Raw genomic sequence first — 72,089 nt, 5'->3', positions numbered from 1 at the left:
TGATTTAATTTTTATATTACAGAACACATGACATTTCTTAGTACTAACACAATATAAAGATGGTTAGGAAAAATCTACTTATTTGTGTTTGTGTGTGTTTGTATATGTGCATGTGTGTCAAACAGACCATAAAGATTATTCAGGTTAAGAATCTGAGAGAACATTTATAATCTACAATAGCAGGGTAACAATCATTTTTGCCATAAAGATTCCTTCCAGTGTCTCACTATATTCTTTTGACTATGTCCTGCCTCCTTGTCCCTGTTAGTTTAAATCAGTCGTTCTTGGAACAAGTCAGTTTTGCTTCCCAGGGGACCTTAGGCAATGTTTGGAGACATTTTTTGTTTGTCACAACTGTTGTGTGTTTGGGATGCTAGTGGCATGAAGTGGGTGGAGGCCAGGGATGCTGTTAAATGTCCTACAGTGCACAGGACAGCCCCCCATAACAAAGAATGATCCAGCTGAAATGTCAATGGTGCCAAAGTTGAGACACTTTGGTTTAAAATAAGATTTCAAGAAAACAGTCCTTGAATCGGAGTAAAGGGAGGTTTTAAGTAGAATCCAGAACATTTTCCTTTAATCAAATTTGCCTCCTTACTTTAGTCCACTGGTCTTTCCTTTTGGGTAAACATTTAACTGCCAGTGATGGTTTCCTTTCTTTTCAGAATTTTCTGAAAGCTTCTTCTTCTGGCCCTGTCCACACTCTACACACATTAGTTTCCCCTCCAACTCAACTCAGCTCTTTTTCTTTTTAGCTCTGTAGACTCTCAAGGGTCAACAGAAGGAACACTCACTGAGCTAATCGCTGACCAAAATACACTCTGATGTTCGATAAACATTCAAGGAGAGGAATGACTATTTTTGATTACTATTACTATTTTTGATTAGGAGGAGAGAGAACATTGCAGAGTAGGAGACTTCTATTTTGGATTTCCGTCTCAGAAGACTTTCAATTCAACCCAAGTACCTCAAACAATTTAAAAACCTTTCATGAATAACCAGAGTTACTATTTAATAATAGAGTTACTATTTAATAATGTTGCTTTGGACAACATGCAAGTTAAGAAAAATATTGCTTTCACCAGACTGTGAGCTCCACAAAGCCAAGAACAACATTTTATCTGTTTTTTTTTTTTTTTTGTATTTCAGTGCTTAGATCTTTGAATAAGTGAGTGAATTTTATTTTAATCCTTAATATTCAAGAATAACAAGACAAGCACACAATTTACTGCATAAAGTCTTTTGTGGAGACCACAATGTCATATATATGTCTTGCAGGCAGAGATACAATCATACAATATTGATGAACACTTTTCCTATCCACCTGATGTCCTACGCAGTTCCAGGAATACATCACACTCTCTCCCCACTCTGGGCATTTATAAAAACGATTCCTTTTCCTGGGGAGGCATTCTGTTGTCTCCTCCCTTACTGGTCCACTGTTTGGTTCTCTCAGACATCAGATCCTCTAGGACTGCCTATGACTTTGTTGGAGCCCTTTCCCTGAGCTCTTGTGGTCCTAACCACGATGTACTGGACCTGCCTGTGTATTCATCTAGATTTTGCTTCTAGACAATCAGCTCCTTGAGGACAGGTGTTGTGTCTTGACCACCATTAAATGGCCCTGAACTTAGCATAGGATGTGGAACTGGCATGTAATCGTTACCCACCAAATGCATGCGGCGTGAAGAGAGGAAAAGTGGAACGGGTCGTTTGGATTAAATTGAAAACTTCCTCTATCAGTAGAGGTAGCACAATTGACATATTAGAGACCTATGAAGAGTTGTACTCTGTAAACAGGCACAGGGATAGGGTACTACCAAGGCATGTCACAGAGTCCCCAAACTAAGGGGTCCAGGCAGGGGCAGCTGCATGCAGCCTAGACACTGTCTCTTCTCCTAAACTGTGAAGCTTGTGTGGGAAAGTCACACATGACAGCTGGCTCTGGAGCCCTGACTTCTGCTCCATATTTCAGGAAGAGGAATTATGTTTGTTCTTTAGGATCTTGTGGGAATAGAACTAATGCCCATGGGTGGATAATACACTGTTTTTTTTCCCAGAAAAATTGGTTTTGGGAAGTCAAAGCTGTCCAAAGATGAAAAGGACTGCCTTGGAGACAGGGTATTCCCAGTCTCTGTCCGTGCAGGCTGGGTGAGACGTGGGTGAAGACCTTGGACAGGGGATGTGTGCACTTGGGGGATGTTGAACAGGTGCTTTTGTAAGGCCCCTTATCACTGTAAGATTCACTGGTGTCATACATGATGGTTGTAAAAGAACTTACAAACTCTTAGCAAAACTTTCCTGGACACCAGGAAGTACATGTACAGTAATCACCCTGGTAAAGAGGTGGGATCTTTGGATAAGGTCAGAAACCTCAGCCAGGTTCCTCTCACAGGAAGTCACATCCCTTCTGTCAATAAGAAGTGCCACACAGGAAGGGCTTCCTGTCACCTCAGAGACCTGGGAGCGACTCCTTACCTGTTAGCTTTACTGTTGATACAAGACATGAGTGAATATCAAGGTAATTCCTTACCCAGGTACACATAAGAGCATCCATTTCCGTTTCTGTCCCTCTCTCTCCCCTGCCTCTCTCCTCTCTGTCTCCCTCTTTCTTCTTTTAGTCTCAGTTCTCACTCTAGCCGAATGTGTAAAACAGTGGAGAGATGTAATGAAATGAATACCCTGTCTCTACAGAAGACTCAGATACATATAATGAATTGTTAGGTAACTGAGACAAAATATTGAAAGTGGAATCTAGAGAGATTACCCTGATATATAAAGATGGTTTTAGGCTTTGGACCTGATTTGTCAAAAAGCCTGGGAAAAGCCTCATTTCAGGCATAACAGCTTCTGGTAGAGATTTACCTGCACTGTTATAAAGATGGTGAGCACTTATCATTGCTTCATGCATAATTATTCTATTACATTCCTCTTCAAGTCTTCTGAGCAATCTCTCTGGGGATATTTTTGGGAAAGTGGCGGCAGTGATTTTGAACTCTCAGCCCTTTGCAGTCTGATTGTCATAAACCATTTCAGGGTGTATATTATCTGTTTTCCCTAGTTCTAGATTTTTTTTTTTTCTTTCAGAACTCCGAGATCATTTCTGGCACTAGTTCCCTGAAACATTTACAGGGAACTAGTTAAATTTTAACTGATATTTAGGGAAAACTTTTGTTAGCAAAGATTGTTTATGCAAAACTCCATCTCATAAAGAATCTCCAGTCTTTTTGAAGACAGACAACTTAAAAGTCAGCTTTGGGGCTGAATTCATATGTCTTTGTCTCTCTTTCAGTTGATCTTGGCAATACCTCACATGTAATCCAAGACCAGAATAAAGTTATGTTCAGAAGGCAGTCACGATTCAGTGATCTTATCCTGCAGAACGCCTTCTCTTGGCGTTGACATCATATAATTTGGTAAGCGGTTTACACATTGACTCCTGTGATTTTCAAGGGGCTTTTATGATCTGCCAAGTGGACAAATGTCAACGGGCTTTCAGGATTGATTTACCAGGATTTCTGTCTCTTGTGAACAGATTACTGTAGCTCAGAAGAAAACATATGTAAACAAGCCCAGCAATCTTAGTGAAAAATGTGGTTCCCACTAGACGTGGTGGCTTGATCAGGAATCCTAGTGGAGTTGCCTCTGTTCCTTCTCAGTCTTGCAGGAGTCACAGCTTTCCCTTTCATACAACCATCCTGGAAAGGTTCCGAGTCTGCATTGCCTGTGTGCAGCCAGAGGATGAAAGTAGTGAGGTGTCAGCACCCAGGAGCCCGAGGCTCACAGGCTGAAAGTCTCGCCAAAAACTCCTGCTCTTTTTCTCCTGGCACTCACCCAGTGGGTCTGACCCTCAGGACCTCGAACCTGTTTGTGTAACCAGAGGTGATGCCCTGCTGTGGGTGAGAAGACTCAGTACCAGGGCAGCGGACACGCAGTTCTCAAGTTCAAGGGGGAACTGAGTTGATCACCTTGGCAAGTTGGAATTTCCGATTTCTTATTTTTTGTAAAAGAAAAAAATCATGTCAAATCACAGCAATTATGTCTTTTAATTTCCTTGTTTGAAAGTCTTTGTGCCTTGATTCTGGTCCTTTTTTTTTTTTTTTAACTTTTTTTTTATAACTTTACTCATGATGAAGATGAAAAAGAAGACAAGAAGAAAAAAGACAAGGCCCTTGGTTCACCAGCCTTGCTTTGTCATGTACCTTACCACTTGGTTGCTAGGAGATGGGATCACGCTCTCCATGCCCTCCAGGGACCATGGCTGTTTTGCGGGGGGACTGGAGGAGAGGCATTGCAAAAGGAATACAGGCCCATCCCTTTGCATGGGGACCCTCCTAGAACTAGCACTTGGGTTGTTTTTAGTATCTCCACAGCTGTCCCAAGAATGTGGGAAGGGGTAGGACAGCCTAATTAGCTTATTCCCTTTCATCCTGGCTCTGTATCCCAGGTCCAGGCAGGCCTAGAAATCCACAGTTCTCAAGGGTGAGTTGAATGTAGATTCTCACTAAAATTCCCATTTGCTGAAGATTTGCATACAATATTTATCTCTTCCACTTACTGGCTTTTCAATCTTAAGGAAATGACTTAATGTCTGTTTAAAAGGGAGATACTGCTACTAAAATCTATCGCATAAGCTTACTGGGAACGTGAATTAAGAAACCTACATAAAAAGCCTTGCACACAGGAGACACTCAAAAAATCTTAATGTGCGCTTCCCATCCAAGTAAACCTGAGGTATCTATCAGTTCCTGCCTGTGTGGGCCTCTGACAACTCACGTGGGCTCTTTCAAATCACATTCTAAGCCCGGTTGGACGGGCCCCAGACATATGACATAGGCCGATCGGATTGAATTGGAACTTTCAGTTCTGCCTTGAATTGGTTCCCCTGTGTCGACAAGTCTGTGCGATAGCAAGCCTCTCCTTCAGGGAGAAAGAGGCTGTTTGGCCATGGGTATTATTTTCTTAAATGCAGAATAAAACGGGATCAGCAGGATATTTTAGTGAACTATCTCATTTGAACTTTCCTATTCATTGGCTCCTTTGTGCATTCACAGCCAGGGGTTTCAAGCCGATGCATTTGATTGCTCTCATGTACTGAGTGGAGAGACAGCAAAGAGGAGATTCCTGTAGATTCTTAGCTCGTTGACAAAGGCTGTGGTGACTGTGGTGAGCCCCGGAGCTGACAGCCACTTTCAGTCCTTTGTCGGGATTAAGAGCAGGAGGAGGAAGTTTTAATAGAGATGCTGAGTCTGAAAAGCTTTGGGAGGAGGGAAGCCGGGGGTCCTGGGAGCACCACCAGCAGGACCCTGGACTTGAGAGACCCTCAGCTCCTTCCTGCTTTGTCCCCCTGTTGGGCAGATGTTCTGTGACTCAGCTGCCTCCCCTGTGACCAGCGTTCTGAACCAAGCAAGTCTCAGGAGACTCAGGCCAGGCTCAGGATCTTCAGCTGTGTGGTCATGGGCACAGCCCATCACTTTTCTGTGGCTATTTACCTTTTAATTTGTAAAAGTCATTTACACATAAACGTGAGGTTCAATGGCAAAATGATATCGTATAAGTAACGTGCTATGAAAGAAATGTAGCATCATCAATGAATTTCCTCACTCAGAATCTGTAATGTGAATATTCTTATGCTGATATCTTACTGGGGACCATTCTGGGCCTGGGATAAGGGTAGGGAGCACGGAGGGGATGTAGAGGAAGAAATGTTGAAGCTAATTGTAGAGCACTTTTTTTTTCTTTTTTTTTTTTTGCGGTATGTGGGCCTCTCACTGCTGTGGCCTCTCCCACTGCGGAGCACAGACTCCGGATGCGCAGGCTCAGCGGCCATGGCTCACGGGCCCAGCCACTCCGCAGCATGTGGGATCTTCCCGGACCTGGGCACGAACCCACGTCCCCTGCATCAGCAGGCGGACTCTCAACCACTGCGCCACCAGGGAAGCCCCCCCACCTCCTTTTTTTTTTGTAATGTGTCAAGCAGCTACCTCTTCTCTAGTCATTCCTTTCTACAAGGAAAAGTGCCCATATAGCACTTTTAACTGAAAAAGTAGGCACGAAGTTGGTTTGGTTATCACTGCCATGCATTAAATCTGTTCATGTGCTAGACAGAATATGTTCCAGCCCACATTCCTTTCTAATGACAAGTCTTAGCCTTGTAACTGGGCCACAGAGCTTACAAGATTGAAACCTGGGCTCTCTCTGCTCCCTCAGTCTCTCAGCTTACTTTACCAGGCCTCTACTTTCAAGTTGGAAAGGATTTCACTCAGGGTGGCAAATGGGTTTTTAACAGATTGAACTGACACTTGCAGAAATCACCAGTGGCCTTTGGTTCCTATCATGGCTGTTGCGAACCACTTAAGATGCCTGATGCCTGCTTTCCTTTTTACTTACCCTGAAGCAATTTCCTAACAGCAAATCTCCCCCACCCTCCCATCCCCAAACCAAAGAGTCTTTGGCAAGTGTGGATAACGGGGAAAGGTGAAAGGTAAACCAATAGTAAAATGAGTTAATTCTTGAAATGCACCTTTGTTTTTGGGTATATCCCACGACTTCTAGTTGGCAATCTCAAGGCTGTTTTAGAGTTGGCTTTAATTTATCTAACTAATGACATGAAAGATATAAAATTGGTAAAACTATAGTGTTTGGCTTGCTTAAATTAAGTTTATGAGCTTTGCTTAAGCCTGCCAAACAAGTTAAATATTTCATGGCTTTCACAGGCTACAGTTCTAATATTTATAACTCTTGTGTACAGATTTCAAAAAATTATAATTACAGCTCCCAGGATCCCAGATATAGCAGATGTTCAATATTTTCTACAATGTTGGCAGAAACGCTTCCCATGCTCTTTTTGATCCCCAAACCATGTATTGTATCTGTTGGAACAAGCTGTTGATAAGAAAGTCTACTGTCGTTCTTTCATTTTAAGGACCTTGGAATAAAACTCTAACGTGAAATAGGAAGGGAGATGGAAAAGGTGATTGCTACCCTCCTAAAAATATATTACTGCATGGAAATACTGTCTTACCTAAAGGAGAATGTCATAAAAGTGCATTTTGCCGTGAGCCACATTTTATTTACTTTACGACCACAGTTTTTTTCTGTACAATTTCCATCTTTCTTTAATTAAAAATGCAAATTTCCTTTTTGGCTGTGACTGACTTTCCTTGACACCTTTAACAAAACAGCTACCTCATTTGCCTTCCAGAAAAATTTGAAAACCCTCCATCAGTCACTTTTTAGGACTTTGAAGGTCTCTGTATAAAGGAAATGTGGCTATCGACTCCGGTCATTGTCATCCCTAGTACACACATGTATGAATCCAGTCTTTTGTGTGTTATAGACAGACTCAGAGAGAATGGACCCAGGAGAAATTAATTTTGTGTTTCGAAGTTTCTGGCTTATGGGTTTTAGAATGCCTTCTGGCAGGATGCAGGTTCCGAGGGCTCTGAAATATTCAACTTCATTTACTTCCCAATTTGCCTAAGGCCTGCCTTGGATAGAAGGGAGACATACTGATTCTGAAATGAAATAGAACTGATTCTACTCTTCACTCAGTTTATGCACACAATTAATAACAAACAGAGACATAAAAAATACCACTTATGTTTTAGTTGATTTTCTTAGTGTTTCTATATTTGAGACTTCAAAACTCACACTCTTTGGAACATTATTGGTACCTATAATCTATGAAAGATATTTTTAAAATTTTCTTAAAAAATTAATGAACCTCAAGTTCATAGATTCATGTATTTCTCTTCCCACAGACTTCTTTGTCTTCATTCTAACTTTAAAAATACTCTGTGATGAAATGAGATGTGACTTCCAGAAGAGCTTCTAGCCTGAGGAGATGCCAGAGGGGTATACTTGAGAGAGGCAGAACTACCGGAAATGGATGTGTGAGCAGTTGTACTTTTAAGACACTAAGAATTAGAAAATGCACCCAGCATGACTAACAATGATATTCAGGAATGTGAGCTGGTTTCCAGGAGGCCCCCAGGTGGCGAACAAGTGTCTTCTGGGTGCTATGACATCATGCTGTCTTGGTGTTCATTCTGCGGTAGAGACACAAGCCAAGTCATCCAGGCACATGGAGGCTCCTCTCTACCTGCGCATTGAGCACACATGGGAACATTTGAGGGGAGCGCTTTAGGGGTGTGGGCTAGAGGGCTCCATCAGTGTTTCCCACCTCTTCCCACTCTCCAAGGGTGTGCTCTTCGGGGTTCTTCATTCATTCCTCCTTAGACCTTTTTAAGTGACACTGAAGGGACAATATGAAAGAGTGTGTGTCATCAGCTCTGTATCTACATTGCTGTTGAGGATGGGGAAACTGAAAGAAGTTCTTTCTAGATGCTGTGAATTTCCCTCAGGGTTGTCCTGAGGAATGATCAAAATCAGGCTGAGGAAATGTGTTCATGCTTCAGCTGTTCTGCTCCAGGTAGAAGGGCAGGAAAAGGGCAGGGACTGCAGAGCCCAGAGGTGGGTGCATTCAAAGCCCTGAGGAGGGTTATGTAAGTGATTTTAGAGATTTCATCTATGAGACAAGGAAAATAGCCATTCTACTATTGAGAATAGAGTTGTAGGATTCCATTGAGTACACACAGTGCCGGGCAACTAGCAGATGCTTGACACTTCTTTCCCAGAATTCCCTTCTCTGCATAGTGCATGGACCACAAGAGACCTTTTGAGCGACATCTGGAAGATGCAAGTGAAACTGCGGCCATATTTTTTTGGGTTGGAAAATTTAAACAGGCAGGAGGCTGCTGCAGCTTGTGTATGTTGTCACTTATCTGTTGGCTCACCTGGTTGGTGTGGGACAGCATTTGGGCTGCTGGATCTCCTCCTTCAGCTTCTCTCACTCCCAGGCCAGGTGTGTGTTCACTTCCTTGATGAAGAGCATAGTTTTGCCTGTGGAACATCCTTATCACCAAAGGTGGAGTCTCAGAGGTGGTGAGGCACTGATGTGGGTTCTGGTTCATCTTTGTAGATTCCAGTTATCCTTGCAGGTTCTAGCTTGTCCTGTTTCCCCTCTTCACAGCCGTCTTTTCTTCCTGACTGACTGCTCTGCTGACTTCAAGCTTCAGCACAGAAGAAACAGCCTCCATGTACCATTTATCCAGCTCCTACAGTTGAGCAGAGCCAAGCACTACAGTAAATCCCATAGCATGTATGTATTTCCTAGTGGTTCTGCCTCTTTGTTTGAACATTGACTCATATATCTGTCAAAGTGCCTACTGTGATCTTCTGCCCATAGCAGACATCTCATTCATTTCACTTCATTCACGGTCATTTGGTGAGTTAACTCTGCTGGATGCCTGGGGTTCAGAGATAAACAAAGCAGGATCTGGGCCTACAAGTTGTACACACTCTAGTGGAACAATAGTAAAGCTTCTATATGAATGTGATTAGCTCCAGGCAGCTCTGCTTCTGTGGCTTTCATTGCAAAGAAATTGGATGGGCTGGTTCCCCTGGGCTGGTGAGGGAGCTTGCCTGGCCAGATTCTTGCCATGAGGTTATTCTGATAACAGAAGGGCTCTAAATGGTCATGATGATTTCCCAGGTATTAACGATGCTAACATTTACAGGTCTAAAGCACTCACACTCCAAAATATCGTTCCACTGCATAATCTCCTTGAACCTCACAAGGACATTGTGAAGTGGGTAGGACAGATATTTTCCTACTATTTTATAGACAGAAAAACTGGGGCCTGGAGCAGGATTTGAACCCCAAGTTTCTAACTCCTGGAGCTCTTTTCACTATGGCATAGATTTTCTCCTTGACAATCCTGAACTAGGATCTTGTTTAGTAAGACGAAAAGCCCAGAGGCTTTAAAGACTTATGGATTGTCCTATAAAATGTGTGCTTATCTGAGGGATCACATACATGCCATGTTTTCTGTCCTGAGTAATGCTTAGACCAAGTCCAGGCCCTGGAGAAATCAGTGTTTAAATCCTTAAATGCATTGTTTTTTCTGGATGCTACCTAGTATCCATAAATAATAGCCTGTTTCTCAAAATCAGTACCCTACTTTCTCATTAGGTATGCCTTATGTGGGCTTTCCACAGCAAAATCCACTTAATAGCCCACAGAGATTTGTCACGTTGCTGCCAGCTTCCAGAAACATATAAATGTTACTATCTCCCTTTTTCCTTTTTGGATTAAATCTGATTCTCTTTCCCAAAGTTGAAATAATTTATAAAACATTTTTAGGCTAGAGAACCTGAAGCAAAGACCTTTGCTGTTGGAAAAATAAAGAAAGAAAAGGAGAGAGAGAGACATCCTTAGGGGAAAGTTAATATACAGTATGCATTATTACGTATTTTGGAAAAATCAGTGTCAGGCATGTGCTTGCAAGTTTTAGTAGGTGATTGTTCAAGTTATTATAGAGAGCTTTACACCAACTGCTCAGAGAACAAAATAGCACCCTGAGTTGTGGAATTGATTTGCAAACTCCTAATGCCTGGGATGATCTGCTTGCAGTATTCTCTTACTTAATTTAGCATGAAGTATTACCTGAGAAATCTCAGTGCTTAAAAAATTCAAAGACAGCTTAATGCTCTTCTAACGCCTAAAAAAACAGTTACCTCTGGTTGAGGCCAGTGTTATGGGATGGTATGAAAGAGGCAGGCATGGTATGAAATATTTCATGACTCTTCATTGAATGCATTGTCAATGTTAACTCTTTTTCTTTCTATTTTCCTTCCTTAACATCATTTTAGAGAGGGTGTGGAGAAAAGGGAACCCTCCTCCACACAGAAAAGGGAATGTAAATTGGTGCAGCCACTGTGGAGAACAGTATGAAGTTTCCTTAAAAAATTAAAAAGAGAGTTACCACAGGATCCATCAATCCCACTCCTGGGCATATATCTGGGAAATACAAAAACTCTAATTAGAAAAGATACATGCAACCCAATGTCCATAACAGCACTATTTACAATAGCCAAGACATGGACACAACCTAAGTGTCCATCGACAGAGGAATGGATAAATAAGATGTGCTATATATATGAATATTACTCAGCCATAAAAAGGATGAAATAATGCCATCTGCAGCAAAATGGATGGATATAGAGATTATCATGTTAAGTGAGGTAAATCAGACAAAAAGACAACATATGATATCACTTATATGTGGAATCTAAAAAAAATTATACAAATGGATTTATTTACAAAACAGAAACAGACTCACAGACATAGAAAACAATCTTACAGTTACCAAAGGGGAAGGAGGGGAAAGGATAAATTAGGAGTTTGGGATTAACAGATATACACTACTATATATAAAACAGATAAAAAATGAAGAACTACTGTATAGTGCAAGGAACTATATTCAATATCTTGTAATAACCTATAATGGAAAAAGAATCTGAAAAAGAATACACACACACGAACACAACTGAGTCATTTTGCTGAACACCTGAAACTAACAAACACAACATTTTAAATCAACTATACTTCAGTAAAAAATTTTTTTAAATAATTTTAGAGCAAATGTTGCTAAAAATATCAAGAAATGTTAGAGTTTCTATAAAGTCACTAAAACATAATGTAAAATCACAAATGGTGTTAGTAAAGTTACTGTTTTCCTATAGGGTCGAAATGCATTTTTGTGCCTGTGTTAATTTAGCACACAAAAACATACATTTTCTTCTGGGCTTCAGTGAAGTTTCTGTGCTCCTACATATAGGTGAAAAGTCCATGTAATCTCATAAAACAAAGCGAAGCAAAACAATCAAACAAAAACCAAAAGCTGGAGATTTGGAAGATTAGGAAATGCTGTAGTATAAATGCTCTGTCTGCCGTTCTTAACCCTCAATCTTTGTTCTTACTTGGAGTGGCTTATCTCCCCCCACTGGATTAGAAAAAGCAGCATACTACAAACCGCTTTCTTAAAGTACTGCTTGACTGTCTGAATTTCTTTGAGAAATAACCTTGGAAACACAGAAACTTTCCAATGCAAACTTCTATGACAGCTGGTTAGTCTACAGCATATGGTTGTTAGATCTAAAAACCACCCTTGATGGTATCGTTTGTGACATGATTTTTGTGGACAGGAGAGGAGAAAGCACGGTAGGGCCATTTGGTCACAGGTGGATGGCTTTTAGCCTTACTAATACTGCTTGTGGATCTCAGTTGGTGTGCTGGGTTTTATTTATCTTACAAAAGAAATTATTTTCCAGATCTAAAAAGACTAAGAAAAAGTTGAGCATTAAAGGGCCAAAGGAAAAAGCATTAGCTTCCCATGGTACTTAAAAACAACAACAACAAAACACCTCCTGTTCTAACGTATAACCTCCTGTTATACGTTTTCAGAGTTTCCCCCTCACCTTGAGTTCTGAGTCCCTGGGCATCAGAGTAAGAGCCTTACTCTTCACCGTATGCCCTTTTATACATTTTGAATTTTGTATCATCTGCATGCATTACCTAACAAAAATGTTACTATGAAATTTGAAAGGAAGGTTTCCAACAGGACGACTCTAGTGAGTAAGATTCGGAGCAGTGTATTAATGTCTTTATTTTTGTCCACACTAATGGCTTTTACTGAGTCAACTCAATTCAATGTGACAAACAACTACTATGTGCAAAGCTCTGAGGGAGGCCTGGAAGGGTCGACAAAGAACCTGCCATCAAGGAACTTAATATCCTCGTCCACTTTAACAGCAGCTATTCCAAAAGTTCAAAGCCTCCCTTTGTTTGGACAAGGGTCTAACCTGTTGTCCGTTGTCCAACACTGCTAGCTGGAAACAGCATACAACAAAGTGGTTATACGCTGGGGAAGTGGTTAAACACAGGGGTTATAAGTGGGGGACTTTCTGTTCTTCCATCCATTCACTCATCAGCAGAATACCTGTTACTGAGGGCCCCGTGCAGGTGACCAATGACAAGCACGCAGAGTTCCTGCCCTCAAGGCCTTACCACCTGGAGATATATTCAGTTCTGAACTGCCTGTGTCTCCTAATGTCTGAGAGAGTATTTGGGCTACTGTATTAAAAAAAAAAATGTGGTCTAGGAGATTTTGTTTGTTAGGGCAACACTAATTCAGCAACATTTAATATTCCTAAAGATTTAGTATAATGCATAAATAGGAATCTTTCAAATATGTATGGTATCTTTTAGAAAAATCATTCCTTCATGCAGGGAGAAATCATTTATGGGATAAATACACAGAACACAAATAGGATAACTGAGCAGCTTTAATTCTACACATAGCTCAGATGAGGGTTCCCACTTTTTTCCGAAGGTAGGTGGTGGATGATGCAACGTGATTTATTAATAAAGTCTGTTGCCTGAAAGTAGGTAGCAGAAAGATTTCCATCACTTACAATGAAGAAACATGAAATCTCGAATTCCTACAAAACTAAGGAGGAATTTTAAATGCCGCAGCAAATTAGCATCAAGAAAAAGAAAGGCTTATATAGAGAAATATTTGATTAGAAAAGCAGAACTAGTAGAAGTAGAAGGCATTCTCTTGCATGGGAGACAGTATTTAGAGTTCTGATTTATCTGTGTGAGAAAGATATCTTTTTTCTTTTTAATATTGGTAAGAAAAAAGATAGACCGTAAGGCTGGTAAATAATTCAGTTCAAAGTATCTCTTAGGTTCTAATAGTTTAGTTTTTTTCACCATGTCTTCGCCTTTAAAAAGGAAATCACATATGAAAATTAAAAAGTCCCTGTGTTTATATGTTTATATTGTTAATGTAATACACACATTATTGCCATAATACTTACATTATTAATATCACTTGTAGGGGGTAGTTTTGCAAATCAGAATATTTTCTCATTGATTTTACTGTAAAACTTATCATCGAAATGATATCTGCTGCTTGCTTAGCTGCGGACTAAAATAAAGTCGTAATTCCAGTCTGCAAAGACCTTGCAGGTTAAGCCTTACATAGCAGGATAGACAAATTGAATCTTAAAAGATTTAATCTTCACTGCCTTTTTCTTTTTGTAGTGATTCTTTTCCAAAAGCTAATGGAAAGATTTGGAGCTTGAATTGTTTTATGTTGTATATTTGTCTTTGTTTTTATAAATTTAATAGTCTGTGAGTTCATCCTCAAACACTAAGCCACTACATAGTAGAGATGAAATCTGATTTGAACAATTCAGCTTTGTATTGCCAATGGTGTTATTTGAGAGCTACAGGAAGAATTTCTCTAAATGGTCGTATAAATCACAAATGTGAAGCTGGTGCTCCGATTTATAGTCCACGTAATGCGAAGCCTTGTTTGAGTGAAGGGGCTGTTGTGATGCTGGGTTGATATTAGATCATTGACACTTAACCCAGTGACTCTTTAGCCTAAAGGAACTCCTTGATGGAAATGCACTTGGTGTTTTCAGCTTACTTTGCTTCTGACCCAAATTCATATCACCACCAAGTCCATAATTAGATAAGAAACAAGCAAATTCACGGGAAACACAGGGATGACAGAAAAAAGAACAAGGAAGAACTGCAAAGACCATCGTTTAAGGAAACAAAATTCCTATTAGTAGTGAAAAGATACTCTAGTAATTGTTCACCCTGGCCTCCCTGCTCAGCTGGGCGCCCAGCCATATGGTACCTAGAACAGTATGTCTAGGCCCCTTGCTTGATAATTGCTGTTTCCAACTGGTGTGTATAGTCAGTTTCACAAACAGGACTTCCTGGGGAAATGCCAATGCCAAGACCCTGGATTTGTGTTGTTCATAATTGTTCCCCTTCTTAGAAGCACGCTACAGCAGATTTTCACAATCTTTTATTGGTTCTACTTCCCTCAAAGATGCTCTAGAACCTAACTTCTCAAACTTTACTGGGCATACAAATCACCTGGTGATCTTGTGAAATGCTCGTTCTGGTTTAGCAGAATGGGTCAGTATTTCTAACAAGGTCTGGGTGAGTGTGTATGACTAACCAGCTCCTGGGTGATGTTGACCCTGCTGGTCGGTGGACCGCGCTGGCATTTCAGGGCTTGACTGGAAGTTCTTAAAGTGTGGGCCCCGTAGCAGCAGCATCAGAATTACCTGGTAGTTTGTTAGAAATACTGATTCTCCTCCTCTATCCTAGACCTACAGAATCAGGAACTCTGGGGGCAGGGCTCCTGTGTTTTAAAAAATTCTTCCAGGTGATTCAGATGCATCCAGATGTTTGAGAACCAGTGCTCTAAAACAATGGTTTTGAACCACATCTGTATATTATAGTGAGCTGGAGCTTAAAATAATACCAAGGCTTGGGCCTTATTCCAAGTTAGGAACATAAGACAGCATTATTATTATTATTATCATCATCATCATCATCTCCATCGTACAAATGAGGAAAAGAAGGGGCGGTAAAGTACTCATTCCGCCTTGCAGTTAATGAGTGGTGGGGCTTGGAATGAATTTAAGACTTGTCATCCCAGAGTTCTTGTCCTTTCAGCTCCCCTACTCTGACTGCTGAGGGCATTTACAGGATGGAATCCAAAAGCAGAGACTGGTATCGTTTGTACTGTTCTGCCTACTGTCTGGGCAGAAAAGCCCATCAATCCAGCTTCTTTCAAAAGAACTCTATTCTGTGAGGTCCTTTACATTGCTTGGCATTTCTCCCAATCCGTCACCAAGTATACACTTAATTTCTTTTTAAAAGCCACCTGGTTTTGTTTTTTGTTCGTGTGTATGCCTTTTTGTTAAGTGGGTAAGGGATGTGTAATCTATCTCATGCATAATTTGTTTAAGACAAGTCATTAAAAATGCACTGAAGTTTAATATGCTGTATATGTTCCCGCTAGAGTTCTTTTCCCCATGTAAATGATTTTGAAAGTTTTAAAAATAGTTTTTAATGTTTTATTGTGTGCTATTGTTGCAATACCTCATTTTAAAGCTCTAAAATTAACATGTCTTTCCTATCAATTTTATCTTCTATTTGCCTGTTATTGATTTTTTTTTTTACCCTCCGCGTGTCTAATGGAAGCAGAGCTAATGGGTCTTCGCTTTGTTTATTCCTTTGCTTAGGCAGCAGCATTGTTTTGATGTGGTCAGCATAGCTCTAGGAATAGGGCTTTGAGCTGCAGTAAAAGTTCACCAACACACTCCATTTTATTTGTGTAGATGCTAAAAGAATCCTCACTGCTGCCCCTCTTACCCTGTCACTGTTCCTTTTTGTTTCATTTAGTTGTGTTTTGGTGAGGCAGTCTCATTTTCCTTCAAGGATATCCTTGTGAGTGATCATCACAAAAGATATATAACCTCCTAGAGTGACTAGGAAGATCAAACTAACTGCCACCAGAGAGTGGCTTCACCCTGATTCATGAGGCAATCACGACTTCTTCCTAATCTGCTACCACCAGCACTGGCTCTTTAACCAGGGAGAATCCTTGAGGGGGGTGGAGTGGCAGGATGTTGATTGCCATATTTTATCTTCCAGCCCACAAATAGTACCGAACAAGCGCACCTTTCATTTATTCCTTAATACATGTAATATGTATTTATTGAGCTTTCTTTTTGAGGGGTAGGGAACTGCCAAGTTCAAAAACGTGAACGTTGTCCAAATCATCAGCAGAGGATTGTGTCTTTTGTCAAATTTCAATTATCTGTGATAATAAGCATGAAATAAAGAATTAAGGAAAAGTAGATATGTAGAATAAAAGGCAAAAAGAGTGGACCTTCCTCTGACAAATGAACTACATTATCATTTGTTATGGAGTTCAGCTATCTAGTCTAGTATGGATGAATTAAACCTTAAGATAATCACAAAATTTTACATATTCAATACTTTTTACCACTTTGCCCACCAGATCTTTTTACCAGACACACTGGCAAAGCAGCAGATCAGGCTTCTGACGCAAATGTTAATGAGCAGTGGAACCGCCCAAAGGCAGGAAGCAGGAGAGAAGAAAGGGGCCTTGACAAGCCACTAGTGGATAATCATTCTCTACATAATTAAACGCTGATGCTACGCAAGGGATACAACTCAAAATACTGATAGGACAAAAAATATATCTTTTCACTTGTGGTATTCTCTTCTGAACTTTCCAGAAATTTCGCTTGTGACTTTCTCTTCTGAACGTTCCAGAAATGGTCAGTATGAAGCCCTTTTATCAAGTGCTTTGTGACTAACGAGCACCAGCGTCTAGCTGTTCTCACACGCCTGAGCCAGTAGGGGCGCCCGCGGCCCTGAGCAGGCGAGTGAACTTGGACTTCCATCTCTCTCCCTGATTTGTTGCGCAGCTTTAAACAAGTCATCTTATCACCAGCTCTCCATTTTCTTATCTGTTTAGGCAGGATGATGTCGGCTGCTCACCCAACAAATACATTTTAAAGATTAATGGAAGAGTGCTTGCGTAGTAACTTGGAATTCCTTGTGTCAAAGCGTTACACCCTTCCTGTTGTACCACTAAAATTAATAAATATTGAACATATATTTATGTAAACGCAGAACACCACAAACCCAAAGGCTGTGTTTTAAAAACCTAAGCATTTGGTTTCAATAGAAGTAAGGAACAGGGAAGGTTAAGCATAGCTTCTGGCCAGTCTTTTCCCTCAGAAGTCTATTGCTTGTGCAACGTATCTTGAGGATTTTTCCCAAAGAAGTTGATTAGACTTTTAACATGTTCCTTGTACTCCTTTTCCTCCATCCAACCCATCACCCTTGCTCCTGGCTGTTCAGAAATGAGAGGAGCTGCCTTTGCCCATCAACTGTTTTAGGTCTGTGGGCAGCTACTCTTTTTTTTTTTTTTTAAACTAAGAACATTTAAGAAAATTGAGGTATAGTTGATTTACAATATTATAGTAGTTTCAGGTGTACAACATAATGGCAGCTACTCTTTTGTGTGATTTCCGTAATCAATGATGAGGGAGGACAGTGACCTTAATTTGGTTCCTGAAGATCTATAAGGAATTAAATACAGCAAATAAAAGGCTAAGAGAAATATTATTAAATGGTTGTGATCATGAATGACTAGTGTGTATTAAGGCTAAAAAATAATTTAACTCTGCTGGTGGCTTTTCAAAATTCTTTAAATATAAGATATATAACTACTCATCATATTACAAGTTAGTAAGTATATATGTGGGGACTACGTAATGTTAGCAACATTACTGGGTGCTGGATAAGATGCAAAATGGATAAAGGCATATCTTCAGAAGGAATATAGTCTCATTGAATAGATGAAACTACATGAAATTTAGAAAATTCTAAAATTAATGCACTGATTTTTTTTAGTAATTGAAATCTCAACTAAAAACCCTGGAAAAGGAGACTTAAAGTCAAATGATATATAATGGGTAAATCTTTGCTAATTAATGCTTGCCTTCTCATACTTAAAGTATTTTTAAGCCAGATTTATGCCAAATGTTGTAACATTTGGCATAAATCTGGCTTAAATTTGTAATTTATGCCAAACCTCACTAATTAGACATACATACTGAAAATCAGACCGTATTAGCACTAAGGTGCAGCTAGCACAGAAAGAGAATGGGACATGTATTTAAAAAAGAGCCTTTTAGCTCAGGAAATGAGACTATAACATCTGGTTAAAGCTAAAAGAGAATTTTAATTGTTCAATCTGGACAATAGCCAAAACCCTGGAGTTAGCACACCTGGATAATATCCATATAATGTTTCTAGAGAAATATATTCTGGTACTGAAGCAAATAATGAAATTTTTAAAGATTAAGGAGGGGAATGGAGAAATTTTGGGAAACAAATCTATAGAATGATGTATAATAATCACGTTTGAAGCTTTAGAAGACAAACCAGGTTATGCATAGAAAATAAGAAGCACCATGAAATTTGTGTTGTTGTCATTTTCTTTAAATGTCTTTAAAGTACTGTTTTTACAAACAGACTAAGGAGGTTTAATACTTCAGTTTTCTTCACATATGACATATAGTTGCCATTTAGTGAGGTAGATTTAGGTTTACCTTTCATTTCTATTTTGATAAATATTTCAATTCCCCTAAAATCCAGTGAGAGTGCATTAGGTCTGAGTGCGTCACAGTTAGTGAAGACAGAAGAGAAAAGAGGAAGAGCTTTAGATTAGAAGCAGGAAAAATGAAAATCCTTAGAAAATGTGTTTAGTAACCCTTTGGTACTCTTGTTGCTCAGCCAGCCCAAAAAAAAAAAAAAGGACAACATATTTAAAAATAAGTTACTGAGTGATTGAGTTAAAAATGACAACTTTCACAGTACAATGACTTCACAAATGGATTTCATACTGTTGTATGGTATTAAGTGGTGCAACATTGCTAATGGTATGGAGACTATGTGTAGAAGTTGTTTTAAAACTTATTGATAAGACCGTCTCTGGTTCTGTTGCCTGAGTCTCATCAGTATGTACAATGATCAGTTCAAACTGAATGCCTTGGCTTCAGATTGGAAATTTGGGGACAGAACCAAAATTTTAGCATACAGCTGTGAATTATAAAGGAAGACTGATACTAGGAACTGTAAACCAAACACCACAGTTGCTCCCACTGAAATGATAATGTTAACTAAGAGAGGTGTGACACGGCCCTAATTATAGGCACTAACTTGCCCATTAGTATAGGATGCCCAAGCAGTAGAGTTATTGATGCAGTACAGATTGGGTTTTAGAGAACTAGTATGAAACTTGAGATTTCTAAATATGTTAAAAGCAATGTCTTATGGGTCAGGTAATTCTAGGTACTAGATATAATCAGTTCAAAAGTACTAGATGTAATCAATTCAATCTCAACTAAAATATTGGAATAAATATAAAGAGGAAAATTACTAATCAACCTCTAGATAATAGCAGAATGATAAGCCATAAGCATTTAAAAAAGAATAAATAATGATAAGAAAATCTGATTACTTTTTTGACAGAATTCTGTGAGATTAAGTCAATGAAATTGCTATATTATACTTTGATTTTGGTTTTACAGATCATGAAATTATATTTGCAAATTTTATGCAAATTTACTAAGAGATTAATGTGGTCATGTTCTATAGACTTAGGACAAAGAAAATCCTGATAACACCATTGGTGAAAAAATGTATAAAGAGATTCCAAGGTCATGAATGTTGTGTCTAGAAGAGCTGAATAGTTTCATTCTCTCTTTCTTATTTTTTTTCATTCTCTTTTTATAGCCACATTTCTCACCTTTTTTTGGATGCACAGATCCTGTAAATGCTTGTGGTTGGTCACAAGGATGAGTCAGAGAAGACAGCACACCTACTGACAAAGGTTTATATGGTATCATTGTTATATCATTCATTCTTTTCAACGAGTAATTTTTTGAGCACTTACCATATTGCCCAGACACTGTTTGAAGTACATGGGCTATATCAGTGAACAAAACAGATGAAATCCTTTCCCTGGTGGAGTTTATGTTATGGTGGCTAGAGGCCAAAAATAAACAAGATAAATATGCAAATTATGTAGTGTGTTAGAAGGTGTTAGAAGGTGATCCATGCTATAGAAAAAAAAGTAGAAAAGTGTATTGGCTTTGTTGGGGAAGAGTGCAATTTTAAGTAGAGTGGTCACGGTATTTCCAATTGGGAAGAGGATCTTTGAACAAGGACTAGATGCCATGAGCGAATTAGCCACATGAGGGAGAAAAGTGTTCCAGGTAGGGGAACAGATAACACAGAGGACCTAAGGACAGAATGTGAATCTGGATGAGGCCAGAGAGTTAACAAGGGGCCCAATCATGTTGCCTTTTTGGCCGTTGTTAGCACATTAGCTTTTACTCTGAGTGACGGGGAGTCATTGGATAAATTTAAATAGAGGGGTGAAATGATCTTACTTATTATTTGACTACATCACTTGGGCAACTGCTGAAAATAGACTCTAAGTGGAAAAAGATAGGAGCAGCATGACCTCTAGGAGGCTCTTATTCCTATATGGGGTTAACTTTATAGAATATAATTATTTTAGGAATCGCAGCTTTGAATTTTATAGCCTAAATTCCATGAATACAAATATTTTTATATCAATATATATTTAAAAGGAAATTATTTCCAAGAGTCATCTAGTGAAACAATATTTGATCCTCAAAATTTCAAGACCATAAATCAAATACATAATTTAATTAGTGTAATGATTTATGTGTGCAATATTTTACAGCTTTCCATATTCCTTCACAAGGCAGGAACTTATTTAAACCATGTAAAGACCCTGTGAGGTTGGAGAGATGATTATCGTCATCTCATCTAAGGTAAAAATACTTTATCAAACTAGTTAGTGGCAGGACCAGGATGGGAATCCAGGTGTTCTTACTCCAAGCCCAAAGCTCTTTCCACTCTATCATTTTGCTTCAGACAAGTCTGAAATTTGTTATAATAGGACATGACCTACATTAAAATTACTGTTAATGACTTTCAAATGAAGGAAATTTTCAGAAGGTATTAAATTGGAGGGGAAGAAGTAGTGTACAGGCAATTAATGAGAAAGAAATAATAAAAATCAATCCTGATAACTTTGGTACTTAATTTCCTGACCTCTTACTTTCACTTGAAAGTCATTTATTCAACTACTACTAGAAATTGGAGCTTACTCAAGGTCAAAATTATGGTGGTATGGCTACCAGCCAAAGCTAACTTTCTGTCAAAATTATCTTTAAAAGAGATTAGGCTGAAGGTGTCTTCTAGGTCAAATATAAAGGTATTGCAAAAACCTTGGGTCAAACACACCTCTTAAAAAATTAAATGATTTGAGATTGTCAAAAATTAGTAAGATCTGTGGAACTCCATTTAAGAAGTTATACTGCCATAGATCATGATGCTCACCAGGTTTTTAAGCTTTAAAACTGCTTCCAAATCAAGTTGAAAAACAGTCCAGTTGTTACTTTAAATTTCATTACAACAGCCGTCCTTTCCCTACCCTATTTGCATCTCAAAACCTCTGAGCAACCCCTCCTATACTTGCTGAACACAAGATATTTCATGATATATGATTTCAAACTCCTTAACAGTTTGACCTTGAGTAAAGGTTTGAACTTTGCCCTACATCTCAGGGGTTCCACCGCCGTCATGCAACACTGACCAGTCTTAGAGACCACATTTTCCAGGTTGACCAGTAGGCCCACTTGGATGGGTCCCACTGTGATTCCAGAGAATTCATTGTTTCTCCATGTTTCCTCTACTTGAGAAGGAAGAGCAGTGTGAGGAACAAAGTTAGAACAGCTGGGATACTAAAATAGCAGAGTCTCTCTGTAAATAAAATGGACTAATCAACCTAGATTGAGTGTAAAATAATTTTTATAGAGCTCCTGCAATCTGTCTGGCACTGGATTGGATGCTTTCACATTTTTTATTTTCCTTCAATCCTGTGAGGGGAATGTAAAATATATTTATATTTTATTGATATATAAATTGAGTCTCAGAGAATTTAAGTAACTTCTCTATGAAAAAATATTCCCACTAAAGATTGTTTGACTCCAAATCTCACAGAGCAGATTTTTTTGCCATACTGATGCAAAGTTAATCTAACCCCAGATCTTATACATAATCCTCTGAGCCCCACTTGCTATTATATCTTTCACACTGAATAGAGATGTGAATGCCTTTGGGTGCCTGGAGATGCCATGTCCACACATATTGTAGTTATAGATTAAATTCATTCACTCATTGAGCAAATGTCTATTGGATTGAGGACAGCTCAGTCAATATAAATTGTGGTGAAAACTGAAGTTAATTAGCTGAGATAGATGTATATCCCAGAGCCAAGTGTTATTCAATGACACCTACTTTATACAAGTGTTCTTTGTACAAAACCCAAGACTCCACTTGCCATGAAGAGTGATGACATAGCTAAAAGTCAGAATCCAAGTTTGGAGAAACTCTTTTTTCAGTTTCTAGTTTGGTTAAATATAATTACTAAAATGCCATATTATTAAAACAGAAATAAAGCCATAAGAGAAAGTAAAAAGATTATGATATATTTATCCAAGTAAAATATTGATGACTTCTGAAAGGAACATTGACAGACTATAGGTAAAATCTGATTAGAAAATTAATGTCAGATACATTAGCCAGAGATGATCTCTCCATACTGATTTAAATTACATCACTCAAAAGAAGGGCTCCTCCTAAGTGTCAGTGTGCTTTCAGCTATACCGACCTGGATTCAGAGCAATATCTGACATTTGGCTTTGTCCCCCTCCTCATTGCCCTGGGGAACCTATTTGTCTTTCCTTCCCTAAAGTCCAAAAGTTTTTTCCCTCAAGATCACTATACTTTCTTCAACTTAAAAAGGAAAAAACTTAATTTTTCCCCACTAATTAAAATCATATGCCCTAATATGTGTCATTTACATTATTTTGGAAATACACTATCACTTCTTGACATCAGTCACTAAGATGTATCTAGCAGTCAGTAAGACTCTACCTTGTAGAAGTTACACAAAGTGAATTTACGGGAAATATTACAAGATAAAACCTTCCCAATTTCATTTTTCCCCTCTTTTACTTAATTTTGGGGATTAATTTCATGAAGGAAAGAAATTACACTTGCCCACAAATTGCCAGATGGATGTAGCCTTTCTTAGGTTTGCATATTAAAATTTGAAAGCATAATGAGAAAAAAATTGAGATGGGACCAAATGATCTTATGCCTCTCTCCCTCCCTTGTCTCCCCTTCCTCTGTTCTTTTTCTTCCTCTTCATCTCTCTCTGCTTTGTTCTATTTATTAACCTCCTACATGAAAAAGGCAATAATGAGAATAGATAAGGTAGAATAAATAGGTGTGGCCCCCTAACACCACAATTTATAAAAGACATCAACACTGATAAATAGATATGTGGTGATACACATGGGTACCCAGCAATGGTCTGAAACAACTGTGTACTATTTCATGAGAAATACGCACTGCTCATGAGTCTAAATCGAGGTGTTTTAACTAAATACAATCCAGTGTTTATCATTGTTATTTCCATTCATTCCCTTGGCATAACAAATTACATCCTTTGTTATTCAATTATTCAAACTATTCTGAGAATCAGTTTCTACATATGTGAAATATTGGCATTGGACAGGTGGTATCTAAAGTTTTTTTCAAGGACCTACTGTATAGCACAGGCAACTATACTAAATATTTTGTAACAACCTATAAGGGAAAAGAATCTGAAAAATAATATATAGAATATATATATGTATACATATATGTATAACTGAGTCACTTTGCTGTACACCTGAAACTAAGACAACATTGTAAATCAACTATACTTCAATTAAAAAAATAAAGTTCTTTTCAGATCTAAAATACTGTGACAATGAAACATCTCATGAAACATCTGGTGTCCATACATGCTGCTTTTTTTTGCACTATGCATCCATGTTTCTACTCTCATAAGAATTACCTTTACCTCCAAATCTTAGGGTATGTTTCAATTCCTGTTCCCTTGGGAATGACAAGGCATGGAATCTCCCAGCTTTAGGTCTTCCAAATTTCAGAGAAGATACACAGAATGCCTAATTCCTGGTCATATTTATTAATATAGAGCCTGAACTCTACTATTAGAGAATCACTGCCACATTTCTCCCCACTGAAGATCATTCACAGAGAGGTGGGAATTTGGCTTAAAAGATAGGGCAACTTGATCTGATTTTAGCTCCAGGATGGTTTAAGGGCATCTTGCATTTACCCAGTGGGGAAATAGAACAAAGAAACAAGTTTACAACTGAGGAGGAGAAGGATGCCTCAAAAGAGATATAAGAGAGTTTTATTTAGTTTTCCTTCTATACTATAATATGTTTGATAAATCCTTTAAACTTTTAAGCAAATAGCGTATAACGTGGATGATAAAAATCTAACCTTGCCTGTTTCAGCAAAGATTCAAGATACTTTACAAAGATTTCAGATTCAGCAAAACACAAGAGGCATTTCAATAAGCATTTTCTCTTAATTGTGAAGCACATATACCCACAAAATTACATTTATTTTTTGATCATTTAGGCTAATTTATCAAAATTCACTAATGGGACAACTTTAAAATCTAAGAAGCCTGTGAGTTCATTTTCCCAATACAAATAAAATATTTTCACTTTGAAACTGGAACACGATATTTTCCCAAGAAATTAATTATACATTTGGAAGATTCGGTAGAAAATGAACTATTGTTTTAATAAGGGTCCTGAAATTCACTGACATGTGAATGTTCCCATATTAGAGTACAGCTTACATTCATTAGGTGTGTGACTGAATTTCCTGTTTAATTTTAGGTTAATGAAATAAATACTTTAATATAGCTCTCTGTTTTTTTCTAATCCTGATATTTTATGAATGAACAGGGCAGCAATCCAAGTTCTGGGCCTCTCACACAGGGTCAGAAGGCTGGAATTACTTAGCAGACTGTTCATCCCACTTTGAGGACAAAGGATGTTGCACAAAATATTTTGGTAATGACAGAAATACAATGAAGAAGTCTTGTAAGACAAAGCAGGATTTTCTCTGATGAAGGGACAATTCACCGTAAAACCCAAGAGGAGGTTATCAAATGGGTGCAGTGATCTCTTTTGGGGACTTGAGAATGAGTGGCCTCCCCACGTTATGAGGACAAAGTGAAATGACACCTTTGCAGTTTCCAACAGCTCAGAAGATTCCACTCTGACATTTCATTTTACCTTGGCCAACAACTGCAATGAAAAATAGCCCAGACACATTATAGGATATGCCCTTATGCATGATATTTTGTATCAGATATATCAGTCACATTGCAAAGGACTTAGATCAACTTAAAAAAAATAAAACCCAATAGAATGATTACAGCCGCTGCCTAGAATGACAAGTATTATCAACAAAAATTAATCAGGCGCATCTTTTAGTGAACTCAATTAATAATGTGCAACAACAGGGTCTCTTTTCTTAAGATGAAAATTAATTAGTGGAGGGAAGGTCACTTGGAGATGCTGACATCACTCATCAGAATGCTCTGGCAGCTCTAATTATTTGTCTTCCAGGCTTGGGTGATCAGAAATTATTGCAATACCTGAGCAACATTTTGAAAAAGCTTTGTGCATGGCTCTTTTAATTAGACCTGGTATTTGATTAATGCAGTGGAAGCGTTTAGATCAGCCTCTTATCATTGAGTGACTTAGAAGTTTTAGGGAATTATACTGTGTGAGACAGGGTCACTGAAGAGGTTTGGAATCTATATATTTTTATTATTAACAGATTTATAATGTTAAATTAGATTTATCTTTCTGTTTTAAGCACTCCGTTTATTGCCAAGCCAGATAAGGTATAGGATAGAAGTTTATGAATTCATATTTCAAGAATTTTTTTTTTCTTTTTTGCCTCTCAACTAAAATAACCATGCTTGGAGTTTTAGAATTGAACAACTTAATTTGAAAATCTTTAAGGACTTCACCTTAAATGAAGTAGGATGTAGGACAACATCTCAAAAGATGAATATAATCGTTATGTCAAAACTCAACGTTAAGAAAATTTAGTTAGGGTCTTTTGTGTATAGATGTTGCAGGCTCATAATGTGAATATAGAGACAAACTATCTTGGGAAAATAGACCAGGAAAACATACCGTAGCATAGTCAATGTTGATACGAATGTACTTATTTCATGAGTTGAATAATTGAATTTCTAAATTTTGAAGGTTTAAAAAATATGTGATAAAACTTGTCTATATTAACTATGTAATTGTTTAATATTTTGGGGGGTTTAATGCAATTTACATGGTATTCATAACAATGGTAACTTTAAGCTGATGTTCACATAGTGTATTAAATGTCAGCTATGGTTTTGGCTACAGGTTTCTTCAAAGACCACAGGATGAAGTGGAATTAGGGTAAATTTTACAATAACATTTTTATCTGCAGGGGGACATATTTGAATCTTTAAAACTACAAAGTAGCAAATGTTCACAAGGGGCTGGCAGGTATATACTTGCTGGGCAAAGGAGGAATAAGTAGCTAATAGACCCCAAATTTGGGTCTTTCAATTTTGCTGCCCACTTACTCACTGACCTAATAGTATGGGTATATATACATACACATCTATTTTCAAGAATATAGCTTATTTTATGGACTATTTTTGATCCAATTAGAGAAGGAGCATGGGGTAGTAAAAGGCACTTGGCTTTAGATCAAAGAAACCTATGGGTGAAATCTTGACTTTGCTGTTTAACATCTGCGTGATCATGGGTGAGTTGCTCAATCTCTCTGGAAATCAGTGACTTCACCTGTAAATGGAGACCATAGCCCTAATCTCATGGGCAGTTAGGAAAATTAAATGAGATAATGTATTTGGAAATGCTTACTATAGTGATCAAAATATTGCAGGAGTTCAATACATGTTAATTCCATTCACAATCTTGGGCACTGACATTTTGATGTCTTTCAGTTATTTGTAAAAGGGTCTACCTGGTTTACATGATTTTCAGTTTAATAGATCAACCTGATGGGCTCTATTTAGAAACAGTAAATATACCCTTAAAATCAACAACTTGAGGATATTTATATACCTTAAATATATAGCTTATATAATCCAGTTAATGATCTATACTGGAATTGTCTGGGTTGTAGAAATAATGACAAATAAAGTAACTTGTCCTATACTCACTGGTAAAACATTTTGGATACTTATTTCTACTGATGAATTATGCATGCAAAGGCCAAATGAGGCACACTGATTTATTTTCCCTCTTTTATGCCTTGATTTTCAGGCTGTGTGCAAAGCAGTGTATATTTTGTTCTGTCTTGCACTCCCACTGACTATATAATGCTCCTGGGGCTCTTCAAGTGGAGGAGACACGCAGCTCTGCTCACGGATGGCAGTTTGACCTGTAAAGCCAAGGTAGTGAGCAGGCATTTGGGAGAAAACATTTTAAAATTAGTGTCAGATGTGGAATTGTTATGCGGAAGTACAACATCTCCACTCAGGTGTCAATTCCACTCACACTTCTATTATACCTCTCAAAACCCCACCATTTAAAAATCTATGAAAGCACGTCTTAAAAACTTCAAATTACAACTACTGTGTAGACATGTAAAAATATTGACCCTAGATAACTTTAAAAAATTGAACAAATATTAATATAGCATTTACTATGTGCCAGGCATTATTCTAGGTCCTTAATGAGAAAGAAAACCCCAAATTAGGAACAGCATGCTGTTGCCAGAAGACAACAGAGAGCAATAAATAAGAAAAAAAATGTCTTAAAAACATGTTTGACAACATTACATACCAATCGGTATTATGCTGTGTCACTTGCCCCTCAATGATGAGAAATGTCAAATCATTAGTTGTCATCGAGAGGAAGGTTTTCTGTTGTCACCCCCATTCAGATTTTCTGGTTAGAGGACCACTTTCACTGGGAAAAGGTGATGTGTTATTGGCTGATTCCAGCCAATGCTGATGCTCTTGTGTACATTTGTAGAGTCCCCAGATATATGGGGACTCTCTCTAGCATCTTTCTTCTTCTGTTCCCACTCACTTCCAGATCTACGGGATGGGCTGTGCTCTGCTCCGCTGTGCCCATAGCACAAGGTGGAGAAGCCAGGGCCACAAGACTTGGAGTCTGGAGAAGTGGCTTAATGTCCTGCTCCTATCACTAATCCACATCTTTAAGCTCTTTAAGGTCATAATTAGCTCTGTAATACTAGGGATATATGTCTATTAGGTTGGGAGTTTATCAACATCAGCGACTATGTCTAATTCATGTTTTCGTCTCTAGTGATAAAGGAAGAAGGGTGGGAGATAAAATTTCCCACCCGGGGCAAAGCTTCCTTCTACCTTTCCTCACCCTGCTTACTTGATGTAGCTCTAAATTCCTATTCAAAAGGCAGATAATTCCCTGTATTATGACAACCAGTACATTTTATTGCTAGAGAAATTAATACAGACAGATCATCAGCCTATGGTACCATGACCAACACCCCATTTCAATGCAGATTGAAACTTCTTTTCAACCTTCTTTTAAGTAATTTTCCAAAAATATAACCACCAGTTCTTAAAAGTGGGGAACATATTTTGTTAGCCAGCATTTCAGTCATTTTATTATAGAAATCACTTCAGATCCTTGCCAATTCTATGAAATTTGATTAGCTCCTGAGAGTATGAATTGAAGGTTCTTACTAAACACTGTCAAAGGTAGAAAAGTTGGAAAAGTATTGCATGTAAAAGAAGCAAAATATCACTGAAAAGAGAATACACTTATAAGGCTCTAAAGTGAGAATTTTCAGAGTAGTGTTTTAGGGACATTCATGTCGATTGGTTATTCAATGCTGCAAACCCTGGCTGGCTATGGGAATTTAGACAAGCTGCTTCACCCCCAGTGTCAGGTGCCTTATTTATAAACTGAGCATGTGCAGAGAAGAGCTACCTGGGCTCTGCAACTTGTTGGTTCAAGATCCTAAAAATGGTATCCAAGTAACCTGGAGGGTTGCAAAAATCACAAGTCTTCTCCTAAGAGAAAGACTCTCACATCCAAACTGCAAAGTGAGCTGAGATTTCCTACAGCATCTATTTGTCTACTGCAGGTAAATTGTAAGACCATTCAAAATTCAGTGATGACTGAAAAATATCCTACTTTATTTACAAGTGAGTCATCCTTTCCTCCATTCCCTCTAATTGTGTGAATGACAATTAGAAAGAATTTCCTCTAGGATTATTTATCAAACAGATCTACATTTATCCACCTAAATTGCCTGCAAGTTTTAAATACATTACTTAAAGCTGGGTAGACTTGAAGTATTTTCAGATTTGAAGTAAAATATGGTATTTTTGAAAAGATTCTATTATCAATTGCTGGGATTTGTATTAATTTATAGCATTTGAAGCAAATTATAATAAACAAGCCCTTTACTTCTTAGCATCATGCATCTTATTGTCTCCATGACCTGATGAGTAACTGATTAAATTAGCAAAACCTTTCTCTGCATTGAGACATGGGGAGTTATCGGCAATAGTATATATCATTTCTTAACAAATTCCTCGGTGATTTTTCTTAAGCCTGTCCACCTGATTCTATTCAATCAATAGAAAATGTTTGTAAGAAAAATATTGCTAGTAAATTCTTATTCTTTCTCGGGACACATCAGAAGTCTTTAACTTGTCAGAAGTCTTTCCATGTATACACAATAAGACATTTCTGTTTGACAAATATAAGGATGCCCAAGTTGTTTTGTCAAATGCATCACCTCAAGCTATATAGCTAACGATAGGCATTTGATCACCTTGCCAACTGTTTTAAATAGAGAAACAAAGGAAACTACACATGTGTATTAAAACTGATTAGCATTGTACCCTAAAGCAATTAAATAAATATTAGAAGAAACTCCCACAGCCCTTTGTTTTGCTATATGGGGCTCAGCTGTGCTCTTTCTAACCCTAACTACATCACTTCAAATTACCAGTAAATTAACAGAGGAACACTTTCAACCTCAGAGCAGATTTGATCCAAATAGTCTTTAAATGCCATTTCTGTTCCTATTAACCTAAAGATCGGCATAGCAGATATTTTCTTGATGCTGCCCAGCAGTCTAGGGCATTAACGGCGAAGTAGTGACAGCACTTTTCATGATGATTTATGATTCCGTGTTTAACTTGATTATGCCAATGCTGACTCTGAATACTATTTCAATTAGTGCACAGAAGGTCACATCACAAATATTCCTCTATAATCTATTCCTATTAACACTAATACACAGAGTAACCAAATCTTTTCACCCTTGTTGATTCACATCATCCATAGCCCTAACTGCAGGCTTGTTTACCCGTTTACTGCTTTGGACACTTCCGAAATGGTAATTTTCACTCCTTTGAGTATCATTAATATCTGTACTATGACATGGGGAATAAAGCATCTCTCTGCTGGCATTTGTGCATTAATGATTATCAAAGTCTCAGATTTATTAAACAGGAGGTATGCTTTCTAAAATGCCTGTCTAAAGCATTATTTCATGACCAATTACTAAATAAACATACAAAAGGTTTTTTAGGGAAATGAACCTGGCTTCCGCCTAAAATCAATTTTAGCAACAACTGTCTCTCATTATTGCTCCCTTAACGACTTCAGGGAATTTTTCCTGGATAGATGTAACCAATCATAATCCAGTTTCCATTTTTTGAATAATTTCTACATCTAATCATTGGGGAAAACAGAGAATATTGGGTCATCATGTCTTTCTTTTCTACCTGAAAAGTGCTTATCAAACAATCCCTGTGGTACAAAATTAAGACTACAAAGAGGAGTGGAGTTTTACTGAAAAAAAGTTTTCAATTTGTCCAAAGGTTAGAGTGAAACCAACTGCTAGAGACAAAATCCACACATCATTTAAACAATTAGTGAGGAATGTTCAAAGTGCACACAATTTGTATTTTAAGTCGTATGCGGACGGAATCTAGACTTAAAGTTAATTAACAATAAACCAAGAGGGCTTCATCGCAGACATTTAACTGTGCGCGGGGAGGCCGGCGTCCAGCAGAGAGCGTGGCTGGAACTGGGAGTGCGGGCGTGGAATGTCACAGCGCTCAGTAGGTCCCCAATAACTGCCTTATTAACAACGATGATGTCAGCCTTGCAAAATATTAAAGGGGCCCTGTCCCCGTGGCTTGCTTTTTCTTGTTTTTAGTGACCTGAAAAACATTTTTTATAACAAGGTATTTACAAAAGAAAAGAAAAAAGCAATAGCATTATTTCACAACCCACTATCGCCAGTTCATTGGCAATCTTGCTTTCAGGAATTCTCCAGCAATCAAACATCATATTCATATTCCTCTCACAGCTGATTTTACTGAGTTTTCATGATATATTCAATAGAAGCTTAGTGCCTATGGGGGCGGTGGGGGGGAAACAGCTTTCCTTTTTTGGTGGGAGAGACTGAATTTGCATGATTATGGCAGTTTGTAAAAGTCAAAACAACTGGTAGAATTTATAAAAATATGAATTGTTGTGGAATTCTTTCTTTAAAAAATTTTTTTGTTTTTAAATTGAAGTATAGCTGATTTACAATGCTGTGTTCGTTTCTGGTGTACAGCAAAGTGATTCAGTTATATATATATATATATATATATATTCTTTTTAATATTCTTTTCCATTATTATTACAAGATATTGAACATAGTTCCCTGAGCTGTACAGTAAGTCTTTGTTATCTATTTTATGTACAGTAATTTGTATCTGTTAATCCCAAACTCCTAATGTATCCCTCCCCCACCCCCTTCCCCCTTTGGTAGCCATAAGTTTATTTTCTATGTCTGTGAGTCTGTGTCTGTTTTGTAAATCAGTTCATTTGTATCGTATTTTTGATTCCACATATAAACGATATCATATGATTTTTATCTTACTCTGTCTGACTTCACTTAATATGATAATCTCTGGGTCCATCCATGGCCTTATTTCTTTTCAGTGGTTTTATACAATTCCTCCACATACCACTTCAGCAAAAGGTAAACAGCTAGCCAAAACTGATCATGTATCAATCCATCCGTTCCTCCCCATGCACCCACACACTTACTTCTCCGCACAGTTCCTTTCCTGTTATCCACCCTTTTCCCTAGACTGGATTGACCTGTCAGGCCCATGTCCCATATTCCAAAGGGATTCATCATCTCCCACTAGTCCTTTCTAGACTATTAACTGACAAATAAGATAGTACTCCACACAGAATCAACACGTGACTCCCATCTGTAGATTTAAAAAGGGAATCTTGGAGAATATAAAAACAAAACTACACTAGTAAAATGATGTAGGTTGGGGTAACAATGTGTGGACGAGGGTGCTGCTAAATAATTCCTGTAACCCAACAGAGCCGTTATCTGTTTCATCTGTAAAGTTTCCCTGCTCTTTGGGATGCTAGAGACACGAAAACTACAGGCCTAGCAGGATGCAGTCTTGTCTCTGAGAAGTGCATGTCTAGTCTTACATAAAGAGGATTCCCAAAGCTGAAGGGAAAATTGACCCCAACTCATAAATATCCAACTGTCTATTACTTTCTTGTTAAAAAGTTAACTCCCCAAACCTGAAAAACTGGGAAGAAATCATCCCTTATTACCTTGTACATAAAGTTACAGTGTACGGTGCCTGGCACATTATAGCTGCTCAAGGAGAATTAGTTTTCTTCCTCCCATCCTCTCTATTGTTTCTTACTCTCCCTCTCTCACTCCCCCTACCCTGGACTCAACTTTCAAAGGTGAAGTGTCCAGAAATGAAAGCCAGTTAGTCTGGAGGTGTGCATTCTGTGATCCTACCCCTCACCCCTTCACCATAGTTTATGTCAAAACAGCTGGAACAAATAATTGGTTGCAAATATTTTTTTTTTTTGCGGTGCGCAGGCCTCTCACTGTTGTGGCCTCTCCCGCTGCGGAGCACAGGCTCCGGACGCGCAGGTTCAGCGGCCATGGCTCACGGGCCCAGCCGCTCCGCGGCTTGTGGGATCTTCCCGGACCGGGGCACGAGCCCGTGTCCCCTGCATCGGCAAGCGGACTCTCAACCACTGCGCCACCAGGGAAGCCCCAAAGATTTTTAAATAAAGGATTCACTTTCCATTCCAGTACTGGAATGCTGATTGAAAACTTATTTAGGAGTAGAGGGAAAAATCCAGAAGGGGGCGGGGAGGGGGGGAAGAATTCTATGCCAGGGTAGCAAAGGGGGAGAGAAAATCATCTCATTTTTCTTCGTTGCCTGAAGACACACTTAAGGGGGCTTAAGTATGGACTGGCAAAGATGAATGAACCTCCTTATTGTTGCATTAATAGGATAGTTAGAGTTAAGGATCAGTGAACATTTATTCTTATAATAAAAGCTTTCTTTAGGTTTCTATATAAATGTACTTCTTTGTATAATAGTATCTGTGTAGTAATCATAAGTGATGCTTAGCCTACACGTCTGAGTGATTAGGGAATAGTTATAAATTTTTATATGCATATATCTGTATCTCCATGTGGAGATAGCCTGTCTTCCTTTTACAGGTGACTCATAAAAGGGTTGTAATAGGAAAGATCCACTTCAAATGAAAGGTTGAGCTGTTACATCTAGATTGAGAGCGATCACAGAGATTAGCCCCTTGCCCTGAGTAATTTATAAAAAGCAAATGAGGGACTGGTGGCCATGAAAATAAATATAATTAACCCACTTAGAAAAACCTTCACCCTTGTTACAGACGGTTTCTGCTCCATCAGACTGACTAGAGTCACACGCAAATAAAGAGAAAGATTCCAAGATTCTAAAGTTTCTTTCTAATTTTTTCATAAATAATTGGAATGTAGAAGAATAGGCCCATTTTTCAAACTCTGAATAAGCACCTCATGTATATGAACCAGTTCATAATTTTTGCACAGATGTCAAACTCCACGGGATATAAAAACAAACTAAAGATAGCTGGCCATATAATGTGTAGATATATCGTCGTTACAGATGCTCCGTAGAGCTTGTGCACTATTTTCCCCCAAACAAAGCTCAAATCTACATATTTTGAAGATACAAATTTCTCGTTTGTTATTCTTGAACATGCTCTTTATTTTTTTTTAAGTGAATTTTTAAAAAGTTCCAGGCCCACAAAACTGGCATGAAACTGACACAGCTGGAGAAGCAGCCCATCCCTACACAAAGAAGATACAACAAAGACAGTGTGTTTTTCTGACACTGCCTATGAGAGCCTGCTTAGTGAGAACGAAAAGTGTCCTCCCCAATGAATTCAGGCTTTTGGCTCAGCCATTTGAAATCTTGTTCGCTGACAAAGAGCCCACAAATGTTACTGGCATATGTAATTTACTGAGAATCTTCCCTTCAGGCCTGGAACACACAGCAATGCATTACTTAGAACTGGGTGGAAGAGGGAAAATATTTCCTGGGTGGTTCTTCCAGTGTGTGTGCACAAGTGATTCATTTGAGCAGAGCCGCTCTCTCAGTGGGCTGATGAAATTACGTGACCGCCTCTCCGCTATGTTTCTACAATCCCCGCCTGGGGATTTGAGGACAGCTGCTTTGTAAAAGGGAGAATGTCAAATATTGATCATAATCCTTCCCTCAGGAAACACTCTAACAGGAAATGCCCAAGTGGCATTTTGGTGGCAGAATATTATTCTTACATGGGAAGGGGTGGGGTCTGATACCCTGAGTTTGAATCCCGACTCTACTGTATCTTAGTGTGACCTTAATTGAATTAAACTTGCAAAGTCTCAGTTTTTGCATCTGTAAAATTGGAACCATAATAGCACTTAGCTTTAAGTTAATGTGAGGATTAAATAAAATAATACATGTAAAGTGCCTGGCACACAGATCTTAACCTTTGTTTTCATTGTTGCCAATCTACACATTACCTGGAAGGAATCACTGTGGAGGACGCTGTCATATTCCTCTGTAGATTGATGGCCGAAGTGTTCTCAACATGTGTCATATTTGAAGGAATTACCTCTGATCTCTGAGTATCTCTGATCTTTTTCTTGTAAAGGTAGCATAAGGAATAAGAATAGGGCACATCTATGCAGTAGTAAAGTTTGTTGTAAGCAATTTTTCTCCCCATCTACTGCCACCCTAACTTTTGCTTTCTCCTTTTCCTCTTTCTTTGGGTAAGACCATCAAGTGTCTACATCTGCAATATAAATGTACCTCAAAAACTCCATTATGGAGAAAGCCTTGATATGTTAGTGAAAATGATCGAAGCTGTATGTGTGTAGGAAGCACAGAAGGGCCATTTGAGGCAGATCAGAAAGATTGCAATTATTCCGGACCCTGGTATAGGTAAAAGCTCTTTCCTCTAAAAGCGGAATGGACAGAGATATGGATTCAGACAACACTTGAGCTGGAAGGGGCTGGTAAGGAGGTCAGAAGACCTGCGTTTCAGTTAACCCTCTGCATTCTGGCAGTATGACCTTACACAGGTCATTTATCCCTTGTGATATTTAATTTTTTCATTCGTATAACCCTAATACCTGCCTCACAAGTGTGTAAGAATCTAGGAAATGATTTGATTTCACATGAAAATCTGTGGAGATTATGAATACCGCCTACATGACAGTTATTCATAATCATTTATTAGATAACTAAATAATAATTTAAGAATGTTAAAGTTCTTCAAAACTGTGGAAGAATGGTAAGGTGAGGATGAATGAGAATGAGAAAGCAGGTTTTAAAACTTGAAATGATGTAAATTTAGAAGCACCAACTAACCTAACAGTCTGGGTTTAGAATCTTTTTTCTATAAGTCTGTAGGAAATACAAGGAGCAAATAAATAAAGGGAAGCACTATTTCAAATGGAAGGAAGAAAACCCAGGGAGATCACTTTTCAGGGGTGACATAGGTTGGAGAAAATACTTTGGAGATTCGGGGCAATAATGATAATAATAACAATAACAACAATATAGTAATGACAATAATAGTAGCTAACATTTTCACTGTCTCATTTGCTTATTAAACCAAACCAGAATATTGTGGAATGATTCCAGTACTGGAATGAAAAATCAATCCTTTAATTATGAAAAACCTTTGGAAGTGTCTTGTTTGATATCTATCTTGGTGGAGTAGGGAGGGGCAGGGAGAGCTGTAGAATGAACACCTGCAGAACAACTGACTTCATCTTCCGGACAATTAATGCTTGAAGTTGAATCCAGAGTAGGGGCAGGGAGAAAGAGGGAGGAGAAAGAGCTAACATGGAAGGGAGGGGAAGACCGATACTTCTCAGGCACCTACTATGAGCCAGTACCGCCCAGAGAGCGTTACGTGTGTACACACACTGTAAGGGATAAAGAGAGACCTCTTAGGTCTTTGGAATCCAGTTTGCAGTGTGAAAGTAATAGACAGAAGTTGAAGGCAAGTGGAACAAGCATTTCCTATTACGAAGTCCTAAGCTATTTGAATAATTTAGAATATCGGACTGGATAGACTAGGATCAGATCCATTATGGTCATTCTTTCATCCTTTTTCCCCATTCTGAAATTTTCACAGAAGTCAGAGAGTAAGTGAACCTCTTTACCATTGGTGTTTGGGAACATAGTTTCCCTGATGCCAAGAGGAGGATTCAAGTTTATTGTATTATTATTATAAATGATAGATCAGGAGTAACATTATGAAAAGATGATGTGTTAAAACAAATAATGGTAATGTACTTTGGGCATCTGAAAGCACAGAGTGGATCCTATATTTTCCTTCTCTTTCTTTCCTCTCCCTTCTTCTTTCTCCTTCTTCCTTCCCCCCTTCCTCCCCTCCTTTCTGTTCCTTTCTTTCCTTCTTCTTTCCCTTCCTTCCTTCTAGTTCTTCTACCTCTTCTCAATAACTGAAAACTAGATAAAATGCTTTCCATGTCCCACACTTTACTCTGTCCATCACACTTCTTGTCACAAAATTTGATCTTTTATAACTGTTCAGTAATTATTTCTTATGATTCTACTGTAAATATATTTTCCTAATCAGAGTAAATTCAAGGATACTCAAACTACAATTTTCAGAAATAGGATTCATAATGTGATATTGCATTTACAGTCCCTGGATAGCCTCCGTCCTCTGTTACAGATTCTGGAAAGACCCACAGACACAAAAAAGACTGTAGTGGACTCTCATTTCTGACATGAAGCTAATTTTTAATAAACTTATCACTACAAGGTATAAATTCTCATTTAAATTAAAAATTCCCCAACTGTGAACTATTTCCCCAAAACAAGCTTCGTTCACTATATTTTTGGTAGACTCAGGGTAGACATGCTTTTCTCTAGATATTAGATATTTGGATATATATGGGTTAAACTTAATAATTGCTTGCTGTGAATTTTAAACCTTGTATTTGGAAAAACAATTCTAGGTGTCTTTTGCCTAAACTGACTTTGTCTGTATTGAATGCTTCCTATAAAAATTGACAACGCTCACGGTGCCGACAGCCAGAGAGCCTCTTAGGGCTGCACCAGTCTGCAATAAATGAAAAGCTCTTTTCAGACTGAATTTTAGTTGTGTATTGTTATTTGTCTTAGAGTCCATTTATTAGTCCAGGGATAATGTGACAGTTGACTCTTACAGTAACACAGTACTCATTAGCTAGCTTGACAGGGAGGTGCCAACATCCACTGGAGATTGTATTTTATTAATCTTCATGGCTCATTTGGAAGCCTGGCTGGCTATCTTGTAATGTGCCCTCGTGCTGACTGAGACAGGGATGTGTAGCCATGCTTACGACTGAAGGATATAAACTTGCATGATAGGATCTTTCCCTTTCTTTGACCTGAAATGCAGACTAGTAAAGCTCACGTGAAAAGCTGTAGTATCCAGTGAAAATTGCCTTCCTAAGAATCTGTAACATGCCTTCTAGATGCTAAATACCATTTGAATTTAAAACTACTCAGTGCTTGGTTGATATATATGCTAAAAAGCTGAGGATAGATTTAATTAAGTTTAAGGTGAATGTTGAAATGCCTTGAAGTAGTAATGTTTGCCATCATATCTTTGTTTCCTCAAATTATTTGTGTGTGTGTGTGTGTGTATAAAAATAGTCTTCTGAGTTGATGCAGATTTTTTTCAAACTTAGTGAATTTGCATAAATCATGCTCCTTGGGTCTTGGAAAAATCTCAGCTTGTGTTTGAACAAGCTAAATTAAATATGAGTCATAGCTTCCAGCTCTTATTCCGCTGACTTTTTTTCTCAGTTGGATTTTTGTTGTATATTTGTTTGGGGATTTTATTATACAGAGATCTCTTATAAGGTAGTTGCTTATTTTTTAAAAAATGATTTTGATAGTAAATATTTTGCAAGAAAGTTGAAAAATTTCCAAACCATCACACTGTGATGTCTCTCTGGACAAATAAGCTATTATTTGATTCCTAAACTCTACATGGAGTATCCTAAGTCTTTATTCCTCAACGAGTTTTCACTTCTTTCTTACCAATTCAAACGTATTTCACTCCATATTAACTGAAAATAGATTTGATTTGGATGTTTTCTTTGGCAGTACGCTAATAAGGCCAATCAAGACGAGATTCCAAGCCTTAGAAAAATGAAATCAACATGTGGTTTAATTCTCACTACTAATACTACCCTGAAAGACTGTTAAGCTTCTGATAGAAAACAATAAAAAACAAGGAAATTCACTGTTAAAACGGGAACATACCATATGTCCTTTAATACCTAATTACAACAAGGGCACAATAAGAGAGTCATTAAGCCTGCACCCTATTGTGCATAGGTATCAGAGGACATATGGTGCATTTCAACCATTAGTATGAATTTGATTGCATCTGTGATTTTCTGTTACAACTTTGACTGTATTTTCCAGAAGAAAATGTTGGTAGACATATTGGTCATTGAGAAGAATTGCCAACAATGAGAGATGGGACCATTTTTACCCCTCCAGAGATAGGTGATTATAAATTGCATAAGGGCCTACTAATAATCTTGTTTTCTCTTCTGGCTTTCAATGTCTTCTGGCTCATTATTTTCCTTGTTGAAAATTTCTCATTCAAACAAATTATTTTTACTCCCAGATAAGGGAATTTGATCTGAGTCCTTGCAAAATATGCATTTCTCACTAAATATTCCCCATAACGTGGTAGACTTACATGCCTACATATTGAAAATTGTAGATGATGAAAGGGAGTACCATGTCTATACTTTCTCTTCTTTCACTTACGGAGGTGGAATTAATAGTCAAAATTGGTAATCTTTTCTCTAGAGCTTAGCTTCAAAGTCATATGTGTATGTGTATATACATGTGTGTGTATGTGTCTATTTCTATATATGTGTAAATGTCTATATATTTCATTTTCTGTCTGTATATATGAAACACATGTGTCTATATATACACATACACACAAATATATATATGTGTGTATATATGTGTATACACACACACACACACACACACACACACACATTTGTAAGACAAATATCAAGTTTGAAAGATCAAAAATTAGTAGAGTGAAGGCCCCAGAAGGGTGAGAGAGGCCTCACTCTCTCACCCTTTATCTCCATATCTCTAATACCTAACTTGTGGTAGCAACCTCACACTATAGTAACATGGTCATACAAGTGCCTGACACATTTAAGTGCATGTTAAATATAACTTGATTAAAATCTACTTCACATGATTTCTCTGTATTTCATCCATTCATCCATTCATTCTTTTCCATGACAATGTTTATTGACCCCCTATGATTTGCTGTGAACTCTTTTAAGGGTTTGGTCTACAACAGTGTGAAAAACAGGCAAGTCTTTACCAACTGTATGTCCTCCTGGAGAAAAATAGTGAGACAAATATAAGTGTGGTTTTTCAGATGCTGCTAAATGCTGTGAAGAGAATCAAGGCAGTGAAGGGGGTAAGAGTGTGCCAGGGAGCTTGGGTAGGGGATTTGTTGCTTCTCTGCTCATGAGCCATATGATGATTAGAGTGTAGAAGGTGAGGGACCAGCAGGGAATCCTGGGCTTCATGTGACCAATGGAAACATTGGTCTCAACATAAAGAGTTGAGACTTGTCTGGAGGCAGATGGTAAGTGGAGAGGAGGTGGATGTTGAAAGACAAAGTGGTAGGGTCTTGCCATGGGCCCCTGGCATTCTGGATCCCCTCTCCCACTCTGGTAAGAGGGTGACCTTATCCAAAACTCCTGGAGCATCTGGGCTTTTACTCATGCCCCCAGAGTTGTACGGGGTGGGCCTGGCTTGGAGACTCTTCTGTCTAGCTGTTTAATGCTAATGTTTAATGCTGTTCTTGTCCCAGAACCAGGTTACAGATGACTAAAATTCTGATGATATTTACTACTGTTCAGGTATTTTGCTAAGTATATTTTACCTATAGCTGGCAAATCATCACTTATTTAGAAAATTTGAAAAAATTCTAAAAAGTAAAGTTTCATGTTCCATGAAGTCTTAGTAACTGAGGAAGCTGTCACGTGTTAAAAATGTATCCTGGAACACTGCAATGAATTGTTTAGGCTGTAAATATTACAGATTTTCTTTGCTATAAAATGCTAGTTTTATGACTATTTACACATGTTGTCCTCATTGGAACACATGTTTTTTTCAAAAGACTTCTACCATTTTGGTTTAGGGAACTTTACTCCTGTAGCTTGCTGCAAGCTAGGGACTGGAATCAGACTAGGACCTGGTCTTAAACCCCACATTACTGGAATTTTACTTCTTGAGTTTAGGAAATTCCTACAATAAATGCTATACCAAGAAGTGAAACTGAACACAGCTTCACTTCTTGGTATAGCATTTATTGTAGGAATTGAAGATGGTAGGTTTAGTATTATGCAATTAACAAGAGGTCTTGTCCACTTAAGTTTATATAATACTTCTTATAGAACTTTTGAAGCCTAGAACTTTTAGCAGAGGTCAGGGAGGTGAAGGGGAACCTGTCTTAAAAACTGGCTTCAGTGGATAAAAAGAGAAGATTGGACAGTGGTGAGGCTTCACTATTCGCTCTAATGGAGTCTTAACATAGTAGCCTAATTAGTGATGTTTAAATATTGTTTCACTTCTCTCGATCTTCATCTCACCAAAAGCATTAAAGTCCAACTCATTGGGACATAATTACAAGTCTATAATATATGAAGTCAAATACTCATCCAATCACTAAGATATAGTTAAACTATTTTTCAAGATTTTTTTAGAGGACCAACTTTTGACAAGTATTAAAAGGGGTGCATTTTACTAAACTTTTGGTGTGACTATGAACTGAGAAATTTTCTAGTGTGTATCACTGAACATAGGTCATTGTCTCTTACGTTTGCTTAAACCTTGCGTGAATTTCCCAAACTGGCAATTACATCAGAGACCAGTCACACCGAGGTGTCTCTGAGGCTTGTGAAAATAGACTGAAGTTATTTTTCTCAGCTCTAAGCATTTTCATGAATGGAGTAGAACTTAATAAATCAGGAGTCAAAATTTAACATTAGAGGCCTGAATTTGCAACTGAATGGTTGGAGGGTCGTACCCAGGCACTTTATCCCTCTGTGCTGATAACATTGTGAATGTAACTTTTGCTGCCTGCTTCCCAGTGCAGTAGTCAATGGGCTGTAGAAAGCATTCAATGAACTAGGATAAAAATGCAAAAATATTATTAACGTAATTAACATAACTGAGACATTTTTATGTAATCTACCTTGCACTAGTCACTTAACCAGCCCCGTGATTCCTTAGCACTTATGGACACGCCACTTGAAGCTATGATAGGTAATCCATCTGTCTCTGTTTCATCGCCCCCTTATTATCTCTATTGTAAATACAGACTGTCCCCCCACTTGACTGTGAGTGCAACAGGGACAGGGACTTTTGGAACTGTATCTGGCTAGTAGATGCTCAATAAATGCTTGTTATTCATAGGGGTGAGGACCAATCTCTGTACAGGGTAAATACTCATTCAATGCTATTGTAATTGATCTGTTTGGCAGGATAATTATTTATTGAGAAATTAAAAATTCAGTCTCTTTGTTTCCCTTCTTCTATACCAAGAAATTAACCAGAACTTCTTGTTCCCTTGCTTCAAGGTCATTGTTTTGAAGAGCAGAAAATAGACTTCATTTGAAGATACTGCTAAACTGCTTCTCCTGCAGCCAACCCGTATTTACTACTGATTTTAGTTTTCAAAAGCCAGCTCTCTTTCAGGACATTATGACAGACTCCATCAGAGGGGGACAATGGATGGGAAAAATGCTCAGAGAATGAAAGGTGGGAGTGGCTGCATCTGGATTAGAGTGAGTCGTCAAGACTGAGAAGGAACGGACCATATTCTTTGGTCCCTTGGCAACATACAGGACTTGGTGGGAAGGCTTATGGTGCATCTCAGGGGCAGGGCTCTTGGCACTGGGACTTTATAAGAATTCCTGTGACCTAGCAGCTGAGCATCCATCCCTCCCACCACCACTCAGAGAACATTCAGGTTAAGACAATAGCAAAGAGTGACCGAGTGTCTTGAAGACCAGTAAACATCTTTCATAATGACTCTGCTTCCTGAAGCTCCCTGAGATCCCCAGAACAAGTGGATAATGAAGAACAACCTATTGGAAAATAAGAAAACTCTGTTTAAAGGCTTATCTAAAACATGACACCAAGACTATGGCTGCACAGACCAAGTGAAGTGGAAACAATAGGTGCTGTGGAAATGAGATAAAAATAGATATCCCATGGGGACATTTAGGGATTGAAACCCAAACCCCCTACCAGAATTTCTCAATTTTTTTCCTGAAGTATCCCCACAATTCCTCTTTTGGACATTGGTTGTCTGCCAGAATCTGCACTTAACCTGCTTTTCAAGCCTTATTTCCAATTACACTCTTCCCACATTTGACCACATCCAAGTTTGTTTTATTCTCCAACATCTTCCCATGTAAGTTAGGAACTTTGAGTGGCCACACTGGAATCATATTGTTTTGAGGGCTTTGTAACTCGATGTCACTGTGGTAAATCTGAATCAAGTGTCTTGGCTACTCAAATAGTTTCACTTCCTATTAAAAAAGGAGTAAGTATGGATGTGAAGAAGAAGAGTAATATTTGTCTTCATTTTTGAGATGATTAGTAATTCTGAAAAAATTAGCACTATTCATGTAACATGTAGGCATTTACCTGAGTGGTTAGAAATAGGAGGAAACATTTGGGAAGAACTTGGGATAAATAGAACACTAGGCTGGCCTGCCATGCACTGCTTGACAAGCCCTTCTTTCTTACTCTCATCCAGGCGTATTCTCATACTCAAGTATGAACCCTTCCAAAGGAGACAGATGCTGAAGTCCAAACAAGATGAAAAGTGACAACAGAGCTTGGAAAAGTGATTAATATCACCTAAGTGGGACTTCCCACTGGTGGTCCAGTGGTTAAGACTCCGTGCTTCCAAATCAGGTGGTGAGGGTTTGATCCATGTTTGGAGAACTAAGATCCTACGTGCCTCATGGCACGGCCAAAGAATAATTTAAAAATAAATAAATAAATTAATAAAAAATAAATAAATAAATAAAAAAAAGAGGGCTTCCCTGGTGGCACAGTGGTTGAGAGTCCGCCTGCCGATTCAGGGGACGCGGGTTCGTGCCCCGGTCCCGGAGGATCCCACATGCCGCGGAGCGGCTGGGCCTGTGAGACATGGCCACTGGGCCTGCGCGTCCGGAGCCTGTGCTCCGCAACGGGAGAGGCCACGGCAGTGAGAGGCCCGTGTACCGCAAAAAAAAATAAAAAAGAAAAAAAGAAAAAGAAAATCACCTAAGCTGTTAGGGTCCTCAGGGCATATGATGGCCACTGTCCAAGCTGGGCACTCTACACTGGGGGCCTCTTGAAAATCAGTGTCTTTAATGGTTTTTGTGACTTAATCTACCTGAGAAGAGGAAATGTTAAAACCTCTATCAACATTTTAACTCTCTTAATATAAATACAGAACCAAGCAAGACACACCATGTTTCCTGATGCACAGGAGGAAGTCTTGAAATGACTATATTTTATTTTTTATTTTGGTCCTTAGTATATTGAGCTCTAAGTGTAACTTCTAGGGAGATTGGACCTCGTGGTTCTTTGTGACTTTAAAAGACAACATAGCTTATTGCTTCTACTGAAAACATGGGTCCATTTAAATTAGGAACCTGATTTCTCTTTAATCCTTCCTAAGTCTTTTTTTTAAATGTATTATTCAGTTTGAGTAAGAAATAAATTCTACATCATCTAGGTGTGTAGCCCTTTGAATAACTTTTGCTTAGGTTAAGGAACTACTTTAAAAAATTGTTCTTTCCTACGCATGCAGACTGTAAAAAATTCAGTTTCAGAGTACCTTGTGAACCTACTATTGTTAGTACGCATGTTAGAACTAAGTTTTTAAAACCATAATTTAATACAGGGTGAAGCAGGTCATGATGCAGACACGCTTATCAATGATTCAGAGGGAACTGAAATATAAAAGATAAAATCAGACACTTATTCTGCAGACATAATATGACTATATTGTTATGTTATTCTTCAATTTTAAAATGAATTTTGGAGGAAGCAGTTAGAGTCGAGGAACATGAGTTTGCTTCCTGACATCATATAATAGCTACATAACCTTGGTCAAGATACTTAACCTTCCTTAGCCTCAGTTTTCTTTTCTGCTAATTAAAAAATTAGCACTAAGCTAATTTCAGTATAAGGTTTCTTGCCATCCATACTGATACACCCTAATCAATGCATTTTTTGAGGCCAAAATTTTATTTTAAAGGAAACTTCTGACTAATGGTTATGATATGGCACAAATGAACTGTAGTTGGCATTTTAACTATCTGGAATGTTCTATTTTATCGCCTCAGAAGAAAAATCATAATTGTTGAAGGTCACAGACTTTTATCAAACGAAGAGATGAGAGAGGCATACTGTAACGATTGTTTCTTTTCTGCAGTTGTAACCTGACCTGGTAATAAAAGATAGGCTCTAAAGCAATTAACTATGGGAACGATAAGGTGAATATATATTATCAAAGATAATAAAACCACGTAAAAGTTTTCAGTTATTCCTGAGATCTTTGAGTTGAGCAAACTTGACAATGAAAGAGTTTACGGTGGTTTAAGGTGTCACTGGTCACTTTCATTCTTAGGGTCATTTAAATATTATGCTAATGAAAAGAAAATGGAATAAAATATTATCCTGTTAATGAACTTAAAAGTAGATCCTGGTAGAAATATATGATAAATAAATACAATGTCAAGTTAGAAAAAATGTTGTAGTTTCATGTTGTTGGTTTGCAAATTGAATTTTTACATAAAATTTACACTAAATGGAACCTCATTATATAGTGATGAGGTCCAGTATGATCCAAATCATTAAAATCACTGTACTGCTTAATGATTCACTAAGTGGTACCACAGTGCCATAAATTTAGCACTAGTTTCATGATTCAGAACAGCAGACTGAGACACCAGCAAATCGTATGTGGATCATTAAATTTACAATGAATGTCAGAGATGAAATAAGGGGGAAAAAACACTTTGAGAGTTAGGGATAATATGTGCTCTAAGGTGACATACATCAAGATAAATGATCTTATACTGCTTGTGCTTGGATAATAATGGGGGGTAGTTTTTTTTTTTGTTATTCCTCATTTCATAATTTCCAGAGGGGCTGGAAGTCTAAACTTCTACGAATTAAAGCAGCTGTCACTTTTTGACTACTCTGTGATCTGTTTCATTTATATTTATAATATATACATGTATATATGCCATTACATTTTAAACTTAGCTGATTTTGCCTACACATTATGGCTCAACTAATTTCCTATCAGATTAGTTCAAAATGATTTTTATGGTTGGATGAAATTTGGACTGGGATTCCATGAAAGCTACTAAGAATATAAGGTTTAATTCTGAAATCGTTAATGATGTTTTAAATCACACCCTTCATGAATCTCAGCATTGTCTTAGTGTTTACCCCCCAGTATTTATTTGTGTGAAAATCTGTGTATTGCAACTCATAAAATATAAAATTAAATATGTTAAATATAAGCTTGATCTTCACAATCCATAAGTTTTGTTGCTTAGGGACCTGGAGAATTCACATTTGAGAGTACTTTTCTTGCATGTATGATTTGGAATATGAAAGGCGATTTCTTTGGGCCAGAAGTAGATCTGCTCACAGGCCTTTTATATAGAATAGAGTATGTAAGACATTATGATTTTTAATAGCTTAATGCTGAAAAGCTCAGCAAATAGCTATGTGGTATCTCTAACACATTGTTAGCCAAGAGTGCTATTTCTTTGTCAGGAAAACACTAATGTTTGCCAAATGATGAAGATTATGAGAGGCTGGCCTGGAGCGTTCAGACATGTTATCCCAACTTCTGGAACTGGGGCAGTTGATCAATCTCAGGGTGTAACGCAACCTATTTTAGACAATTATATCAGTCAATCACTGTGGACATTCAGATGAGAACCTTGTAGACATGTTAAACTTTATCAAGCAAGGTGTACTGAATAGCCTCTGGGGTCAGGATTTTTACTTTTATTTTTGGCTTGCCTATTTATGTCCTTTGGGAGAATGGCAAGAACAACGACAATTAAATTGCTGAGAGAGAGTGCAAAACAGAACTGCAGACTTAGGGGGATCATGGGAATCCCGTCCTTTGTTTTCGTGATTTATCTGCTAGAAAGTTCTATGAAAGCAAAAGCTATGTGCTAGTAAAGACAATTCATGGGAGGCATATGGCAAGCACTGCTTTCCTTTACTAGTCCAGGATGGAGAAGGATGGATTTTTTTCCTCAAGAGACAAGGATAGTTTGATTCTGGCTACTGGATCCTGAAGTGGAACATTGAGAAGGAGATTATTTATTCCTTCTTGTAAAAATAAAAATGCTCTTGTTTGGGGGAAAAGTCCAATTGAAGATAAGAAAAGAGAAAATGTGTTCAATGAAAGCCTTTAAGATTGATTAGTCTGCTTGACCTTTGGGATTTTCCCCACTTGCCTCAGGGATATGGAGTTTTATTCAAGTTGGCTAAATACTTAAGACATTTCTTCATTTGGAAAGAATATTAGTAGTAGTAACCATAAAAATGAATTTGAACAGCCTCTCCCCTTCACCGAACATTTATGAAGGTCTTGGGCTATCCAAGTCAAACACGGGACAACAAACAAATCAAATGCTGAAAGACCAAAGGGAACTATAAAAAAGCCATGTATTCACTTTGTCCTTGAAACTATGAAAACAATTTCTAGAATAAACAGGTTACAAAAACAGGACAGGATATTCTGTCAGCCCATGCAGGGCCTGTTATCTAGAAATTGCTTATGGCAGAGGGGTATAGACAGTTAGAAGAGAAGATAAAAAGTGCTATTGTAGTGTCTCATAATAAGCCTTAGGACAAGATTGTAAAATGTGGCCGTTTAGTACAGTTCTGAGACAAAATAAATGGTATATAGCATTTCCCTGTTTATCCTGAAATCCACCTCGTGTCAAATGCTGGGCTCTGAAAGAATTTTCCCTCTTTCTTCTCTGCCTCAGAGATTTCTCCTAAATCTATGTTAAGAAGTATAACACCTTAGAAACTTTCCTGACTTATGTGCCCTAATAACAGATCAGTTTCTTTCTATCAGCACTAGGTCCAGGTAAGAGGGAAATGAGGAGATCATTTTGGTAAAGAGAAAGATATGCTATAAGAGAATATTCTATTCACTTAGGAAGAGAAAGTGGACTCCCACTTTCCCTGCCAACTCCCTTAATCTTCAGGCTGGGGATTTGGTGGGGAAAAGATGAGAGGGTTAAGGGAGGAAAGTTATCAGAAATGTCTTTTGACAGAAAGAGCAAATCACTTATAAAGGAGCCATGTTTTCCTTGCATATTTGAGTTGTAATATTATAAACATATGTAATGGGGCAGAAAATTTAATCATCTCAGTAGTTGTTAGTTCTCTATGGGTTGAAACTAAGAGGAGCTCCTCTTCCTTAAGCCTGAACAAAGCTGGAGAGACCAGTGGGACGGAGTCTCTACAATGAGGTCATTAGGCTCGGGGCCAATGGAGTGCTGCCCAGACAAGGCCTTGAGGTCCCATAAAGGAACACGTATGTCTAGCTTGCAGTGTATATGCAACAGCATAATTATTAAATCACTGGTGGAAAATTTCAATCTGAAAATGAGAGCATCAGGGATGAATGACTTCTCTGTAAATGTCTGGCTTGTGTCTGAATAATGTTTCTCCACTATTGTGAGTGTTGACTATCCATAAAAAGCTCATCATGGTCAGAACAATGTTCGTTCAGCTGTTGGTCAACAATGTAAACAGTCTTGTTTGGATCGGGTCTTCCATCTCTTTAATGTGATTCCAGGACTTAATATATTTTGCATGCTAATGCCCTTTGACTGGAGAAATATCTTTCTTGGGATCTCTCTTTTGAATTGTGAGCTGCTTCTTTTGCTTAAAAGAAGATGCTGGCTATTCCTTTCATTTAGGGATAAGAGGTTGTGCTTCAATCATTTGATGAAGAATTTTAACTTAATCTCATTCTAAATGGGTTGGCTTCCTCTCTTTTGTGTGTAGAGATGAAGAGTTAAGAAGAGAATGAGGTAGAATGGAGAGAGAAGGCAAAGAAATGTATAATTATTTCCCTCTTTTAGCATTGCATATATTAGTTTATGCAGGTATCTATTTTTACTTATACCACCACATTTCTGAACTTTATAGAACCTTGAAACTTTGTCTAAAACTAGGACAGAGAAGAAGTTCTCTTTAAGGATGTTACCCGAATAGCTGCGCTCAATTTAATTTCTTTTTAAGATAGGGGTTCTGAAAATATCTATGTATCTTTCAGGTCCCTTTTCAGATAACCCCTGTTATGAACCACCAATCAATGAGTTCTGAATATCTATGATGGACTAAACCTATACGTAGATCCCGTCTTCCACTTCAAGGAAGCCTCAAGCCATGAAGAGCAGCAAAAAATAGCTTATTTTGGGAGAGCAGGGGTGCTGGGTGTGTGTGGGAATGGTAGAAAGATCAAACATGGAAAATATCCCTTTCTACACATAGGTATTGATGAGAGCTTGAATGAGAAGTTGTATATTCTGGTTTCTAGCCCTACTCTGCTCCAACGCTATGGATGATTTTGTCATGTACACTTTCTCACATCTCTAAAGTAAGCATTGATTTCATAGAGTTGGTGTGGACATAAAAAGAGCTAAAACCTGGGAAATACTTAAGTCATTGTAAAATACCACCCAATCATGAATATTAACCATATTATAATTACTGAAATGAGCTCATATTTTTGCCTTTTATTCTCAGATAATCTGCTCAACATGACTTTCTTCTTATTCCCATTTTTTGTTCAAAACCATGAAGCCGCTGCTTCTCATTGTGTTAGGGTGTCTTCCTTCTCAGGGTGAGAAGGGCTTTCGGTTTCCCCATCTTTCGTAAGTACGAGGAAACCCACATCCCCATCTATGCTGAGCCTGTGACAGCTGATTGATTGTTAATAACCTTGACAACGTTATTTTTCTTAGAGAAAAAGGAGACTTGATGACTTCTTTGTTCAATTTCACCTAAAGAGTAGTCTTGCCTGGTGCACACTGTAAGTGTCATTGGTAGGGAATTGTCCAGGAGGCATTCAGTATGTAAATGTTCTAATTAGATCAATGTAAAAGAGCAGTCATACATTCTGTTATAGCAGTGTGTCTGGTTCCACTAATAAAACCTCCCGAAGGCATGCACTACTAGGTTTCTCAATTAGTTTGTCCCAGATCATTTCATCTTAGGGTAGGGAGGGGAGGAAGTGTGGAATGAGAGGGTGAAGGGAGATGGCAAATTTACAGGTATTTTCTCCAGCTCAGAGAGCTGTCCAAAATTTCCCCATATTCTATCTGGTCACTATATCAGTCCTTAGGAAATACCCATCACTGCGTAGTATTTGGGAAAATGAAAAAACCAAACAACTTCTCCTCTCCACTTTCCCTGATGAAACTAATACCACCAGCACCAGCTCCATCTTTTCTCCTTCTCCTCTCCTTCCCCCACCTCCTAAGTCTCCTTGCTTCCATTTTCCAGAGAAAGTACCACTATGTAAAATTCCTAGCTCAGTGCCTGGCACATAATAGCAATTTAATTAAGCATTTGCTCCCTTCCCTTTCTCAAGGATACAGCATGCTCCAGGCCTCAGAAAATGTAAAACGAGTATCATAGCTACAGGATACATATTTATAACGATTGAAAAGATTGCAATCCTTTCTCTTTACACGTGACTTAGAACTTATGGGGTTGTAGAGCTGTTTGTCTAAGAAGGATCTGAAAACTTTGAAAGATATGTGCAGGAAAGCTTTTTTAAGCTCTGGGACTCCAGGGCGGCAGAGTGAGATAAAGGTGTGTAAAATCCTGGCAGAGAGTTAAGTGTTGTCTTTTTCGCTGTGTGTGCTCCGTTGACTGTGCTTAGTCATGCTGGCTCTGCACCTTTTGTAAAAGAATGTTGCCTCTAGCTTGAAATACACAGGATAGCCCGTTCTCAAGGCTCTGACCTTTAAAGGTATAACATTCGTCCATTCAGATAGAGATGAAAAGTTGCAGCACAGAGAATAACATTGGTCTTGTTGGAGGTCTACAGGAACATCATGACCTGACCTATGTGGACAGCTGCAAGAACAAAGGATTCAGACACCAAAAGTGTGCCACAAACAGCCATACCTCCTCCCCTTTTAGCGTAGAAGAAGCCTGACTTCTAACGTGGGTAAGGTGGCTCTGCAGGACACTAGTCGGCCAGCTTCTCGGTCTACTGGCTTTCTGAATAAAGTTGTTTTCCCTTGCCCCAGCAACTCGCTCCCCCATTTATCGGCCTGTCATGCAGCCAGAGGAATGAGTTTGGACTCGGTAATATTTTCACACTGTTCTTTCTCCAATTCTTTTATTTTCTTCACTATTTGGGAAAAGGCTTGGCTCAGCACTAATTCCAAACTCCTCTCCTCTACCCATTCCCCCAAGAGTTCAGAAGCCATGGGAATATGGAGAGCAGCCCCAAGTTAACCAGTGGAGTAGGGTGTAGGGGCAATGGTAATAATGTTAGGAAGGCTAGTAACGGAGGACAAGGATAAATGCCTAGAGGCTCTGAGCAGTCCTAGTTTACCTAGACCAGCTATCTTCATCAGTCTAGCTAGACCATTCAACCCAAGAAAGCCAAAGAATTTACTTTAATAAGGGTGTCCTGACTCTCTTCAGTAGCTCTCTCCTCCTTCCTGAAAAATATAAACCAAGAGGAAGGTGAGGTGGCATGGAAAGACTATGATTCTATGAATTAGATTCAGGAGAAGTGAGCTCTAGTCTGACTTTATCTCTTCCATTATAATCACTTACATGTCTGAGACCCAGTTTTCCCGTCTGTAAAATGGAGACATTACCTGCCTTATATAATTTTCAGGATTGTGCCTCAAATGTGATAAAGTATGTGAAAACCTTACACAAATTTTATTATCTTGTGTTCTTCTTTGCTCATTTTGTGCAGAAGCCACAAATATAGTACTAGTGGAGTCTTCCAGAGTAGCTGTTTTGAATAGGATGACTGAGAAAAAGAACTAAATAATAGTTTATCATTGTCTGTTGAGCTATCCTACAGAAGAGAAAGAAACACTTTTTGAGGAGATATATTGATAGAAAGAGAGGAATAGGTTAGATTTTTAAAAAGATTTTACTGGTTATGAAGTAGTGAGACAAGTGACGGTTTTGATTACAAAGGTTTTTCCCTGGAAGTCTTAATGACCAAGACAAGTACACATTCAGTGCAGGGTTACAATCAAAATTTAGAGGAAGATAACTTTTTGAAATTGGTTATAATGGTGGCCAATTATCCTATAAATTTATTTGATAACGTATTAATTTAACCATGTGGAACTTCTGATATTTTCCAGCCCTTGACCTACAGAAATGGTGATTTCATCTTGTTCAGCTCTCCTAGGAGCAAGAAGTAAAGGAATGAATTGTGGAGGTGATCTAGAATGTATGTTTGGGAATGAGTGGTTGGGTTTGAAAAAAACTAAAGGGATCTAGGTTGCTTTAGGAAGGCACATTAAAATATCTAATTGTGGATCCAGGATGGAGAGAGTCCAGAGTAGTTGTGAGAGGGTGTTAAGATATTGGAAATGTTGGGATGGAGTGAATGCTAGTCTCTACTCAGAATGACCTTCTCCCACCTTTCCATCTGGCTCACTTCTACTCATCTTTCAAGTCATATCTCGGAGAAGCAGAATAGATTTTCTCTCTCTTATATGCTTTTGTAGTACTGTGTGATTTTTTTTGCACAACACTTAAGAAAATTGTTATTGTGTCTGTAAGTGTGTTTACATTTCCTAAGGGCAGGGCTGTGTTCACCTTGTACACTACTATATTTCCAGTGCTTGGCACAGTGTTGGCCATTCAGGAGTTTCAAAATGTCAAGGAGAATAAGGCTGAATAATGTCAAGGAATCTGAAGGGTAATCAGTGAGGATAGTGGTTTGTTGAGCATAAAACTGGATGGTACAGTCGAGAGGAAGAATGTGAATCAGAGGCCAAGGAGAACAGAAGAAATAGATCTGGTGCTGTGGGCTGTGGGCAAAGAGGCAACCAACAACCAGTGTGGTTTGAAGAACTGGGAACAGACAAATTGACTCTAAGTCAGTAGAATTATGAAAAGAGGTGACTCTATGATATAGTTTTGGAAGTGCCCTTAATAAATGAGAAAGCTGCTTCCTCTTCTTTGCCCACGGCTTCACTCTCTGAGCAGGCAGATACTGAGAGAAGATGGTCTTCTTGAGAGAAAGCACTGGAAGATACTGTGACTTCCAGTGTCAAGTTCTCCAAGCGACAACAGTGTGAGGAATGAGGTTAGCTAAAAGGCAATGAACCCACAGTGGAGCTGTAGTCTCAAAGGACAAGAGGAGGGATGAGCTGAGGGAGAGCCAGGGGTGGGGTAGAAAGAATAAAGATGAGATGGACATTAGCAAGTTTTCAGTGGAAGTTGGTTGAGTGGGAAACTGGGTCTAGAGTGGCAGGTGTGGAGAGTGTGAAATGAGGAAGTCCCTGAGGAAACATGTGGAATGGAGAGAACAAATGCTCACTGTGATGAATATACCCGAGCAAGGTTGTGGAGTTGCAGCCCGAAGTCCCAGGATACTCAGCAAACCCAGTGTTTCTGATAAGACGGAGAGTCAGGCAGTGTTTCCACAGCCTTCTTCTCCAGCTAATTTAAGATAGAAAAGGTAGAGGGTGAAGTTTCTGCCCTAAAGTTTAGTGTTAAATTAGGAGAACAAGCAAATCTCTCTCTAATTATTCAAGTTGTTTAATGATATGCTTTAACAGTTATTTTGCTGCATGGCAATTAGATTCAAATGGTAAGTCAGTCACATAAATGAATATAATTAGTGGTGTTTTTGCATAGTTAGATCAAGAATTTAGGGGCCTGTTAGGCGAATGGTGATCCAGGGAGAAGATTCATTTTTGGCTCCTAGCACTTCCCCCGCTAAAGGGAAGGATTATTGATTGTTTCAAAATTCCCTCCTTGGTGCAGTCCTTAGGTAGGCCGCTGTCTGCCTTCCAGTAAGATCATCATATGACTCTATTTATGGTTTATCCTTGTCCTTCTTCCCAAATCAGGGCACAGAGGAAGAATGAGGGATGAGAAGTGTTGGGGGCGCGTGTGTAAACACCTTCTTGCTAGGAGAGTATAGAAAGTTCCTGACTTTGAGAAAGTTTCTTGCATCTCTTGCCTCAGTTTTTTTTCCTATTTTAGAATATTAAAATATTCCAATTTTATTATTTTGAGATACTTCAAACTTAGAGAAAAATAAGGGGAAAGAATGTAATTGCCTCCACCCATTTATGAGCTCTAACAGATTCTAACATTTGTTCTATTTACTTCAGGATTTAAAAGAATGAAATAAATGGTTGATTTCAGTTACAGAGGAAACCTCTTTTTGCACCACTCTCTGAACTAATTTTCCTCACCCTAGAGGAGCCATCATGTTGAAGTAGGTTTGTATCGCTCTTATTTGTATTTTTATACTTTTACTACATGGGCATGTTTTCTGAAATAAATATAAATTTTCACATGTTTTAAAATTTCAAATAAATGATATGCTGTACTCATGAGCATGAAAGCGTTTATTCAGGAGCAAATTAAAAAATACCTAAATATCAAAATTAAGCCACATAACAGACACACATTACTATGTATAAGATAGATAACCAAAAAGGACCTACTGTATATAGCACAGGGAGCCATACAACCTGTGTATAGCACAGGGAGCCATACAGCCATATTCATTATTTTGTAATAACCTATGGGAAAAGAATCTGAAAAATACATATATATATATATATATATATATATATATATATATATATATATAAACTGAATCACTTTGCTAAACTAACACAACATTGTAAATCAACTATACTTCAATAAAAAAAAGAGAAGCCACATGATTTCAGCATTAAGAACATGTAATTACCTGACTGATCAAGAATTCTGGAAGTAGGTGATTCCAGGTGAGGTATAGCAGCTCAGAGATATCAGCAAAGATCTGGGCTGTTTATATCCTTCTGCTCTGCTATGCTCAGGAAGCTGCATCTCTTTCCTTCGCCTTGTTGCTTCAGGATAGGAAGATGACAGCAACCAAGAATCATAGTCTCACACAACTACATTCAAGGCAGGAGAAAAAGGGCAGAGAGGAGAATATTTCCCATATTACCACCCTGCCCACTCTCATGTGTATACACTGCTGAGTCCTGGGGACTGGGAATATAATGGATTTAACTCCCATGCTTAGGCTATGTTTTATGGCACCATTACCTTTATTTATTTATTTATATATTTATATATTTTTTAACATCTTTATTGGAGTATAATTGCTTTACAATGGTGTGTTAGTTTCTGCTTTATAACAAAGTGAATCAGCTATACGTATACATATATCCCCCATATCTCCTCCCTCTCGTGTCTCCTTCCCACCCTCACCATTATCTTTATTTTAAAAAATTTTTTTAACATTTTTATTGGAGTATAATTGCTTTACAATGGTGTGTTAGTTTCTGCTTTATAACAAAGTGAATCAGTTATACACATACATATGTTCCCATATCTCCTCCCTCTTGCGTCTCCCTCCCTCCCACCCTCCCTATCCCACCCCTCTAGGTGATCACAAAGCACCGACCTGATCTCCCTGTGCTATGTGGTTTCTTTCCACTAGCTATCTATTTTATATTTGGTAGTGTATATATGTCCATGCCACTCTCTCACTTTGTCACACCTTACCCTTCCCCCTTCCCATATCCTCAAATCCATTCTCTAGTAGGTCTGTGTCTTTATTCCCATCTTACCCTTAGTTTCTTCATGACCTTTTTTTTTTTTTTTAGATTCCATATATATGTGTTAGCATACGGTATTTGTTTTTCTCTTTCTGACTTACTTCACTCTGTATGACAGACTCTAGGTCCATCTACCTCACTACAAATAACTCAATTTCATTTCTTTTTATGGCTGAGTAATATTCCATTGTCTATATGTGCCACATCTTCGGCCATCATCAAAAAATCTAGAAGCAATAAATGCTGGAGAGGGTGTGGAGAAAAGGGAACACTCTTGCACTGCTGGTGGGAATGTAAATTGATACAGCCACTGTGGAGAACAGTATGGAGGTTCCTTAAGAAACTAAAAATAGAACTACCATACGACCCAGCAATCCCACTACTGGGCATATACCCTGAGAAAACCATAATTCAAAAATAGTCATGTACCAAAATGTTCATTGCAGCTCTATTTACAATAGCCAGGAGATGGAAACAACCTAAGTATCCATCATCGGATGAATGGATAAAGAAGATGTGGCACCATTATTTTTAAAATAGAGAGTTTATACCTGATAATCTGAGCTAATCCCATGAGCCCTTTTAAAGCAGAGGTTTCTCCAGCTGGTCACAGAATAGGAAGTCAGAGATTCAAAGCAGAATCAATGTCTTGTTGCTTGTATTTAGATGGGGGGCATTGCATGGCAAGGGATGCACATAGTCCCTTGGAGCCAAGATAGACCCCTGGAAGAAAGAAAGCACGAAAATAGGTACCTCAGTTTTAAAGTTGCAAGGAACTGAATTCTGACAAGAATGAGCTTGGATGTAGATTTTTTTCCCCCAGAGCTTCCAGAAGGTAACTCAGTGTAGCCAACACCTTGATTTCATCCTTGAGGTACCTGAAGCACAGAAGCCACCCATGCCATGCCAAATTTCTAACCTATAGATGGGGAGCTAATTAATGGTTATTGCTTTAAGCCACTGAGTTTGTGGCAATTCATTAAATAGCAATAGAAAACTAATACAACCCACCCAATAATATTAAGTTAACAAATTCAAAATACATCCAATGGATAAAATATTATACTATGACTAAAAACTATGTTATCAAAGCATATTTAGTGACATAGAAAATGCTCATATGTTAAGCAAAGAAAAAGCAAGCAAGATACAAAACTGTATGTAACTATAGGTAATTATGTATAACTATATGTATGATCCCAAATGCGTATTTGAGATCTTATAAGCCAGGGACCTTGGTCAAATTACTTAACCTCACTGTACTTCAGCATCTCCTTCTGCAAAATGAAGATTTTACATTTTACCTGTAAAATATTTTATATTCCACCCCCCAATGTAACCTTATTAACTATTTGGTTTCCCCAAAACACAATCAAGAAAGGCAAGATTAATGCTTGATTCCTTCCTTTTATTTACTAAGTTGTAGAATAATAATTTGGTGCCCCATCAACCTGCAAAATTGACCAATAAAGTTTTGAAAAACACTACTGTGAACTTGTGGATTTAAAATATTTGATTCATTTTAACATTTTAATTCAACCTGGTTATTATTCTGTTTGATGCTCCATCAAATTGTTCCATCTTTAGCTAGAGAGAACACATCTGAGTTGGCTCCTGTCTTTAAACATAATCTCATTGGTCTCTGACAACTTCTTTGCTTTAAGGTACAGCCACATATTGGAGACACAACTTGGTACCTTTCCTGTCTCAGAATGACAACTGGCCATTTCTCTAAGGAGCTCCGACTTATTTTAATAGGAAATGGTATGTAGAGATGGAAGTCTAAGTGATAGTGATAGAGATAATCTATACTACTTAGTTCACATGATTTCTAGAACTTTCTTGTGTATACAGCTAGAAGAAAATATTGCTTACTAATGACATTAATGTAAAACTTATTTGCTTGATTCTTGCATCTACATAATAATTTAAATAACATTACCAGTAAAAATAAAACTACTGAATACTGTGCTTTTTTTTCGTCCCTATGGTATATTCAACCAAGAATGTACTCTCATCGTGCTGCGTTTTAAAAGCACTTGATGTAATTAGTCTCTGTGTGATTATGATTTTAACTTGGTATACAATTGAGTAATGTTCCCTTGTTTTGATTTGCTTTTGATGATTAACATTTGCTTAGTTTCCTTTTCTATTTAATTTAAATATGTTATGTACTTGTTCCCAAAGTCAAAATTATAAACCAAGGTGTATTCAGTGGGATTTAGCTACCTGATGCTGAATTGATTAGAATGGACTTCTTTCAACCGAGAGGGTGACAGTGATTCCTTCTTATCAGAATGGGTACCTATTGTAGACCTGGGTTTGCCTTCCTTACCTGTAGAGGATCTCCCAGAACCACCATCTGAAGACTTAAAGAATGCAGGAAATATATGAATAATATCCTGTACAACATTATTTCCGACTAAGGGACCTATTTTACAGCCCCTTACATAAAGAGATGTGACAACAGGCACACTATTGACTGGTCTTTCCTAAACCTTATCAACCTAGTAGAATGGTAGAATGGCCTGGTAGGTGGGTGGTTAAAGCAATAGCTTGGGGATAACACTGCTGGAGTGGGGTGCTGTCCTCCAGGAGTTTGTACATGCATTGAACCATTGGCTTGGTTGTGAGTTCAATAGTTAGAATATGAATCTGGTAGCCAGTGGGTACAAGTAAGATTGGCCCTTCTCCCAATAACTCCCAGGGACCCATTTGTGGAATTTGTACTTCTCATCCTCATAAACTGGTTCTGCTGGATTAGAAGTTCTGATTTACGATGGGGTGGGGTAATATTTTCTTCGTAGTGACTTGAAGGTACTACTACCACATAGGTGTTTTGGACACTTCATGCCAAAGGACCAGCAGTAAAAAAATTCTGTTATTATGTTGATGGGGGAAATTGAACCTTATTGTCCTGAAGAGTTAATTAAGGTTCCTGCTATACAGTAAGGTAGAGAGAGGTGTGCCTGAAAGAGGACATTACTAGGGTGTCTCTAGGAGCATCAATGCCTGTTGACAACGTTGAACAAGCAGTTAAAGTAAACCCAATGAGGGCAAGTTAACTAAGGTTAACTTGCAGACCCCATAGGGATGGTGGTCTTGTTATCTCCCAGGCATGTGAACTAGAACAGCCAAAATGCTGGTCAAGGGTGAGGAAAATGTAGAGTGGGAGATTAAAAAAATAATTAGATTCAAAACCAGCTGCAGCAATAAGGATTATAGTTTGTTCTGTGAAACTTCTTGTATTAAATCCTTGCAGAGAATACCACATGCCATCACCATAAGAGAGGCTCCATGACAAAGTTTGCTTTAATGGCAGGCATAGGTGAATTCCCTGCTTCTCGCATTTTACCTTAGCCACTTCTTAGGTTACCAATTCTCTGCATATTCTGAGCATCTTTGTGCAGGCTTTGACTGTCTTTGTGCAAGTGTGATCTGACAGTACTTCACCTTGGGCTCACATGTATATGTCTTACTTCTAGTGGAAACTTGTATGCACGTTCAGCTTGGAGTTGCAGGGAAGCTAATAATGCCTTTGACCAAAGGGTGATGAGAGCCAAAAAAGAATGCCTTCCTTTTTCAACCTTGAGGCAGACAGTTTCAAAAAGCATTTCCTGGTCTCCTCAGATGGCCCTACAGCATTAGACACCAGTCACCCTTTTTGGTGGCCAACTTGATAATGCATCCTTGCACTGGTTATATCTCCTTTTGTCTTCATTCCCCTTACATCTTCCTTCTGCTTCCTAGAATAACTTCCCAAACTAACTATTTGCATGCAAATCTTTGTTTTAAGCTCTGCTCACAGAGGAATCCTGGCTAAAAACACGGTCAAAATGCAGGCTCACTCTTGATTCTGTTCACTGCTATATCACTGCTCCTAAGAACAGTCCCTGGCAATTAGGAGGCACTCAATAAGTATTTGTTAATTAATAAGCAGTTAAATGAATGAGTCCCCCTTTTATTTAGACTAACAGAAAAATGAATCTATAGTTTTAACCTCTAAGATATCTAGGAGTGAGAAGTGGATGCAATGAGGTCAAGGCAAGCTTAAAGAATGAATTTAAAAGACCTATCTACATATTTATTATATAGATTTTTATGTTTATCTTCTAGCAACTAGCAAAAGGACCACTCCTAGTACCAACTGTTTTAGGTCATGTTTCCTAGAAGCAGAGTCAGAGACAGGGTTTCAGGTGGATATTTTTTATTATATCAGGAGAAAAGGAGAGAAACTGGCGCTTAATGTTAGGATGCGATTCCAGATGGAGTCTAGCTTTAGCCCACTCCATGGGAGCTCTAGGGCATGCACTGCAACGTCAAATTGGTTTCTGAAGCAGCCTTATTCCTGCCTCCAGGGAGTCAGTGGCTGTGATCTGTTCCTAGGAGTGCGGGTGAGACATAACCTTCCAGATTAGTCAACTCTTGCTTAGTTGAGGTCAATTACCTGGAGAAGGTTTTAATTTCATGCCATTAGTAGCCAAAAGCACCAACTAGGGGATGGCTACACCGGTCCTGGTCAAAGGGATCTGGCCAAGACACCAGCAACATTCATTACAGAAAGAAATACATTTTCAGAGCAAGATAGAGAATTTGACCAAATGTATTGAAATATTATTTAAGTTAAATTTTCAGGGATATTTTATCTTCCAGGTCGGCACAATTTACACAATCCTTTCCTCGTGAAATTGAATGATACTGATAGTGCAGACATTTGTTAATTTAGACACATCTGGATATTACCTCTAAAGGCAGCCACAGACATTAGTATGATTTGTATTCAGTAAACTCTATGAATCTCTTCTAATGTTATTTCCATCAATTAATTCTGCAATTCTTCAAAAGTTTTGAATATTTTGAGCTCTGAGTGCTCAGGCATGGGAAGTGAGTTGCAACCATCCCCAGTTGCCATCTGCTCAGTCCACATGTCCACATGGAATCTGCATACACGTACTTTGAACAAATCAGCAGTGCTCTTTTGTTCCCCTGCAGTCTTGGGTTCAGAGTGTTTAAACATCTTGTCAATTTCACAAGGATGTACAGCCTACTGAGCCACTGGGGGTCTGACAAGCTGGGTCTCTCAGAGCCTATTAATTCTAAAAAGTCCTTCATCTGAGGTAGCAGCTCAAAAAATGTATTCAACAAGTTTCTATGACTCAGTCAACTGAATGCTTTAAAATAAATCTCCATGCTCTTGTTATCCAAATTCTTCTTCTTTCAAAAGTACATAAACTCTTTATGATTAAGGGCATACAATGGAGAAAATTCAGTTTTGATCACTTCTATATTGTGCAATGAACTTGAATTGTACAGTTCATAGCACAGTGGTGCTTTGGAAAGAGAATATGTCGTCCTTATTTTGTGACTTGAGTAAATTGCTGACACCTTTCTTTTTCTTTTCACTTCAGGTGTCTAATCCTGGTACCTGAACTTAACTTTTCCTGCTTAAATCCTGTTCTTCAAGTTTCTTAGATTCCAAGCCATTAGATTTTATTAGTTTTTAAGTGCTAGCTGATTGGATAAAACTTTTTTCCTTTCCTTTCTTCTCTTTCCTTTCCTTTTATTTTCTTTGTACCCTACCTTATTTCCCTTCCTCTCTTCCTCCTTCCCTCCCTCCCTCCCTTCCTTCCTTCCTCTTTCCTCCCTCCTTCCCTCCCTCTCTTCCTCCTCTCCTTCCCTGTTAAAATCTTTGATTGAAGTCTCCTGGCCACTCCAGGGGGGAGGGGTCCGCTGAATTTGACCTTCAGGGCTAAATTTTACTTTGGGTCAAGTGAATGACCTTTATTTCTATCCAGCAGAAATTTTCAGGAGGTGAAGAGTAATCTATAACTTTCATGCTGCACAGAATGAAGAAATATTCAGACAGTTTTTGAACTTAAAACTAAATTTATTCTTTGGAAACACCATGCAAGGAACTTTTTAAAACTTAAATCATTCCTTTATTTCCAGGACAAATTTCTTGAAGTTCTGTAAGGAAATATGTCTTCCTTTAAAAAATTATCTTTGAGGTGTCAAGAGCCAAACAAAGCAGTTCCCTATATAGAAAGTACTAATAACCAAAGCTTCAAGGACAATATGTTGCATCAAATTTATTTATTTAAATCATTTGTTTAAAACAGACTCTATTTCTCAAAGAATTCAAAATACATGGGAAAAAGAAGAGAATAAAAGGTATGCAACCTTTTCTGTGACTTTTTTCTATTAGAAAAGAGGATCTAGAGAAGTACAATAATTCAAGGTATGTTTTTTAGATGGAATGGACAGGACTTTGTTATAGATGAGATGTGGGTCTGAAAGAGAGAAAAGTGTTAAACATTTGTTTATAGAAACTGGATAGATCATAATACGATTTCCTGAGACAGGAAAGACTAAAAGTGGAGTATTTAGAGGAAGAGGAATGTGTAGAATTTTAGTTTGGAGCACATTAAATTAAGATGCTTATGAGACATCCAAGTGGAGAAGTAGAAATTCAAATAGGCCATTGGCTAAAGGATTTTTGGGCTCAGTAGAATGGTCTAAGCTGGAGCTGAAAGTTTTAGAAGTTGTTTACTAAAGATGGTACTGGAAATCTTAATCACCTAAGTGAGCATAGATAAAAAGATGCATCACACAATGCCTGGAATAACTTCAAAGTTTGGAGGTCAGGAGAGTAGAAGAAGCTGGCCCAAGATACTAAGAAGAACTGGTGACCATATTTCAAAGAGGATCAAGTGCTAACCACGTTGAGAACCACTGGAGAGAGCTGAAGTTGATTGAGGATAGAAGGGTGCAATTAGATTTGCAATATGGAAGTTGTACTGTCCTTGACAAAATTAATTTCAGTGCAATTATAAGGATGGAGATACCATCAAGGTGGTTGAAAAATAAATAGGGGTTGAGAGTTTTGATTCAGGGTTTGGGGTCAAGTTTTTAAAGAATTTTGACTATGATAGAGAGCAGAGCAAAGGAGTGGCAATTGGAAGATGAATGCTGTTTTTGAAAGATGTGAGGATATTCGAACTCATTGGTGTAGACCAAGAATGACTTGGTCTAGATGGAGAAGTAGAAGAAACAAGAAAAGGAGGACAATTTAAGAATGAAGTTTGCTGAGATGAGAAGGAGAGGGACCTGGAGCTTACATGGAGGGATTTTTCTTTGCTAGTAGAAGAGACATTTTCTCTGATGTAACAGAGAAAAAAGGAGTGGACAGAGCTGCAGAAGATTTGTGAACTACACAAAGATTTTGTAATTTTTCTTTTTGATGTGGAATAAACTTCCCTCCTAGGTTGGAAAAGAATCATGTACAGAATTTTCCTAAGTGTTCTAGTAACCAAATATTGCCTCAAACCTTGGAGCTCCCTCCAAATGCTCTGTTTGTCACCATTCATAATTTCCCTTTTAACACTCACATTGTCCTCAGAAATTCTGCCAGCAGATCTCTATGGCTTCTGGAAGTTCAGACTACTCAACTTCTGAGCTTTTAAAACTTTCTTAAAAATCCAGTGATTGGCCCATTAACACAGCTACTTGCCTCAATTTACCACAATAGGTTAAGAAAAGGTTTATTTTACTTATCTCCAAGCTTATGATATGGAAAATAATATTTCTCCTTACTTCATCTACATTTTCTTCCAATATTTCACTTCCTTTGGACCCCAAGGTAAAGAAATAAATAGACACTAACATCTCTGCACTAGATGAGATGTTCCAGAAATCATTAAGCTGAGAAAACATACTTTGTAATTTCTAAGGTAAGAACAATAGACATTCAAGGAAAAATTAGATCAGCGTTACTATGTGTGAGCAGTCTGTAAATTCTGACAATACTTTAGTGGTAAGAAGTAGGTATTGTTAAATATGAAATTATTTAAGGAGGGATTTTCTTAATCATTGGAAAGATATGGCAGGCTCTTCACACCTCATAGAATACAACAGATAGTGATAACTGATCCTGAAGAAAGATTAGGGCAGACTGGAATTGACATGATACTTCATTGTATTATCTGCTCTTCTTGATTCCCTTTTTTTTTTTTGTACTTTTTCTTGTTTCTTTCCTAAGAAGAATGTATATATGGTGAAAATTAGATCTCCCAAATACTGATGCTAAGTCTTATTTTATGCCCACTAATAATTAAAGTATAAAAAGAGAGAAATTCAGTGTCAAGTGTTTTAAAGTATGATTAAAACTTTAATCAAAATTCAACAAATTATCACTCCCTGTACTTGACTTTAAGGTAAAGGAGGAAATTGCAGGACTAAGATACCATCTGGAATTTGAATGGAAAAAAAAAGCACAAACCTGCTTGCATAGCTTTCTTCATTCTCCTTCTTCTTATTCTTTTTTCATTGAAGTATAGTTGATTTATAGTATTATATTAATTTCAGGTGTACAACATAATGATGCAACATTTTTATAGATTATACTCCATTTAAAATTATTACAAAATAATGGCTATATTTCCCTATGCTGTACAATATATCCTTCTTGCTTATTTATTTTATACATAGTAGTTTATATCTCTTAATTCCCTAACCTCATCTTGCCCCTCCTCCCTCCCTCTCCCAATTGGTAGCCACTAGTTTGTTCTCTATATCTGTGAGTCTGTTTCTGTTTTGTTATATTCATTTGTTTGTTTCATTTTTCGGATTCCACATACAAATGATAACATACAGTATTTGTCTTTCTCTGTCTGATTTATTTCACTAAGCATGTTGCTGAAAATGGCAGAATTTCATTCTTTTTTTATGGCTAAGAAGTGTTCCATGGTATATATATACCACATCTTCTTTATGCAATCATATTTTGATGGACACTTAGGTTGCTTCTATATCTTGGCAATTGTAAATCATGCTGCTGTGAACATTGTAGTATATGTATCTTTTTGAATTAGTGTTTTCATTTTCTTTGGATATATACCCAGGAGTGGAATTGCTGAATCATATGGTAGTTATATTTTTAGTTTTTGAGGAACCTTCATAACGTTTTCCACAGTGACTGCATCAATTTACATTCCTACCAACAGTGTACAAGGGTTCCCTTTTTTCTACATCCTTGCCAACATTTGTTATTTGTGGTCTTTTTGATGATAGCAATTCTGACAGGTCTCATTGTGGTTTTGATTTGTATTTCTCTGATGATTAGTGATGTTGAGCATCTTTTCATGTGCCTATTTGTCATCTGTATGTCTTCTTTGAGAAAATGTCAGTTCAGGTCTTCTGTCCTTTTTTTTTCCCTCTGCGGTACGCGGGCCTCTCACTGCTGTGGCCTCTCCCGTTGCAGAGCACAGTCTCCGGACGCGCAGGCTCAGCGGCCATGGCTCACGGGCCCAGCCGCTCTGTGGCATGTGGGATCTTCCCGGACTGGGGCACGAACCCGTGTGCCCTGCATTGGCAGGTGGACTCTCAACCACTGTGCCACCAGGGAAGCCCCTTCTGTCCAATTTTTGATTGGGTTGTTTGTTTTTTGATATTGAGTTGTATGAGCTGTTTATATATTTTGGATATTAATCTCTTATTGGTCACACAATTTGCAAATGTTTTCTCCCATTAGGTAGTTATCTTTTCATTTTGTCAATGGTTTCCTTTGCTGTGCAAACCTTTTAAGTTTAATTAGGTCCATTTGTTTATTTTTGCATTTGTTTCCTTTGATTTAGGAGACAGATCCAAAAAATTATTGCTATGGTTTATGTCAAACAGTATTCTGCCTACCTTTTCTTCTAGAAGTTTTATGGTTTCCATTCTTAGATTTAGGTCTTCAATTCATTTTGAGTTTATTTTTGTATATTGTGTGAGAAAATATTCTAATTTCATTCTTTTGCATGTAGCTGTCCAGTTTTCCCAGCATCACTTATTGAAGAGATTGTCTTTTCTTTACTGTATATTCTTGCCTCCTTTGTTGTAGATTAATTGACCATAAATGCATGAAAGTGGGGGTAGCAATACTTGTATCAGAAAAAACAGACTTTAAAACAACATCTAAACAAAAGACAAAGAAAGGAGTTATATAATGATAAAAGGGATAGATATAAGAGGAGGATATAACACTCATTAACGTACATGTATCTAATACAAGAGCACCTAAATATATAAAGCAAATATTCAGCATAAAGGGAGAAATTGACAATAATACAATAATATTAACACTCCACTTACATCAATGGACAGATCATCCAGATAGAAAATCAATAAGGGAGCAATGACCTTATATTACACAGTACAGCAATTAAATATAATAGATATCTACAAGACATTTCACCCCAAAACAGCAGAATACACATTCTTTTCAAGTGCAGATGGAACATTTTCCAGGATAGATCACATGATGGGCCGCAAAACAAGTTTCAACAAATTTAAGAGACTGGAAATTATATCATGTAGTTCTTCTGACCACAACAGTGTGAAACTAAGGGAAAAAAATGTGAAAAACACAAACACATGGAGGCTAAACAACATACTACTAACAAAACTAATGGGCCAATGAAGAAATCAAAAAGGAAGTCAGAAAATGCCTGGAGACAAATGAAAATGGAAACACAACTTTCCAAAATCTATGGGATGCAGCAAAAGCAGTTCTAAGAAGGAAGTTTATAGTGATCCTTCTTCTTCCTAAAACAGCTCACAATCAGCTGAATTCCTGGCTTCTTGGTAACAGGAAAACATATTCACCTATCCAAGGCTCTTTTATTGTTTTGCCCTATGGCTAATTTTTTCCTGCCACCACAAGTGAGCTTGGGTGGCAGATTATATTTTCAAAAGATGGACATACATATATATCCTAAATCACTGTATTCTTCTTAAAATAGAATATTTATGCTTTTCTGGGGTCTATGTCCTTTCTTCTTGATTGTAGTTCTGTGATTACAGTAGAAGTGACATTGTGTGACTTCTGAGACTAGCTTAAAAAAGACAAGATACCTCCTGCCTGTTTTTTTCTCTTGAGATGTTTGCCTTTCAATTTAAATACTGTGAGGATGACCAAAGTAGCCCATCCAGAGGCCACATGGAGAAGACCATGTGGGGAAGAACTGAAACCCTCAGACAACAACAACTGACAGATGAGTTAGTGAGTGAGCATTCAGCTGATTTCAGCTCCTAGCCTTTGAACCATTCCAGCTGACCCTCGGTGGAGCAGGGGTGAGCTGACCCTGCCAACCCCTGGACAAATTGCAGATTTGTGAACAAGATAAATGTTACCACTTCTTAAGCCACTAGGTTTGGGGAAAGTTTGTTACACAGCAATAATAACTGGAATACTTTAATACGAAAATATCCCATTTCTTTGTGGTATGTTCAATTGTTAACACTCTCCTCAACAATAAATTTATTCAAGTTTCTCATTTTAAAAATCCGATTTTTTTTTACATCCTCCTTCCAGGGATAGCCTTAGATATTTCCTATTCTTGAATATTCTATACTGGAACTAGACATATGGGGAGAAAATAGCCAAAAGTCAATTTCCTGGCAACAAAATTCATGAAAGTCTGGTTTACCAAACATTCCATTTGCCACAAAGTTGTCTACATCAATTGTCTGGTGTAGATTGTGGATCCCAGGGAGGCTGTGGGGTGTCAGTTTGCTCAGACTTTTCCCTGTCCCTGCCCTCTCTCCTTCACTCTTTCTTTCCTTTGTTGATTCCTGCCATATCATCTGATCCTTTGTTTCACGAGCTTCTTCTCCCTAATGTCCTCTCTTCATTCCATAATCACTTCTCTCTGCGCCTTATTCTCTCCCTGTGGTCCCCTCAAGCCCCTTCAGGAAATACTCTTTCCAGGATCAGTAGTCTGGGCTGAGCTGTGTGACCACTTTCCTTCTCTCTTTTACTGACAAAGGCCTATTGTCTCCATCACAACTCCTAATATGTTGGCCTCCCAGAACCACATGCAAACTGCACATTCTTTAAAACATTGCTATAAAGTCAAAATGAAAACAAGCCAATTTACAATTCACAAACCTCTGTGAACTTTATAAGGAAAATGAGTTTGACCAATTGTTAGAATCAGAAAATATAACAGATTGGTCATTTGCCAAACTGGTTATCCAGCCAACTGACTTAATGCTGGGAGTCCTCATTCCTGTCCTCATCAGATCATGTCCATTCCTTTCTGAATAGACATTCCCTTTACAGGAAGGGCAAACTCTACACTCCTTGAAGGGCATAAATAGCCTCATCTGACCACTGTGTGCTGCTTCTACATCTTTTCCCATCATGCCCCCTCATATCTTATTGAAGCTCCAGAACACAGAACTGATTAGCTTCTGCAAACATCTCACTGCCATGTCCAAGCTCTGGCACATGCTTTTTCTTTTTTTTGCAACACTCATTCTGCTCTTGCCCACTTGGCAAATGTTTTCTGCAGTTTCAAGTCTCCATTTTCCCAGGCTGCTTTGATATTTCAGCTGGGCTGTCATTCATTCCTACTGCTACCTTTGCACAAACCTCCATCACCAGGAGGACATTTCATGACAAAAGAATTTCTCCACTGAACTGTTAGACCTTTGAGGTCAGGCATCATAACATTCATCTCTGTATACACATGACCTAGCATAGATATTGACACATAGTAGGTTCTCGACAAATACGATTTACCTAGAAAATATTACTCCAGCCATCTGCTGTTTAAAGATAATTCTTTCACATAACCAATTTAAAATCACTCCCTCAGGCTATATAATAAAGAAACATATAAAGACCATGTCTGCATTTTGTTTAAGACTTCTACTAAAATCACAGTTCCCTTTGTGGTTTAAAGACCCTTGTATAAATATTCATATTACTTATTTCTCTGAGTTTTAATAGAAGGTAAACACCTGTATCTACTGGCCCAAGGCATGCTTCTTTTTATTAGATATTTTATCAGATAACAGAAGGTGTGCCCCCTTCTCCCTGCTGCCCCATCAATGTTTCCTTTACTTGCAGGGAGCTCAGAGCTAAGTTAATTTGTGGATATGTGTGTGTGTGTGTGTGTGTGTGTGTGTGTGTGTATGTGTGTGCTTTTCACCATCCTTAGATTCAAGTTTTAACTCTGTTTCTTCTTAGCTGTGTGACCTTACTAGGCCTTAACGTCCTCATATATAAAATTGGGTTATCATTGCTGGTCAAATGACTCACAAGGTTTTTGTGAGAATCAAATGAAACTTTGTAGGTAGAAATATTTTAGAAAGTGCTATCCCAATACGTGATAGCTTTTATTGTTCTTCCCGAAGAACTGATATCTTAAAAAATATGACTTACACAATGTAACAGCTTCAGTTCCTTCCCTTGCAGCCAGGAGACACAGAGACGATTCAAAAATAGTAAGCATATTCACTTCCATTTCCTACACTGTAGGTTAACTTTTCCTATTTTCATTTTTATAACAGTATTGGACACATAGCCTTAACTGTGAATTTCCTCAAATACTTTTATGGAAGCAGACGGGGTTTATTAAATCAAGTAAAACTTCAACCAGAAAGAGCTAATTTGTTCTTGAAAGGTGATTTCATAAGAAACCAGAGAGATTTTTAAACTTTTTCTATAAACAGTAATAACAACTTACATTACTGAATTCTTATTGTGAGCCAAGTTCTGTGCTTAAACGCATTTTCTTTTAAAATACAATAAACCTGTGGGATAGATAACCACTATTTGCATTTCTTGAAGAGAAGCAACGAGCAACTAGGGTTTAAGGAAGTTGAAGAACTCACATAGCTAATTAGTAGCTGAGCTGAGAGTCTCACTCAGAAAGCCTGACTGCTAAGCCCATGTGCTTGTCTCCTACCCTGCAAAACATTCCGGTAGATTTCAGAATATATTAGATTTATAAAAAATGCAATAAGGCTGGAGAAAAATGATTATTTTGAATTGTTTATTGTAATGACTAATCCTTTTTTCCAGGATTTTTTTTCCTGATATTTTCCCCAAAACGATCTAGTCTATGTCTTTTTTTAAAAAAATAATTTTTAATTTTTTTTAAACACCTTTATTGGAGTATAATTGCTTAACAATGTTGTGTTAGTTTCTGCTTTATAACAGAGTGAATCAGCTATACATATACATATAACCCCATATCTCTTCCCTCTTGCGTCTCCCTCCTTCCCACACTCCCTATCTCACCCCTCTAGGTGGTCAAAAAGCATCGAGCTGATCTCCCTGTGCTATGCAGCTCCTTCCCACTAGCTATTGGTTTTACATTTGGTAGTGTATGTACATGCCATTCTCTCACTTTGTCCCAGCTTCCCCTTCCCCTTCCCTGTGACCTCAAGTCTGTTTTTAGGTAGGTTTGTGTCATTATCCCCATCCTGCCCCTAGGTTCTTCAAGACAATTTTTTTTTTTAATTCCATATATATGTGTTAGCATACAGTATTTGTCTTTCTCTTTCCCATTAATTCACTCTGTAGGACAGACACTAGGTCTATCCACCTCACTACAAATAACTCAATTTCTTTTCTTTTTATGGCTGAGTGTATATATGTGCCACATCTTCTTTATCCATCCATCTGTTGTTGGACACTTAGGTTGCTTCCATGTCCTGACTATTGTAAATAGAGCTGCAATGAACATTGTGGTACATGATTCTTTTTGAATTATGGTTTTCTCAGGGTATATGCCAAGTAGTGGGATTGCTGGGTCATATGGTAGTTCTCTTTTTAGTTTCTTAAGGAACCTCCATATTGTTCTCCACAGTGGCTGTATCAATTTACATCCCCACCAACAGTGCAAGAGGGTTCCCTTTAATCCACACCTTCTCCAGTATTTATTGTTTGTAGATTTTTTTGATGATGGTCATTCTGACTGGTGTCAGATGATATCTCATTATAGTTTTGATTTACATTTCTCTAATGATTAATGATGTTGAGCATTCATCCATGTGTTTGTTGGCAACCATATATCTTCTTTGGAGAAATGTCTATTTAGGTCTTCTGCCCATTTTCAGATTGGGTTGTTTGTTTTTTTTGTTATTGAGCTGCATGAGCTGCTTGTAAATTTTGGAGATTAATCCTTTGTCAGTTGCTTCATTGGCAAATATTTTCTCCCATTCTGAGGGCTGTCTTTTTATATTGTTTATGGTTTCTTTTGCTGTGCAAAAGCTTTTAAGTTTCATTAGGTCCCATTTGTTTATTTCTGATTTTATATCCACTTCTCCAGGAGGTGTGTCAAAAAGGATCTTGCTGTGATTTATGTCATAGAGTGTTCTGCCTATGTTTGCCTCTCAGAGTTTTATGGTGTCTGGCCTTACATTTAGGTCTTTAATCCATTTTGAGTTTATTTTTGTGTATGGTGTTAGGAAGTGTTCTAATTTCATTCTTTTACATGTAGCTGTCCAGTTTCCCCAGCACGACTTATTGAAGAGGCTGTCTTTTCTCCATTGTATATTCTTGCTTCCTTTACAAAGATAAGGTGACCATATGTGCGTAGGTTTATCTCTGGGCTTTCTATCCTGTTCCATTGATCTATATTTCTGTTTGTATGCCAGTACCATACTGTCTTGAATAATGTAGCTTTGTAGTATAGTCAGAAGTTAGGGAGACTGATTCCTCCACCTCCGATTTTCTTTCTCAATGTTGCTTTGGCTATTCGTTGTCTTTTTTGTTTCCATACAAATTTTGAAATTTTTTGTTCTAGTTCTGTGAAAAATGCCAGTGGTAGTTTGATAGGGATTGCATTGAATCTGTAGATTGCTTTGGGTAGTAGAGTCATTTTCACAATGTTGATTCTTCCAATCTAAGAACATGGTATATCTCTCCATCTATTTGTATCATCTTTAATTTCTTTCATCAGTGTCTTATAGTTCTCTGCATACAGGACTTTTTTCTCCTTAGATAGGTTTATTCCAAGGTATTTTATACTTTTTGTTGCAATAGTAAATGGGAGTGTTTCCTTAATTTCTCTTTCAGATTTTTCATCATTAGTGTATAGGAATGCAAGAGATTTCTGTGCATTAATTTTGTATCCTGCTACTTTACCAAATTCATTGACTAGTTCTAGTAGGTTTCTGGTAGCATCTTTACGTATAGTACCATGTCATCTGCAAACAGTAGCAGCTTTACTTCTTCTTTTCCAATTTGGAATCCTTTTATTTATTTTTCTTCTCTGAGTGCTGTGGCTAAAACTTCCAAAACAGTGTTGAATAATAGTGTGAGAGTGGGCAACCTTGCCTTTTTCCTGATATTAGTGGAAAGGGTTTCAGTTTTTCATCATTGAGGATGATGTTGGCTGTGGATTTGTCATATATAGTCTTTATTGTGTTGAGGTAAGTTTCCTCTGTGCCTATTTTCTGGAGAGTTTTTATCACAAATCGGTGTTGAATTCTGTCAAAAGATTTCTCTGCATCTATTGAGATAATCATATTTTTTTAATTTTTCAATTTGTTAACATGATGTATCATATTGACTGATTTGCGTATATTGAAAAATCCTTGCATTCCTGGGATAAACCCCACTTGATCATGGTGTATGATCCTTTTAATGTGCTGTTGCATTCTGTTTTCTAGTATTTTGTTTAGGATTTTTTTGTTGTTGTTGTTGAGG

The sequence above is a fragment of the Phocoena phocoena genome, chromosome 18 (assembly GCF_963924675.1).
Source record: "Phocoena phocoena chromosome 18, mPhoPho1.1, whole genome shotgun sequence".
NCBI lineage: Eukaryota > Metazoa > Chordata > Mammalia > Artiodactyla > Phocoenidae > Phocoena > Phocoena phocoena.
The sequence above is the reverse complement of the archived record's forward strand: the minus strand, read 5'-3'. Positions refer to the sequence as shown.